The sequence below is a fragment of the Biomphalaria glabrata genome, chromosome 15 (assembly GCF_947242115.1).
Source record: "Biomphalaria glabrata chromosome 15, xgBioGlab47.1, whole genome shotgun sequence".
Classification (NCBI taxonomy): Eukaryota; Metazoa; Mollusca; class Gastropoda; family Planorbidae; genus Biomphalaria; species Biomphalaria glabrata.
The window spans coordinates 23776577-23848665 of record NC_074725.1 but is presented as its reverse complement, the minus strand read 5'-3'; the positions used below and the strand labels follow the sequence as shown (position 1 = coordinate 23848665).

At 35.3% G+C, this 72089-nt stretch overlaps 3 protein-coding genes across 10 annotated transcripts in view; 2 read left to right on the top strand and 1 right to left on the bottom strand.

Moving 5' to 3' along the window:
- Positions 1–22439, top strand: part of LOC106059181 (arylacetamide deacetylase-like) — a 24293-nt gene extending 1854 nt beyond the window's left edge. The window contains exons 2-10 of one of the 4 annotated variants that reach the window (XM_056013142.1): positions 80–169; positions 11837–11956; positions 15224–15401; positions 16523–16636; positions 16951–17068; positions 17909–17972; positions 18289–18410; positions 19980–20192; positions 20719–22439. In XM_056013142.1, the coding sequence (XP_055869117.1) occupies positions 15258–15401; positions 16523–16636; positions 16951–17068; positions 17909–17972; positions 18289–18410; positions 19980–20192; positions 20719–21191 (1248 nt within the window). In that variant the 5' untranslated portion in view covers positions 80–169; positions 11837–11956; positions 15224–15257 and the 3' untranslated portion in view covers positions 21192–22439. Of the gene's footprint in view, positions 170–11836; positions 11957–15223; positions 15402–16522; positions 16637–16950; positions 17069–17908; positions 17973–18288; positions 18411–19979; positions 20193–20718 lie in introns of all 4 variants that reach the window. The other 3 variants (XM_056013143.1, XM_056013140.1, XM_056013141.1) reach the window with 3 other exon arrangements.
- An 8912-nt stretch (positions 22440–31351) lies between these two features.
- Positions 31352–52856, top strand: LOC106059182 (arylacetamide deacetylase-like). Of its 5 annotated transcripts, none has more exons than XM_056012149.1 (8): positions 31352–31417; positions 40362–40514; positions 40614–40727; positions 42561–42678; positions 45113–45176; positions 46406–46527; positions 48031–48243; positions 49635–52856. In XM_056012149.1, exons 2-8 carry the CDS (start codon positions 40371–40373, stop codon positions 50102–50104), a joined length of 1245 nt encoding a protein of 414 aa, XP_055868124.1. In that variant the 5' UTR covers positions 31352–31417; positions 40362–40370; the 3' UTR covers positions 50105–52856. The 5 variants fall into 5 exon arrangements, with proteins under 5 accessions (XP_055868124.1, XP_055868123.1, XP_055868121.1 ...); XM_056012148.1 differs by lacking the exon at positions 31352–31417 and adding an exon at positions 32573–32693; XM_056012146.1 differs by lacking the exon at positions 31352–31417 and adding an exon at positions 33646–33729.
- Positions 52857–53455: 599 nt separating this feature from the next.
- On the bottom strand, positions 53456–66347 carry LOC106059183 (uncharacterized). The gene is made up of 6 exons (XM_013216748.2): positions 64705–66347; positions 60203–60269; positions 59877–59948; positions 56397–56562; positions 56071–56163; positions 53456–55678 (listed from the first exon to the last, which is right to left on the bottom strand). The coding sequence occupies exons 1-6, from the start codon at positions 65398–65400 to the stop codon at positions 55480–55482; spliced, it is 1293 nt and encodes a 430-aa protein (XP_013072202.2). The 5' UTR covers positions 65401–66347; the 3' UTR covers positions 53456–55479.
- Positions 66348–72089: the final 5742 nt, after the last annotated feature.

Sequence of the window (72089 nt, the reverse complement as noted above, 5' to 3'; positions counted from 1 at the left end):
TAGCTAGATCTAGAGTATTATAGAGCCTAGAGGAATTTCTTGATTTTGTTTTTATGTGAATCCAATTTAAAATCTACAGTCAGTCGCCTACGATCCCGTTGATTGAGATGTCCCCAGAATTTCTTCTGAAGAGATGTACAGCGTTGAAAGTTGGTTGAAAAACTGTAAGGTAGGCGCACCTTGACATTTTATCTGCTCTGACTAATTTATATTATATCTATATTATAAAGTAGAATGTGAGGTGTATGTATGTATGTATGTATGTATGTATGTATGTATGTATGTATGTATGTATGTTACTTATAGACATCAAAACCGCTTGACCAATCTTGATAAAACTAGGCAGGAATGTTCCTTGGGTACTAACTTAGACCGTAGTGTATGTATTGTAGCCCTAAAACAAACTTAAGACCCTCAAAAAAAAATAAAGTTGTCCGACTCTATTACAGCTATAGTATTTTATGGATCTAGGCCATGTCTACAATGTTGACATGAGAAAAGATCGAAAGGATTTAGACCTAGATCTAATTTTAAGAAATACACTTTGCGCAGATAGTTTTTTACTTTGACACATGAAAATACAAAAGAAGATACATTGATTTCATTATATAATAAAATTAACCTTCAATTTTGTGTTTCAAAGCATTTTTTACATAAATTAGTTCCTTATATCTGTGACTACAGATTTCCTGACAAACATTCTTTCATTAGACAATACCGTAATGAATCGCGTACTAAAAATAAATTCGTTTAATTGTTTACTTTATAATCCCATCCCTAGATCTAAGACTCTAATTCAACTCTAAGATGATAAAACTTCTCTTCGCACAGATAGTTTTATACTTTAACACATAAACATATTAATTGAAGTCCATTCATTTCATATTTTGATCAAATAAACATTCAAATTTGGTTTTTAAAGCTACATCCGTTTACGAAAGCTGCGAAGCCGAGTTGAGATAGGCCTAGATCTATATTCATTCATGAATCGCGTACTAAAAATTATTTCGTTTAATTGTTCACTTTATAATCCCATTCATTTGACAAAGCTATCGCTCTTTTCGTTTTTAATAGATATGAATGTATCGGCTTCGGGTAATCCCATTTTCGCAAACCTAATTTTATTTTCGTAGCGAAAGAGAAAAAACTTGAAAGGATCATTAGTTAAGTTTAACATACATCTAAATCCAATCCACTAGATTAGTAGACACAAACTTAGACCCGCAGGCCGCGGGTAATGTCTGGCGAACATCCTTTCATTAGACATTACCAAATGGTTACACATTGACAGTGATTAACACATCTCTCTACAGAGTCTATTCCTAGGCCTAGGTCTAAAAGTCTTATTGAACTCTAAGATGATAAAACTTCTTTTCGCAAAGATAGTTTTATGCTCTAACACATAAACATACTAATTATTGTCCATTCATTTCATATTTTAATCAAATTAACATTCAAATTTGTTTTTCTAAAGCATTTTTAATACATTCGTTCGCTGTTCGCTAAATAAAGGTGCGTAGCCGTGTTGAGATAGGCCTATATTCATTATTGAAAAAAGGTCACGCATGCGCAACACAGAATGAACTCTATAAAAGCCAAGTAGTTGTGTTCGTGTGATGGTGTAGAATTAATGTTGCTTAAACAATTGATTATGTTTGCTTGGTTTATAATTTAGCGATAATATTTAAAATCCGATACGAATTAAATATACACTGACACAACTATTTGTCAAAATAGAAGGATTTTAGTTTCAAAAGTTTAAACCAGACTCCAATAAAACTGAGGTAGTCTAATTCAGACTCCAGTAAAACTGTGGTAGTCTCATTCAGACTCCAGTAAAACTATGGTAGTCTCATTCAGACTCCAGTAAAACTGAGGTAGTCTAATTCAGACTCCAGTAAAACTGAGGTAGTCTAATTCAGACTCCAGTAAAACTGTGGTAGTCTCATTCAGACTCCAGTAAAACTGAGGTAGTCTAATTCAGACTCCAGTAAAACTGTGGTAGTCTAATTCAGACTCCAGTAAAACTGTGGTTGTCTAATTCAGACTCCAGTAAAACTGTGGTAGTCTTATTCAGACTCCAGTAAAACTGAGGTAGTCTCATTCAGACTCCAGTAAAACTGAGGTAGTCAGACCCCATTAAAATTGAGGTGAGCACTAAAAAATCACTAAGCAGACTATTTTCTGCGACAGTTAAAGGGCAACATTTTAAAGCTGGTTTAAGAAAACAAAAATAAAACAATCAAAATGGAAGTGTAACTTAAATTGTTTGATGATTTTCAAAAAGAAAACAAGATGAGGTCGGAGAGTACTCAACACTAGGAGCACATGACATAACAACTGATACGTAACTGTTTCAAAAGGGTTTGAGAGTAGAAACTATCTGTTGTTGTTTTACCTCACATTATGATGTCATTCAAAAACTGAGAAAATATTTAAAAATTTACTGAACATATACATGTGCCACTCTGATCTTTTGACCTCCTGTTAATTATATAGCAATAAAAGATGTTTGGAGCAATCATAGATTTCAAACACAGATTACGTGCAATCTTAGATTCAAATTAAGGCGCAATCTTTGATTCAAATAACATCGTATGTATGCAAAGAACACACGTAAACTACTAACTGATTTACACAACAGTCAACAATGTGAGGGAGGGATGTCTGTGTGGGGTATTTGAGAAATCCAGTTTGGTGTTGTAGTTACGTTGGTTCTGATTTGGAGCTCTACCTAATGCGAACCCTGTCCCCCTCAAGGAGGTCTGGAATACTCTGGACAATGATGTTCAAGTCTTTGTTTCTGAATTAACATTCAAAATTGATAAAACAGAATTGTATGAGATGAACTCTTGTATTTCTATCATAGTCAAAAGATAACTCTTATTTTCCTTTCAAACAAATTCGAGCTCATCTAATGGATATGATCAACACTTAAATAAAACTTAATCATTTGAATGTATTAATAATAATTGAAACTTCTGTATCTCTTGTTTCATTATTAGACTCATTTGTTTTAAAGGTATTTTTAAAAAAAAAAGATTTCTTTTACTTGCTGTTCATTGGTCGATGTGTTATAAATCAGAAATCGTTTTAAAATTCAGCTAATAGTCTCCAGGTTCGTTACATTCTGAAGTTTCTTGAAACAAATGCTAAAGATTGCAATTAGTTTCAATGGTTTCCACTTAACGTCTGCTAAAAATATTCCTTCCTGTTTGTTGGCAAGTAGTCAAGCTGTTAGCAAGACTTTGTTTTTGTAAAACATTTTAACATATTCAAATTTATCTATTCTTTTTTAAATTAAATATTGCTAGTTTGAAAAAAGATAAGCAATAATTTTGCCGGACTAACAATTATAATTATAATGATTCTATCACAATTCTTAACCTGCTTTATACCCATGCTATTTATTGCAAGCAATTTACTTGTCATAGTTGAAGCAACAATTAGTCAAAGAATTTTAGGTAATACACACACAAAATTATGAGGCTAGACAAGGAGTAGAAGAAACGGCATCATGATTGAGTTGAAGAAACACCATCATGTTTAAGCAAAAGAAACACCATCATGATTAAGCAAAAGAAACACCATCATGATTGAGCAAAAGAAACACCATCATGATTGAGCAAAAGAAACACCATCATGACTGGTGTTTCTTCCACTCAGTCATGGTGGTGTTTCTTCTACTCAGTCATGGTGGTGTTTCTTCCACTCAGTCATGGTGGTGTTTCTTCTACTCAGTCATGGTGGTGTTTCTTCTACTCAGTCATGGTGGTGTTTCTTCTACTCAGTCATGGTGGTGTTTCTTCTACTCAGTCATGGTGGTGTTTCTTCTACTCAGTCATGGTGGTGTTTCTTCTACTCAGTCATGATGGTGTTTCTTCTACTCAGTCATGGTGGTGTTTCTTCTACTCAGTCATGATGGTGTTTCTTTTGTTCAGTCATGATGGTGTTTCTTTAGCTCAGTCATGATGGTGTTTTTTTTGCTCAGTCATGATGGTGTTTCTTTTGTTCAGTCATGATGGTGTTTCTTTAGCTCAGTCATGATGGTGTTTCTTCTGCTCAGTCATGATGGTGTTTCTTCTGCTCAGTCATGGTGGTGTTTCTTCTACTCAGTCATGGTGGTGTTTCTTCTACTCAGTCATGGTGGTGTTTCTTCTACTCAGTCATGGTGGTGTTTCTTTTGCTCAGTCATGATGGTGTTTCTTCTACTCAGTCATGGTGGTGTTTCTTCTACTCAGTCATGATGGTGTTTCTTTTGTTCAGTCATGATGGTGTTTCTTCTACTCAGTCATGGTGGTGTTTCTTCTACTCAGTCATGGTGGTGTTTCTTCTACTCAGTCATGATGGTGTTTCTTCTACTCAGTCATGGTGGTGTTTCTTCTACTCAGTCATGATGGTGTTTCTTTTGTTCAGTCATGATGGTGTTTCTTTAGCTCAGTCATGATGGTGTTTCTTCTGCTCAGTCATGATGGTGTTTCTTTAGCTCAGTCATGGTGTTTTTTTTGTGCTCAGTCATGATGGTGTTTCTTTTGCTTAGTCATGATGGTGTTTCTTCTGCTCAGTCATGATGGTGTTTCTTTTGCTCAGTCATGGTGGTGTTTCTTCTACTCAGTCATGGTGGTGTTTCTTCTACTCAGTCATGGTGGTGTTTAATCCACTCAGTCATGGTGGTGTTTCTTCTACTCAGTCATGATGGTGTTTCTTCTACTCAGTCATGGTGGTGTTTCTTCTACTCAGTCATGATGGTGTTTCTTTTGTTCAGTCATGATGGTGTTTCTTTAGCTCAGTCATGATGGTGTTTTTTTTTTGCTCAGTCATGATGGTGTTTCTTTTGCTTAGTCATGATGGTGTTTCTTCTGCTCAGTCATGATGGTGTTTCTTCTACTCAGTCATGGTGGTGTTTCTTCTACTCAGTCATGATGGTGTTTCTTTTGTTCAGTCATGATGGTGTTTCTTTAGCTCAGTCATGATGGTGTTTTTTTTTGCTCAGTCATGATGGTGTTTCTTTTGCTTAGTCATGATGGTGTTTCTTCTGCTCAGTCATGATGGTGTTTCTTTTGCTCAGTCATGGTGGTGTTTCTTCTACTCAGTCATGGTGGTGTTTCTTCTACTCAGTCATGGTGGTGTTTCTTCTACTCAGTCATGGTGGTGTTTCTTCTACTCAGTCATGGTGGTGTTTCTTCTACTCAGTCATGGTGGTGTTTCTTCTACTCAGTCATGATGGTGTTTCTTCTACTCAGTCATGGTGGTGTTTCTTCTACTCAGTCATGATGGTGTTTCTTTTGTTCAGTCATGATGGTGTTTCTTTAGCTCAGTCATGATGGTGTTTCTTCTGCTCAGTCATGATGGTGTTTCTTTTGCTTAGTCATGATGGTGTTTCTTCTACTCAGCCATGATGGTGTTTCTTCTACTCAGTCATGGTGGTGTTTCTTTAGCTCAGTCATGGTGGTGTTTTTTTTTGCTCAGTCATGATGGTGTTTCTTCTACTCAGTCATGATGGTGTTTCTTTTGCTCAGTCATGATGGTGTTTCTTCTACTCAGTCATGATGGTGTTTCTTCTACTCAATCATGATGGTGTTTTTTTTTGCTCAGAGTCTTCTGTGTATATATTAAACCATCAGAGTAATATTAAAGAATATAATAATAATTATAATAATAAAGAAATATTGATAAGCCATGTATTTTAAGAATGTAGTTTTCACTATTTAGCGCTATAGTGTCTAGTTTCTGAGATCTTTCGATTGAATGTATTTTAAAAAGTCCCCCAGTCTACTCATTATATTTCTATGTATGTACTTTTAGCCAATATCCTTTCCATCCATTTCTCCATTTCGCTTTCTGTTCATGTTAATAGTCCAGTCTGTACTGTAATTAACAAAAGTATGAAAACCCCCTAGAGTCCAAGACCTATGTCCAATCTTGAAGTTTTCATAAAATCAAAATGTTGTTGATTATTCTTATTTTCTCAATTATTTTTTTAAAAAGTAACTGCGATAATTGTACATGGGCCACATTTTTAACACATGTCAATGATAAAAAGGGGGGGGGGATAAATATATCAAATTTTTAATTTTTTAAATTTATAAATGGAGGAAATGCATCTCTCTTTTATCTCCCCTAGTTATCTGTACCGCCTAAATCAATATTTTCCTGCTGATCTTCCGTGATCCCGAGCGGAGATTACTCTAGTTCATAAATGATAGCAGACAGTGAAAGTACCTAGCACCCCTTGCTGACTTTAGGCTCAATGTCAAGTTGATTTTGTATGAATATAAAATTGAAATGGGAAAATAGATAAAAAGCTATATAGACTCATCTATATGTTAAGATTTCATGGAAGCTGGGAATTTTGAACAAACAGGAAAGATAAATAATTGTAGATGAATAATCAATTACGGGTTCTTTTACAACGCATGTATTTTAAGTATTATTATCACCCTTCTATAATATTGTACAAACTGAGCATTTACACCAAGCCCTTCTTTTCAGCCTAACATTGGATCATATATAGACAAAAACAATTCTGGAAGCACTGAAGACCAAAATTAAGTTAAATCTGTTTATTTGTCTGAGTGAGTAATACAGTATATGTACACTCTGAAATGTAAACACACAATCTCGAATCAATTTGAAAGTGTATACAATTATTTCTAAAGCCTGACAAAAAACAAGATTACAAAGACAGTTTGTGTGGAAACACAAACTCAAAATCGGCTTCCGAAGTGGTCCACCCAGGCAGGCTTCAATATTTTCAGAAAGAACATCCGAATGAAATTATATCAAAGACAAATGAGAGATAAGAATGGAGAAAGAAGATTGGTTGATCTTGTGTAGTGCCCCAACGGTACAGCAGATCAAAGGATAGGTGCAAGTGAATGCAAAGTTAGATGTGAACCTGGCCTAACTAGTTCCCCTTTCAGACCTTGTGGTCTATAGGGCAGATGATGTAAAGTTCATCTGTTTTTGTGGCCTACGGTTAACGAGGTTGTCATGTAGCCAGCACAACGACCAACCGCCTTTACTTTTCCCCAACTAATATCAGGTACCCATTGGAGCTGGGTGGACTTAGAAGCACCTAAGGATTCCGAAGTTGAAAATCCTAGTCTTCACCAGGATTCGAACCCGGGGCCCCCGGTTCGGAAGCCAAGCGCTTTACCGCTCAGCTACCGCGCCTCTCCTGGCCTAATTGAAGTCTTATAATAGATGTAATTGTTTTGAAAAGGATCAATCTCTTATTCGAATGCTCAAAAAGAAAAAAAAAAGAAAATATTTCCGCAAAAAAAAAATTGTTCACGAAAATGACGTTTACAAGATTACTATTCTTTTCAATTTAGGTCTAACTTATAATGCATACTAATTAGCTTTTTCTCTTTAAAAAACTGCTTGCATAACTGATTTTAAAAATTAGATTTTTTCGCTTTCAGAAAAAAAAGTAGTCGTTGCATCAGAACTTTGAATGGTCTAAAATATTGTGATGTCGGATTTTCAATATCTTTTCTAGTTTACGAGATCTAAACGGGACGGACGGACAGACGGACAGATATTTCGCACGAAACTAAAAGCGTCTTTTCCCCTTTCGGGGGCCGCTAAGAGTATAAAAAAGTAGTTAATTAATTATTGTTAATTATTAGTTTGTTTGGTATCGAACAAGGGAAAGAAATAGTACTTGTATAAGTTGAATTAGTTCCATCTATAGTTTGTGTAGAGATAAAAGTTTGAAACCTTTTATCTTCTATATCGGAAACACAGAAACAAATAGAGTGCTATGTGGGAAACACAGAAACAAATAGAGTGCTTTGTCGGAAACAAATAAACAAATAGAGTGTTGTGCGGGAAACACAGAAACAAATAGAGTGCTATGTGGGAAACACACAAACAAATAGAGTGCTATGTGGGAAACACAGAAACAAATAGAGTGCTATGTGGGAAACACAGAAACAAATAGAGTGCTATGTGGGAAACACAGAAACAAATAGTGCTATGTGGGAAACACAGAAACAAATAGAGTGCTATGTGGGAAACACACAAACAAATAGAGTGCTATGTGGGAAACACAGAAACAAATAGAGTGCTGTGTGGGAAACACACAAACAAATAGAGTGCTATGTGGGAAACACAGAAACAAATAGAGTGCTATGTGGGAAACACAGAAACAAATAGAGTGCTATGTGGGAAACACAGAAACAAATAGAGTGCTATGTGGGAAACACAGAAACAAATAGAGTGCTATGTGGGCAAAAGAAACAAATATAGTGCTATGTGGGAAACAAATAAACAAATAGAGTGCTATGTCGGAAACAAATAAACAAATAGAGTGTTGTGCGGGAAACACAGAAACAAATAGAGTGCTATGTGGGAAACACACAAACAAATAGAGTGCTATGTGGGAAACACAGAAACAAATAGAGTGCTATGTGGGAAACACACAAACAAATAGAGTGTTGTGAGGGAAACACAGAAACAAATAGAGTGCTATGTGGGAAACACAGAAACAAATAGAGTGCTATGTGGGAAACACAGAAACAAATAGAGTGCTATGTGGGAAACACAGAAACAAATAGAGTGCTATGTGGGAAACACAGAAACAAATAGAGTGCTTTGTCGGAAACACAGAAACAAATAGAGTGCTATGTGAGAAACACAGAAACAAATAGAGTGCTATGTGGGAAACACAGAAACAAATATAGTGCTATGTGGGAAACAAATAAACAAATAGAGTGCCATGTCGGAAACAAATAAACAAATAGAGTGTTGTGCGGGAAACACAGAAACAAATAGAGTGCTATGTGGGAAACACACAAACAAATAGAGTGCTATGTGGGAAACACAGAAACAAATAGAGTGCTATGTGGGAAACACAGAAACAAATAGAGTGCTATGTGGGAAACACAGAAACAAATAGAGTGCTATGTGGGAAACACAGAAACAAATAGAGTGCTATGTGGGAAACACAGAAACAAATAGAGTGCTATGTGGGAAACACAGAAACAAATAGAGTGCTATGTGGGAAACACAGAAACAAATAGGTTGCTATTTAGGCAACAAAAAAAAAATACGACATTTAAAAAATACTGCAATATTGATATAATTGCTTAAAGTTGGGAATAGAAACTAGTTACCTCCGCAAGATATATTTATACTCAATTTGAGAAAGAGAGGGGGAGATGTCCTCGAAAGTGCTAGATATATCTTTACCTATCCCTTGCCTCCCCTAGTTCATCACGGCTACACTTTTAGAATCTGGTGAGTTGAGAGATTTGTTTAGATCAACACTTTTTGAAAGACGTTTTCTGTAATTGCTTGCCTGACATTTATTCACCCAAACAGTCTAGAAGGAAAAAGATTTCTCGAGATTAAACTGAAATCTTAGAGTTGAAGAGATTCTGATCTGCTTCATCTCAGGGTTAACAACAATGGTGTTGCTATGCCTTCACACAGATAGAGTAATTGTGTCTGTACAACATATCCATTTTTTGTTGATAATGTTTTCCTTACTTTATTATTATGTCAATGGTACTATATATGGACCAAGCAGCACATGTAAATACACGGACGTGGCTATGTTTTATAATCGTCAGAATGTAAGTGTTTAAGGAAGAATTAGTATGTATGTGTCCCAATATATGTTTTCCTCTTACCTGAGGACATCATCCATATATACGAACATATTTGTTTCTGCAAAAATATAATATGTTTTATGTTGACTTTCATTGAAAACACTTGTTGTTATTGTGTTTTCTGTCTGTTTCTCTTAACTTTAAGATTTCAAAAAGCTTTTTGAAAATATGTTGATGGAAGAAAGTATCTTTAGATGAAACTCAAATCACTCAAGAAATTTCTGACATTTTAAAGTGTTCTCTATTTTAAGTTTAAATTGAGTATGTCTATTCTACGCGCATACACTGAGATATTTGTTTTAACAAGATGAAAAATACCCCTCTGTTACACTAATTGCACAAAATTCAAAGTGATTTTTACTTTCCCTTTAATTTGTTCGGAGGCGTGACGGATTTATGGTAAAGCGTTTTGCTTCCGAACGGAAGTTCCCGGGTTCAAAGCCTTTGATATTTAAACATTTCTTTATCTTTAGAACGCTAGAGTCCACCTAAATCTACCGGACATTTATGCATTAAATGTAAAGGTGGTTGGTCCTCTAAGAAAATTATCTATTGTTTCTAAGATTAATTATAGGTATTAATGCTAATGCATATCTTATGGTTTTTGAGTGAGGCGTCGTGATGGAAACATTTCTATACTTGGAATATATTTTAAACGTGTACATTTTTTTTATAGAGAAAATAATTTGTCAACAATAGAAACTCATTAATGACCTAGAGTTTTTGTTTTGCTTTTGTTTCGTTTATAACCAGGATTTATATCGATTACTTAGAGTTGTATACATTCTATTTACCTGTGGGTCTAGAATATTTTCAGTACAAATACTTCATACACAACATCAATATAAGTACATTAAACAATAAAATAAATTAGTGTTGTCTTATACAAAAATGTTACTTATTATACTAGCAGCCACTACCAGCCACTACCACATTCACTACCTGACACTACCAGGTATTTTAAAAATGAAAACTTCTCTTGTCTAAATCTTTGCTGTAGATTTTTATTTTGCTCTTGCAAAAGTCGTCTGCTGGCTTACCTCGCTCTAGACAAAAGTGTTGATTCACAACAGTTGACCAAACATTCTGACACAGCGGTGTCCTGAGTGAGCAGTATACGAGTGTCTGTGTGTGTGTCTGTGTGTGTTTAATGAAATGTTAGACCATTTTCTAGAAAGAAGTCATAGAAGTGACACCTTGGTTCACTTTATCGCGGGATTTTTCGTATAGATACATTTGTTACGTAGACATTATCGAAATGTATTGGTAGATTATAATACATAGACTTAAGATGTAGACTAAAGACATAAAGTATATATATATATGTGTAAACTAAATAATAGACTTTAGATGTAGACTTTAGAAATAAACTGAATAGTTATTCTGAGACTTTACAGGAAAAAGAAAAGTAGTAGAATTAGACTTGAAAATTATTTAAATATATTAGACTCCTGAAGACATTGTGCAATCATAAGATTCAAAGTACTAAGTTATAGATACTTCAAGGTACTAAGTTATAGATACTTCAAGGTAATAAGTTATAGATAAATTTACTACGTTATAAATACTTCAAGATACTAAGTTATAGATACTTCAAGGTAATAATTTATAGATACTTCAAGATACTAAGTTATAGATACTTTAAGGTACTAAGTTATAGATACTTCAAGGTAATAAGTTATAGATACTTCAAGGTACTATGGTATAGATACTTCAAGGTACTAAGTTATAGATACTTCAAGGTACTAAGTTATAGATACTTCAAGGTACTAAGTTATAGATACTTCAAGGTACTAAGTTATAGATACTTCAAGGTACTAAGTTATAGATACTTCAAGGTACTAAGTTATAGATACTTCAAGGTACTAAGTTATAGATACTTCAAGGTACTAAGTTATAGATACTTCAAGGTACTAAGTTATAGATACTTCAAGGTACTAAGTTATAGATACTTCAAGGTACTAAGTTATAGATACTTCAAGGTACTAAGTTATAGATACTTCAAGGTACTAAGTTATAGATACTTCAAGGTACTAAGTTATAGATACTTCAAGGTACTAAGTTATAGATACTTAAACTCTTCAAACAATGTCTCAACGTTCTAAATGCTTCCATCCAAACACAAAAATATTATCAGTGACAGTTGAAGGCTTCCATAGACTGAGTTCAGTTGATTGACACCAGAAGTTGTTTTACCTTCTCTTCCTGTTGCCTAGTTTCAAGTGAAACACGAAATTGTGTGTCTGCGAATGTTAACCTCCTTAGACTGGATGGTTAAACGGAACTATGAGAAAGACTATAGGATAAACCTTTAAGTATAGATTGTTTCCCTTTGGGTGAGTTTTACTTTGATAGGTTTTATTATTTTTTATAATTAATTAATTAATTTTCATTTAGGTAATTTAATTATTACTCGTTTCACAGTGAAAACAAAATTATAAAATAAATAAGCCTGGTTGATATCAATAAAAAGTAGACATCTAGGGCAGATGATATTAAATTCATCTGTTAAAAGATAAAGTGTGTACGATGGTGTTTTAAGGTCAGTACAAAGACCAACTGCCTAAACGTTTCTTACATTCTAAACTCTGAAAGTTTTCTCTCAATATCTTACGGAGAGCTAAATCTTTTTCCTAACTTTAAAAAAATATTTTTAAAGTTGTGGACCTAATTTTTCCAGGGGATGAACAAATTTAATTAAAATTTCAAAATCTTCCAACAATGTTTGAATGAACACAATCTGTAACAACGCAATTATTATTGAAACAAAAAGGTTCTGTCCACAAATCTATTATTAATCAAATGCATTGAATTTGTATATTCTAGATATTAAATTTAAAATACTGTCCGGTTTTCTCTCTCTGTGTTTCTAGCATCTCTGAGCCCGTGTCCTATATTCCAATGTATTTTTGTCCATTGGGATGTTTATCTTTAGGTTTGTGTGTAAGACTGTTCGTATGTCTGTCCATGCATTCATGTCGTTTCGATGTCGATCACAATAACTAACCTCTGACATAATGTTTTAGATTTAGAATGGCGGAAATAAATTGTTTACTGTTCACCAAAACATTTTTGAAGGAGAATTTAATTCTAGCAAAATGTATAGAGGACAAGAGAGGAAAATGAGGAAATCATAGTTATGAGTCTTTATACCTTTTTACAAATTCAAGTTCTCGATTAGCAGATCAAAGTCTCTTCAGTAATAGCTCTAAGTAACTTCTGTGCCTTGGAGAGCATTGGATTGGTCTAATGTCATAATGTAAGAGCATTGTCAGGGCAATGCTAATTGAAGGAAACATTTCGTTGCAGATGTGAACAGATGTCTGTACATGTAAATTGTTACAGGTTACTTTGACCTAACTCATTTTTTAAACTTCGAAGCCAGCAATTTACCTTAAGTGCCCTCATTAGACACCTGTAAGGTAAGTTACAACATTTTCAAGAACTGCCACTTCAGAAGGTGTTTTCTACTTTGAGGGTTATGTTGGTAAGACGAAGCAATATTTCTACCAAAACCTAGAACTGACCCAAAGATATATTCATTGAATTTATCAACTTGAAACTTTGTTGCATATTTGACCAATAACTCTTTGTTGTTTTTATCTATACACTTTAATTAATACGAGATAAAATACAACTTTTTTTTTGGAGCATATTTTGCTTTCATATCCTAGTTATAGTCCACCATTATCACACCTAGCTATAGTCAACCATTAGCACACCTAGTTATAGTCAACCATTAGCACACCTAGTTATAGTCAACCATTAGCACACCTAGTTATAGTCAACCATTAGCTACACCTAGTTATAGTCAACCATTAGCTACACCTAGCTATAGTCAACCATTAGCACACCTAGTTATAGTCAACCATTAGCTACACCTAGTTATAGTCAACCATTAGCTACACCTAGCTATAGTCAACCATTAGCACACCTAGTTATAATCAACCATTAGCTACACCTAGCTATAGTCAACCATTAGCACACCTAGTTATAGTCAACCATTAGCTACACCTAGCTATAGTCAACCATTATCTACACCTAGCTATAGTCAACCATTAGTACACCTAGTTATGATCAACCATTAGCTACACCTAGCTATAGTCAACCATTAGCACACCTAGTTATAATCAACCATTAGCTACACCTAGCTATAGTCAACCATTATCTACACCTAGTTATAGTCAACCATTAGCTACACCTAGCTATAGTCAACCATTAGCACACCTAGTTATAATCAACCATTAGCTACACCTAGCTATAGTCAACCATTAGCACACCTAGTTATAGTCAACCATTAGCACACCTAGTTATAGTCAACCATTAGCTACACCTAGTTATAGTCAACCATTAGCTACACCTAGTTATAGTCAACCATTAGCTACATCTAGTTATAGTCAACCATTAGCACACCTAGTTATAATCAACCATTAGCTACACCTAGTTATAGTCAACCATTAGCTACACCTAGTTATAGTCAACCATTAGCACACCTAGTTATAATCAACCATTAGTTACACCTAGTTATAGTCAACCATTAGCTACACCTAGTTATAGTCAACCATTAGCAAACCTAGTTATAATCAACCATTAGCTACACCTAGTTATAGTCAACCATTAGCACACCTAGTTATAATCAACCATTAGCAAACTTAGTTATATTCAACCATTAGCATACCTGATTATCATTAGATTTATGAAGAATGTACAGATTTATAGAAATAAGAATGAACGTAACAGATGTGCACAGATGTAGAAATATGTGTGAGTATTTCTATGTATGTTTATAGATTTGAGACCGAAAGAAAATCCCACCAGTATAGACGTAGACGGCGAAAAAGGAATTCAAATCGACGGACAATAGTTATCACTGTGCTAGTTGTGGCAAAATATGTAGGTTGCCGCAGGGGCTGCGAACTTACATAAAACACTGCTCCTTAATCTTCGGACTCGAAGACGATCCTGATTATTATTATAGATGTACTTAAATGCCTGTGTGTATATGTATACAGATGTTGAAGTATGTGCATTTTTTGACTGTGTCTATCGGGATATGTTATCGGTGAATGTAAATAGACATCCATTTGAGCGTGGAGGTCTACAGGTATAGTTGAAAGTCTATTGATAAATGAGAATGTACATAAATGTTTGTCGATGCATGTGGATGTGTGTGAGTGTATGTTGACGAGTGAATGTTTGAAAGCTTATGCTTGGATATACATGAATGAAGGAGATGTGTGAATGTATAATGTATAATAGATATATAACGGATGTAGGTTTATGTACATTGATGCCTTGGGATGTAAATGGATATTTGTAGGTTATGCTTATCTAGAGACTGTCTGGTTTTAGGTCAATATAGTTTACTTTAATAATTGCTACAATTTTTTTAAATACTTTATATTTTTTTAACTATTGTACTAAAAGAAGCTTTTATCTTTATATGCAAATTATTCATATCAAAAGAAAGCTTATATCTAAAGTTGATTTAATAACACATAATCTCAAATGTACACTCAATAGACCGATGTATGTAGTACTACGTTTTGTCTCTTCCGTTCTGGTCTATTAAATATAAGTATTGTAACATTTTGATGTTCCAGGTCTGGGAGTGACGTCACATACTGCAGGTGTTCCATGTGGAAGAAGGTTCTGGTGGCCATTCTGGCCGTGTTGGTTGTGGGCGTGGCCATCTTGGGCTACTCTTCTCTACCGTCGGGAGTGCACGATCCTTGCAGGGCTCATATCGTTGTTGGGGTTCTCAACTTCTTCAGTTTCTGGGTATAGTTTGATTATTGTTTGCATGTAAAGTGGCGTCAACTTAAACTAGAGTAGACCAGGATTAATTTATATATCTATTATATATTTCAATTTAGATTTAGTCTTTGCCAAAAACATATACACTATTATACTTTTTTATTAAGTAGTCTTTTTAAAATAAAGTTGTTCGATTTTTCTTTGTTATAAATACTACAATGTGAACTCTTGATTTCAAATGGAAGACAATTGTTGTATTGACTATGTACAGGAAGCAGTATTCCATGAGGTGTTTCAATTTCTCTGGAATGAAAATTATTAATACATAACATTCTGACAATAATGGATACGATCTTTAAAAACAAGAATGTTCTTAACCATACTTAACCTGCACTGACTGTGGAAGAAGGTGACTTATTTTCATATAAATAGCCACCTAAGTCTCATTTATAACACCAAAAACAACCGATTTCCAAAATTTAACAAAATTCACATTTGTTATTGCCCCTGAAAGATATAAGTAGCTATAATGAGTACCGGAGTGTGTGTAATTAATCAAAATTAGAGTAAAAACAAGTTGGTAATTAAAATATGTATAGATTGAATAATATAGTTGAGCACTTCTGTTGAGTGTCAGTGTTAGCTATTTAAACAAAAACAATGTACAGGTGTAGGTCATTACTGTAGATTTGAAAACCTTTTGGTGTGTCTTTGAGTTCACCTGTTTCTTTTCCTCTTCTTAGATGAAGAACAAGTATTGATTAATTGAAATAATCAATGACGCATATATGTTGCTATCGGTATGTGTTTTAGATGAACTAACAGGAGGGATTCAATTGATTCTAGTTATAAGACAAGGGTGTGTATAGAGAGTGATTCAAGGGAGGTTATCAGTAAAATAAGTAGAGCCAATTCAATTGAGAAAGTAAAGAATAATGCAAAGTGAGTAGAATCGGGTAGAGTAGAAAATAGTCTAGAACGTTGTACTGTACAATAAAAGAAAAATCTAGTTGAAGAAGAGAAAGATGTGAAATGAGATTGTGCTTATACTTAATTACCCAAGATGTCGATGGTAACATTATTTTTGTGTAGATTCGTTCCCAACGCCCTGCCAACTCTTATATACTGTTCAACCTCTCCTGTAGGTGAAAGTCAAAGAAAGCCTAGGTTACGGTCATTTCCTTAACAACATCCGGCTGTATCAGAAGAAGATAGTACTGGATGGAGAGCTTCCGTCTGCCAGATATGGAGATGTCCAGGTTTGTCCGTCGCTAAGATTACTGTCTTCATTGAACTGTGTAGACTTTTAGGATCTCCTCATGTAGAGGTCAAGAAAGTTATTGGAATTGTTTCGTTATTTTAATATATATTAGTTACATTTGAAACAAATGTTCATCAAATGAGTTCAACGAGTGATCTACATGAACGAAATTGTTTAGTTTGAACGTTTCCCAGTATTGAAGTCTAACGATCATCTAAAATAATTTGTTTAATTCAATTACTGAGAACAGCAGTGTGTTTGTTTGCCTATTAAACCTACCGCGGTCTAATAAGCCAATACGTCCTTCACCAGGTAAAAAGAACAGCTATTGCCAAGGTTCCAGTAATCGTCTACCGACCTGTGAATGCTCCAGTGGTCTCCCCTGCTATGATATACTTTCATGGTGGAGGGTACTCCCTGCTAACTGCCGGTAGGCAAACTCTTTGAAAGTTAGTTCACAGTAAATATAAATATATGTTGTAATTATACTTCAAAAACAGACACAAATCTTGGCGTCTGTTATGGAGCATGTGATGTAACTTCGTGTGTCTGACTGACTTTGCATTTCTACAGAGTTTTTTTGTGTTGTAGAACCAACTGTTCCATGTATATTCCACCCAATACTTCCATTGTGTCAATGTCAGAATTGATCTGCTGGGGACAATATTTCTTTCAGGTGTTCATCTTATTGAAACCAAATCTTTCTAAGGAGCATTGAATGAATTCAACTAATCAATGATAGCCCTGATTCCTTTAAAGATAAATATACCATTGTATTCTTTGAAAATATAAAACAATTCAATTTGTTGATCATCGGAACTTGAAATAAATAGAAAATGGCAGCCAGTTCACGTGTTAAAAACAACTGCCCTCTTAGCCATATCGCAGCAACTGCCCTATAAGCCATATCGCAGCAACTGCCCTATCAGCCTTATCGCAGCAACTGCCCTATCAGCCATATCGCATCAACTGCCCTATAAGCCATATTGCAGCTATTGTCCTATCAGATGCAGTTTTCCTATCAGCCATAGTGCAGCAATTGTCCTATCAGATGCAGTTTTCCTATCAGCCATATGTATAAGTTGTTTGTCTAACATGGTTACAACTTTCACAATTTTAAAATTTAATCTTCTCCCTCAATCAATTCAGTGAACGATTTGCAGTATAAATATAAGACTTATTTCCTACACAAAAAAAACTAAAATGAACAAATGAATATAACTTGCCCCAAAGACACTAATGTTTTCCTCCTGTGCTCTGATTGTTACAGATGACTATGACATGCTGACCTACGTGTACGCTAAGACAACAAATATGGTGGTTATTAGTGTCAAGTAAGTCAATGGTTGTGATAGTTCATTTCCTTTTCCAAATACAAACTCTCACATTGGATCTTTTTACGGGCTACACAAGGCAGATTGTGTTGTGCACGTTCCCCTTAGACATTGTTTATACGATACAGAAAAGCAAATGTTCGTTAAGGATTATCATTATAAGTAAAAAAAAATTTTTGGATAAAAAACCTAATTGAATACATTGATTAAGTGTCACGTGGAAATTACCTTTGACCTGCTACATGTAAAGAAATATCAGTTCAAGGAAATGAAGAATTCGTTTTGTTAATACATATTCTTACATTGTCTTGTTTAGTTATAGAAGAGCTCCACAGTTTCCGTTTCCTGTGCCTGTCCAGGACTGCCTGGAAGTGACACGGAACCTCTTAAAACATGGAAGTAAACTGGGAGTAGATGTCAGCAAGGTAGGCGTGGCTGGTGAGTTGAGAGTAGAAACTTATGTCTATGTCATTGTTCGTTAATGAAAGTAGGCGTGACTGGTGAGTTGAGAGTAGAAACTTATGTCTATGTCATTGTTCGTCAATGAAAGTAGGCGTGGCTGGTGAGTTGAGAGTAGAAACTGATGTCTATGTCATTGTTCGTCAATGAAAGTAGGCGTGGCTGATGAGTTGAGAGTAGAAATGTATGTCTATGCCATTGTTCGTCAATGAATGTAGGCGTGGCTCGTGAGTTGAGAGTAGAAACTGATGTCTATGTCATTGTTCGTCAATGGAAATATATATGTGTAATCTATCTAAACTGGGTGGCTGCCCGGTCCTGTGGTATGCGCTTTGAACAGTCTTGACGATTTAACCCCTACCTGCCGCCACCCCCCGCAGTCCTAGACGTTCAAGCAGTAAAAGGCTCAGTCCACTGTAGAGTCAATTTACAATCTTAAAGCGGAGATTTGCGGAGAGAATTAACGAAAGTCCACGTACTCTAGGGAAATATCAAAATAGAATTGTTCTTTGTAACAAGCTGTGTGCGCACTCTGTATTGAGGTATATAGTGGCTCTCTGTCACAAGTTGTGTGCCGACTCTGTATTGAGGTACATAGTGGCTCTCTGTCACAAGCTGTGTGCCGACTCTGTATTGAGGTACATAGTGGCTCTCTGTCACAAGCTGTGTGCCGACTCTGTATTGAGGTATATAGTGGCTCTCTGTCACAAGCTGTGTGCCGACTCTGTATTGAGGTATATAGTGGCTCTCTGTCACAAGCTGTGTGCCGACTCTGTATTGAGGTATATAGTGGCTCTCTGTCACAAGCTGTGTGCCGACTCTTATAGTGGCACTCTGTAACAAGATATATCAGCACTCAGTACAAAGGTAAATGGGAACACTGCACAAATCTCTACATGATTTCTTGACCTCGTTATACTGGCTTTTGTTTGTATAATGGTGGTGCACTTACTCCTCTCTCTTAGATGTAATGTAGAACTCAACTTTTAAAATGTGTTCTAACCAAAGAAAAGAACAAAGAAAATGTTTAGCTGTCCATGCATTAGCTAGGTAAACATTGGCTATGTGATCCTAGAACCAAGATGCGAGACTTAATGGATGTGTTCTTTTGTATTTGTATTTCCAAACATGAGTCTTATGGAAAGAAAGCCTTTGGTTGACTGACATTGTCAACTTAAAAAAAATGAAAACAAATTGATGCAGCTCTCTTTGTATATTTATATTTTTCGATCTATGATTTCAGGGATGGCCTTAGGCATAGGCAAACCAGGCAGCCGCCTAGGGCCTCCGATCGGTGGGGCCTCGCACAGGATTGCGAATCATGGATCAAATCTTAAACTTAGCAGAGCTTTGTGCCTCTGTGTCTACTAACCTAGCTCTAAGTCTCTATTATCATTCAAGGTTTATTTGCGAATGATTAGATCTACATGTATCATACTTGTATCATACTTGTATGTATTTAATAATACTTCATTCGCTTGAAGTCATTTTGGTTTTTTATTTTCGATACTTGATGTACTTTTGGACATTGTTCTATTTCACGCTCAGGGGACGGCACTGGTGGTTCTCTTGCAGCCTCTGTGGCTCTGACATTGACCAGGGAAGCCTCAGACCTACCATCACTCAAGTTTCAGCTTCTGAGCCATCCCAGCCTGCAAGCATTTGACTTTAGTTTACCCTCATATATTGACCACAATAACACAATGCCTTTGCTGACCACTCGAACCATGGCTGCTTTTATTTCTCTCTATATTGGTTTGAGTAAGTATGACGATACATGTGTTACAAGAAGTCCTGTCTGCATATATAACTCTTGAAAGCTCCAATTATAACCTACTGTGTTTCCAAATAACATAATCATTTTTACTATGCTAATAATAATTCAAATGCCATTGATTATGAAGATAATACTGAATGCAACATTTGATATGGCTTGGCCTTGAAATCAAATAGATAGAGCAAGATCTTTTCTAATAATGCTTTTAATGTTAAACCCAATATTTTTATAATTTTGTACAAAATGTTTGCTCTATTGTTTTTGCACCATATTAAAAATAATTTCCTCACCGCTGATAAAGATTATTATTATAATTATTATTATTTTTACTATTGCTTAGAACACTTTTTATTATGTTTCTATACAATTTCTGAACAATAGTTTTATGCTATTAAAAATGTGCCTTGCTGCGTTTATACTAACTTCAATATGTACTAATCAAAACAGAGTACGCATTAATAATAATAATAATAAGATACCTAGTGAGTTGTTGTATTTGTTTATCTACAGATGAAAGTGACACCTATTATTTCTCCAGTATCATCAGTGAAAACAGACACATCTCTCCACAGATGCGAGCCTCTAAGTTTGCCCAGTACGTCCGTGTTGACCTCCTGCCTAAGATGTTCCAAACGCCGAAAACAACTCCTCCCCCAGCGGCGTCCACTTTTGATAGCCACATCTTCTCCAAGATCAAAAGCATTGTCACCAACCCGCTCTTCTCACCTTTAATGTCTTCCAACCTGACCGGACTGCCCCCTGCTTTCATCCACGCCAGTGAGTTTGACCTACTTAGGGATGACGCTTTACTTTATTCCAAGCGGCTCCAGGACGCTGGTGTGAGGGTCAAGATTCACTTTGGCCATGGCGGCTTTCATGGGGACACTCTTACCATGCTTCTTGGCAAATATTTATGGGTGCAAAGCGGCAAGATGGCATTCACCTCGTCTTGTGATTTTATAAAAACAATTATAAAAAATTAAGTTTTAGGTTTTTAAGACAATGTAGAAAGATTGATTTTACGTTTTGTTAATTCAAATTGCACTGAATGCCGTAATTAGCTAGCAGAACAAATCTGGTGAACTAAAGAACTCGTCAATTACCAAGAAATATTTCCTATAAGAGAATACCTTATTGGTATCAGTCAAGTGACATTTCTGTCAGTGTATTTGCAAACATTGACCAGGAACATTATGCGAGGTCTATCCATTGTACCTGTTGGTAAGATTACGGTGACTCTTCAGGTAGTAATAACAGCTGATATTATTATGGAGTATTATAGGAGGAGCAGTTGAAATAACTGAGGACAGTCTTTAGTTTTAGCTTGACCTGTATCTGATAGGATCGTGGAATGAAATGTTTGTAAGCTGTTTGGATTATAGTATAAAATGTCTCTATTATGATTCAAGTTTTATTTGCGAATGATTAGATTTACTTGTTAGACTGCATATTTTAGAAGAGCGCATTGCTTTTTCCTTTTGGTGAAAATGTTGAAACTTTATATCTGGTCTGGTAATCATGAATCAGATGACAGTATTGACTTTAAAAGTTAAATTGAACAAATATATTTTTATATCAAGCTAAGAGACGTCACTTTTAATCAAAGATGAGCTTATTCTTATTCGTGTGTGTATACTCATAAAAACAAATGTACTGGGGCCTAGTCTGAAAAAGTCTAATGCATACGAGAAATGATAAGGCTACATTTGAGTTTCCTTTTTTTTTCTTGTCTTGCTATGGGCTATGTTTTAAAGCCAAAAACTCCAGTACTGAAGTCTTCACCTCCAGAGGATCATTCTTTTCTATGTGTTCACCTCACATTTATATTCAGCGAAGCCTTGGATCATGTATGTCTCTTTAAAGAAACCAGTGAATGTTTTGGGCTCTGAAGAGCAGCCTTTAGACGAAATGACAATATTGCTTGTATGTCTGTGTTGTCATACACATGAATTGTTTCTGAAAGTTGATGAAATGTAGTTTTATATGTAGAGAGCCAATAGAACGGTCGTGTGTGTTGTGTGCTAAAAAGTAGTGTAAATAGAAGAATATGAATTTCTAATGTGTTAATAATTGTTGACTTTGTATTGATTCATGTGCTTGTTAAGATGAGTGAGTCTGGTGTGAATGTACATTTCGATTTGTTATAGTTCTAAATTATAATGTTTTTTGTTTGGTGTAATGCACAAATTGTAAGACACATTTCCGTACGGACAATAAACGATTATTATTATTATTATTATTATTAACAGTGTAAGTCTCCACTCTCAAGAGCACCGTTATAACACGGCCCAAGAATGCGATTGTGTTTTTCAGGATCGTCCTGTCTCAGTCCAAAGAGAACTCCATATTACAGCTTCATTTCTTACAAGACCCACTGTCGAACTGATTTCCCTGAAAAGACCTGAATTCATATAAAACATTTTCTTTGACTCTTTGTCCTGCTATTGCCTCCTGTTTCATTCTAACCACCACCACTCTTCAGACCGATAAGGACGCTTGAAACTTTCCGTACTTCTCTTTCACAGCTCTTGTTCTATTCACAGTTGATTGCTTGAGACATCTCGTATGTTGTGGCTGCTTCCCATCTAGACCAACTGGTCCACTTTCTCGTCTCCTGCGACTCCAGTATGCGATGAAATCCTCAGAAAAAAAATCATGGTTACCTAATTTCTTGACGATAAGCGCTCTAAGCACGCCAATGTTTGTTTTTTTCAGGAAGTTTGGTGCATGTATCTGCTATGCTCTTATGGCTTGTAGGCAAGTGTCACGTATCAATTTAAATATTATCTCAAATATTAAATTAATTAAATAATTAACTCTAGTCAAGGTTATCGGTTTTTCCAATGACGTAGCTATCACGCTTGTAATACTTGATAGAAAATTATTTGATTGGTTGAAGAAATGATTTCATTGGTTTATCCAAATATCTTAGTAAAAAAAGTCAAGTACAGACGCGAGAGTTGGGAAATCGTCTTAGAGTAAAGACGTATTATTAGAGATAAGTTTTGTATTTGTATGAGATCTAGTAGAACTTAGTATGAAGTTATTCATCTGATACAGTTTACTGTTGTAAATACTGTACTATATGTTTAGTGATTCTCAGTTGATAAATTAAAGTTCTGTATTTGAATTGAAAAGGATCTTCCCTTATTCAATCTCTAGGATAGTCTTTAGATCTAGATATATACAGAATCCTCGGCATCACGGTTACAAGATCTCAGCACCCCCGACGATTCGGCAAAAATCAACTAACAAGAGACAGTGACAGTCAAGCTCTTTAACATCAATAGATTCCAAGATCTTTTTGACCGTGATAGCAAGATAGTGAGTCTAAAAAGAGCAAGACATCGCCTGGTAACGCCGATTTATCTTCGGTCCTCTCTTCTCCATACTCTACTACGCTCCTTCTTTAGCCTTCATTAGCCTCTGCACCCACATTCTTGTCAGATTGTTGATTTGACGTCCATGTCCTGCGTCCGACCATCTAGCCAACGATATCTACTTGTTCCAGCGGCCTATTTCAGGAATGCCTTTTACGAGCAGGTCTTTTTGTTAAACGAGTCATGGCTAGTTTTGTCGACCAGAGTGACGTCGCAGTTGCCACGCTAAGTGACTATGCACACTACATTTTGAGGTGGTTAAAAAGACTTCCTCAAAAAAAAAACAAACAATAAACTTCGATCAACTTTGCTTTTGAAAGACAACAGAATAGCAAACATTTCAATTTAAAGTCACGTAACATTTTTACAAACTGTTTTTTTTTTACCTTTTCCTTTTTATTATTTTGAATGTCAAGGAAAGATAACACCTCCAAGATATGATGTATAATTTGACTTTATACGGTTATGTTCATTAATAAATATGCCTAATATCTGCTTTATATGGTTGTAACAGATTATGTCCCTTAGTAGCTAGAATGTAGATGCCCTAATGAAGATAAAGGATGAGTGCGGTGTTTCACATGATTACTCCAACCCACTTGCGACCTGCATATTTTTCCGCATCTCGAGCATAAAAAGACGTTGTCCTCCAGCTTTTCTTTTCGTCTTCTGCGAATGTATTCAATATACATACATATATGCATAAAAGATTGATTAACTTGAAGCACAACTACTGATAGATTTGTATGGAATTTCAAAACACAAAACAATAAAACAGTTGCCATGAACTTTATTTTCGTTTGATACATTTTTTATCGCTCTTATTACTCGCTCTTATTACTCGTTATAGCCTGAGGAAAAAAAAAAGTATTACAAGAAATTTGAGAAGCAAATTGTGTTCCTAGAATGCATTAAGGCAAATATGATGAATCAATATCAACTTTCTCCTCAAATCTAAATCTAGACTAGCTCAACATCTATTCCGCGTCCAGCCTAGAACGTATCGCGTTTGTATTGGTGTGAAGGTATGGGAAGAGACTTTAACATAGGGATCTGTCATTATTTAAAACCAAACGGGAGATGTTCGTTGTTTTTCATATTTGTGAGCTATTAATAATAATAATGATAATCTTTACTATCCGAGAGGAAATTTGTTTTACACTTGTTCATTACAAAAAACAATACATGATTAGAGCAAACATTTATACATCAACACACAAGAAATACGTTCATACCCCAGTTTTAACATTACATGCAAAATTTACAAAAGTAAGTTACAGTTTGTTCAACGATTTCATTGCTGAATGAATAAAAGAGTTTCTGTGATCGCTGACTTTTATCTTCTTTGTGATGGTCAAATGTTAAAATGATAAAGAAGAAGGTGATTTGTTTATGCAAGCCTTTAATGTTAGAGTGTTAGATACAAGTAACGCTTATATTAATATAGTACAGAAAAGTCAAAAGATAATCAGTTACAGCTATTCTCTCTCTCCCTCCCCCCCCCCCTCTCTGTCTCTCTGTCTCTCTGTCTAGAAGGCCGTAGGCCAATACATTTGATGTTTCAAAGATACGCTCTTGGGAAGGGTGGGGCGTTACAAAGTTGACCCTTCTCATTCAAGTTTAAAAAAGATATAGTATTACGATGCGCAGTGTGCCAAAAAAAAAAAGGTAGAGCGTGATAGAGAAGGAGAGAGAGAGAGAGTGAACATAAAAGAGAGAGGGAAGAGGCGAGAAAAAAGATATATGAGAGAGAGAGAGAGATAGAGAGAGAAAGAAAGAGTAAACCGTTATAATTCAAGTAACATAAATTTGAATTCAATGGCTAAAAATATGTTAGTAGAAGCGTTAAAATACAGACCGGTTTAGCGGAAGTGAAAACAAATCTCATTAAAAAGATTAGATTCAGACATATATCCACATCTCTTATCAAGCAAAGCTTATTCCCCTTATTTCCACATTATACAAATTAATTATCAACCAATAATAAAGTAACTAATTGGTTGTTTTTTTTTGCTTTATGTCTTATCAGGTTTAATAAATAATGAATAATTGTTCAAAGTTTTAACTTGATCCGAGAATGGGAAATGGGAGAAAAAGCACGTTCAAACTATTTACCAGACAGACAGAGTGAGCTGATATGAGCTTCGCACCAAACAGACAGGGTGAGCTGATATAAGCTTTGTACCAGACAGACAGAGTGAGGTGATATAAGCTTCGTACCAGATAGACAGAGTAAGCTGATATAAGCTTCGTACCACACAGACAGAGTGAGCTGATATAAGCTTTGTACCAGACAGACAGAGTGAGCTGATATGAGCTTTGTACCAGACAGACAGAGTGAGCTGATATAAGCTTTGTACCAGACAGACAGAGTGAGCTGATATAAGCTTTGTACCAGACAGACAGAGTGAGCTGATATAAGCTTTGTACCAGACAGACAGAGTGAGATGATATAAGCTTTGTACCAGACAGACAGAGTGAGCTGATATAAGCTTTGTACCAGACAGACAGAGTGAACTGATATGAGCTTTGTACCAGACAGACAGAGTGAGCTGATATAAGCTTTGTACCAGACAGACAGAGTGAGGTGATATAAGCTTCGTACCAGATAGACAGAGTAAGCTGATATAAGCTTCGTACCAGACAGACAGAGTGAGCTGATATAAGCTTTGTACCATACAGACAGAGTGAGCTGATATGAGCTTCGCACCAAACAGGGTGAGCTGATATAAGCTTTGTACCAGACAGACAGAGTGAGGTGATATAAGCTTCGTACCAGATAGACAGAGTAAGCTGATATAAGCTTCGCACCAAACAGACAGGGTGAGCTGATATAAGCTTTGTACCAGACAGACAGAGTGAGGTGATATAAGCTTCGTACCAGATAGACAGAGTAAGCTAATATAAGCTTCGTACCAGACAGACAGAGTGAGCTGATATAAGCTTTGTACCAGACAGACAGGGTGAGTTGATATAAGCTTTGTACCAGACAGACAGGGTGAGCTGATATAAGCTTTGTACCAGACAGACAGAGTGAGCTGATATAAGCTTTGTACCACACATACAGAATGAGTTGATATAAGCTTTGTAAACAGGATTGATATCTTCGGCCTGGGAACAAATGAATGAGGGTAATGTTTGCAGGCAACATTTTGGTATTCAGGGATGTTCATCTAGATACAGATCTATTACTGACCAAATAAAAGTAAACATGTAAAGTGTGGACTATAACAAGTACCAAATGGTGTTGTTTATTTCTATCAAACTGCTCCGCGATAAGCTGTCCTTCATTTCAAAGTATTGTGTATCTATGTGACGGGGCACTATTGTGCAAGGAGATGGAAGGCTACACCTAATGGGCCTAAGAAGTGTTTGTGCATACTCTAAAATAATGGATTGCGGCCCCTTTGTTTGTAGGTTGAAAGAGACAATAAAAAAGAACATAAAATTTGAGGGATAGAAGATTAGGTTGGGCTGGGGGAGCGTTGTCATTTGGACCTTTTTATTGATGGCCAAAATTAACATATCTAGCAACTATTTCAACCATGGGTATTAGCTAGTACAATATAAAATTGTTTTTTTTTTTAATTTAATTTTTTATTTATTTCTTCAATATTACCAGTCCAGAAACATTAATTAATATTACAAGTCAACAGTGAATCATTATTATCATATCGCTTACAAAGTGATCAACTCCAAAGAATCATGCTGACTGCAAATCGTCATTACAAAAAAAAAGTATCCCCGAATTCTCTTAAGTTGCATAATACATATTTCATCCATAATTTGACGACGATTTTTCCGATTCGTCAAAGTATTTTAAAAATTCCTACTAAGAAAGCTGAGCTCGAGATCATAATTGACTTTCTCCAGCAAAAGATAAACAACACTTGAAACCAAGGGGCATGAAGAACGTGTGTCTCCCGTAAAGCCGATGTAAAATATTCAGACAGGATTTTGTGTTGGTTTTCCTGAGCTAGTTTAGACATATACCTAGGTTTGGGAGAACAATACACATTTAGAATATCTGAGGATTCAGCATGTAATTCCTAAAACATGTTTCCTGGTTGACTACTGACATTGACCCTTCAAATGAACCAAAGTTTGAGCATCTCGTTCTCGTTTAATTCCAAAGAGCAATGGTCGTCAAACTCTTCTTACAAAAGAGCCAAATATTTAAAAAATATCAAATTGAAGTTTATTACAAGAGCCAAACTTAATTTCCAGTGGTTACTAAACTTTTCTCATAACAAAATGAATCTTTTATTTTCACAATTTTTCTTGATCATAAAGAGCTGAAATTCGGACAAAAAACTCCTGCAGCGTGATAAGTATAATTAAAATATCAGAAAGATTCTCATTGACTTTTACATTTTCGGAAATAATAAAAATAAAAAGTACTATCTCTAGCGCTTTTTATTCGCTAAATAAAACTTAGTATCATACCTATCAAAAGATAATATTTATTTAAAATGAATCAAGTTGAATAAGATACCGGTACATCTTATCCTCAACAATACAAACTACAATTACTCCACTATTGTGAACAAAACAATGGCTATGCAATTCTTTACAAAGTAATGGTAATTCGGGTTTGTATGCCTTTTCTTAAACTAACCCTAACCCTAAGTTCCTGCTTGAAAATGATTGTTTACATAAATATGAAGACTCAAAGAAGGAAAGAACAGCAAACTCTAGTTTCTTCAGTTCATCGAATGAGTCGGGTATTAAAAATCAAATCGCATCTTACCTTGCATTATCATAGATCTGGTGTTTTTTTTCACTTTTCTTTTACCTATCCCTTAGTCTGTTAAGTCTTTGCCTATCCCTTAGACCGTTGGGGCACCCTTAGTCAGTTGGACCGTTGGGGCACCAAAAAAGATTTGTCGACCGTCTTTCTCCATTCCTCTATGTCTTTTCCGTTACCTAGAACCTCTTTCAATGGCAGGCCTCTCCATTGTTTTATGTTGTCTTTCCATCGCTTTCTATGTCTGCCTATTCTTCTTTTTCCTGGTACTGTTCCCTGAAGGAAGGTCTTTGCGAGCCACGAAGACCTTGTTATATAACCATAGATTTTTAGCTTGCTTTTTTTTTACGATAGTTAGCAGGTCATCATGGTGTCCAATCGCTCAGTTTGGGTTTATTCATATTTAACTTATGGGAGGGGGAGAAATGTATTTCCAGTGCCCACGGATACCCTGCTACGCCACTGCGCCTGGGGTGCAAGATTTAAACCAAAAAAACTTTTGTCTCATTGGAATCATTTCTGTCTTTTGCCTTTGATAGAATATCTTTCAATGACAAGCCCGCTCATTTTATTAAGTCTTCCCATCCATAATTCTATGTGATTTTAACGATGAATGATTGATTAACAGATCTAAAACTTAAAGTCTTCAATTATGGTTTACGGCTATGTCACATCATTGTTTGATAGTTAGTGACGTGTATTGGTTGGGAAGCACGAAGGACATGGTATATTCATGTTCATGATGTTTCACGTGTGAAACAAGCGTCCACAGTTGAATTGTGGGTAAGAAATCTTGTTCTTAAATTTTAACCACATGGGTAGAATGTCTAACGTAATTGATTCAATAGTTTAATACCAGTCGTGAACTTTGCGCGACATCAAGTAGTACACAAATCAAAGTGAATGAAGACATCTTTAATTACACTAGTAGGCACAATCACCTAATTGCAGTGGCAGGCTATTCCTTTTAAAATCGGAAAAAAAAATATGTACATGTAAATATTAGAATTATTACAAGTGTAATGAATTTCGTCGATGCTTGTAAGGCCCGTATTAGATGTCTTCCTGATAGAAATAAAGAACTATCTTTCAAGGCCACTGTGAATTTTGAGGGAACTGATTAGTACCATGTTTTGCCGCTGCTTGTCACGCTACTGTACGAAAGTCGCTGCATAAATTTGTTGTTTTTTTTTAAGAGTTCAAAAGAATTTACTTATTTATTGCTTTGAAATGTTCCTAGATTTAATTAGAAATATACTACACAATCTTTTGTTTTGGTTTTGTTTCACATCTTGATGTGTGCAATATAATACCATCATAACACATTATGACCTACTAAATTGTACTAACAGCTCTGAGTTCTATAGCCTAATTATTCTAGCCCAGTGATTCCCAAAGTGGTCTATATAGACCCCCAGGGGTCTACGAGGACTTCCAAGGGGTCTACGGAAGTGAAAAAATAAATTGGGGGTCTATGGCCTGTTAATGGGGGTCTACGAAGGCGGATCTCATTGAAGCATGATCATTCATGAAATTGACTCGTTCACACATGATTTGTACCTTAGTTAATCCTTTGAATTTCCACCCTGTTAGTGGAATGATTTTTTTTATTTAAAGATTTTAACGTATTATATTAAATACCTTAATTGTGTCTACATGAAAGTAATAATTTACATGGCCGAGTCTTTAAATAAAATGTTGACCGTAAATTGTTGGTTATTAAAAATTTGGCTTCATTCTTTCTTTGTTGAGCAACTATTGCATTTGTTCTTTAATATTATGTAACAAAGTTTGAAGCTATGTCGCTATGAAACCATCAAAGCTGTAACATCGAGAAAAGTCAACATGAAATAAAATAGATTAAGATTTGAAATACTTTTGAAAACTTTTTAATTCAGAATTAAGCCACAGTTGAAAAATGTTGATTAAACATTGGAGAATAGAAAAAGTTTGTGAGCGTTACAATATATTTACTTAGGGTTATATTAAACTCTAAAAAACTGCACACTATAAGCAAAATATTGACTTTGCCAACCATTGAAGAGGTTTTACAATCTGTTTTACACAATCCTATATCTGATATCATTAAAAATTCCTCTAAGCAACAATACAGTTCAAAGGTGTAATGGTGAAATAAGTTTTGGACAATGAATGGTTATCATGTTATTACGATTTACTTTTTTAAAAAGCTGGACTAGTTATTTACCTTGCCTGATAATGTAGTGGTATTATTATATTTTTGTTATGAATCAAGAAATTCATAAAGAATTGCTTTTTGCCTGAAATTTTGATCAATTGCTCCTTCACACTGAAAAATGATAGTTTTCGAAAGACTTATCTTTGACACTATTTTTTCTGAGTTCTTGGTTACTAAGATCCTATTTTAAAACACAGAAATTAAACGGGAATCGGACATAGTCTATTTCACAAACTCGTTTCATAAATTGAATGAGGTTAACTTGCATCTACAATGTGATAACTTAAATTTGATCAACACGAAGGCATAATCTCAGTGTTTCATGCGAGGATTAAATTAATGAAGCATACAATGACAATGATAATTTTTCTTACTTTCCAAATTTAAATCAGTCAGACATCATCTAATCGAGAAGATAGAATGTTAACCCGAACTAAATTGAAGCCCAAGATTGACATTTTATTATCAAAGCTGCCCACCAATAGGCGTTTTTTTTGTTGTTGTTGTTGTTGTTTAGTTACTTCTTGTAATGCATATTAAATTTTATTTTGCTTTGAATGTCATCAATAAATATATATCGCATAGTAATCAGTGAGAAAAGCACATCTGAAGTTTATGAATTTTCAAAAAAATGCTGGGGGGTCTACCGAAAACTTAAAAACATGGCAAGGGGTCTACGAGACAAAAAAGTTTGGGAAACACTGTTCTAGCCATACACGCACATGAATAATCGATTTGTTTGAATTATGACTAATGTGCTATGTTAATCGTTGAATAGAACACAAGAGTGTGCAACGTTTGAGAATCACTGTGTATTTACATAACAGACGCACTCTGGACTTTCTTTTGTTATGACGTTATTATCTATGATAGTGCGCGTAATACGTAAGTACTTTTGTTTCCTTTATGTTTTATATGCATTATCCATTTTTATTTAAATATACAATTGAATTCCAATAGTTAGGAAGCGTGTGTGTTTCTATGTCTGTGTCCAGCCCTGCCATGTGCACCCTTACCCTTTTCAGCCCTAGAATGTGGACAACCTCTCTGAGATGCCTCCAAGTCAACCCTAACCATGTGCACCCCAACTATAACACTGTCAAACCCTACCATATGCACCTTAGCCCTACCATGTGTACAATCTGAGATTCATTCATGTGCACCCTAACCATAAAACTGGTCCAGCCCTACCATGTGCACCCTAACACTGGTCCAGCCCTACCATGTGCACAATCTGAGATTCATTCATGTGCACCCTAACCATATCCCTGTCAAGCCCTACCATATGCACCCTAACCATATAGCTGTCCAACACTACTATGTGCACAATCTGAGATTCATTCATGTGCACCCTAACCCTAAGTCCAGCCCTAATATATGCACAACGTGAGATTCATTCATGCTAATATCTTGGTGTGTGAATATTATAGTGCAACTATATGAAACCTATCTGTATTTTTATCATTAGTTTAATCCCTAACTTATCATCACTAGTATCTTAGTATATGTATAGTATCTTCTAGGTACATTTTAACCCTAAACCTGTCCAGCTCTACCATATCCAGCCTAATCTTGTCCATGAGAACATGCACTAATATCTGTAACTTTATCATTAGTCCAATCCCGCCTCAGTAATCTCAGTAATCTATTTAATTGAAGTTTAATTGAGATTTCATAAATTTATTTTTATATTATTTAACTATGAAACATAACTCTGACCTAATCGGGATTCGTACTCGTGACCCTAAGATTGAGAGACAAACGCTGTATCCACTAAGCCACACTTCCATGTGAGAATTGATAGAACAACTACTTAAGAAGAGACAGACTTTGACATTGGTGAATTGGTGACTGATCTCGACAAGAAAGTTTGGGTTACAATGTTTCACATTTATTAAAGACGATTTAACTTGTTTTATTATCCTAGCTAATGGAAATGTCTATGGAAATTGAAAAAAAAAATTTAATTTAATCAGTAAAATAGTTTGTTTTTTTTTTAATGGGATTCTGCGAGATGTCTTCAAATGGTTAGATGTCAAGATGGCGTTTCGGGCCTATTTAAAATCAAACTACACACTCGAAGCATCTTATGTTGTTTTTTTGTTTGTTTTGTGTGTATTTGCTTATTGGATTGTGACCTTAATTGAATTTTCACGCAATGGTAAGTAGGCTACGTAAATAATATTACAGTTGGATATCTACTTGTTCTCGTCTTCTAGACATGGTAATGAAACCTCTCTCTCTCTCTCTCTCTCTCTCTCTCTCTCTCTCTCTCTCTCTCAAGAGTCTCTCTCAAGTCTCTCTCTGTGTCTCAAGTCTCTCTCTCTCAAACTCTTTCTCTCTCTCTCTCAAATATTTCAATCTCTCTCTCTAGTCTCTCTTTTTCTCTAGCCTCTTTCTCTCTCTCTCTCTCTCTCACTTTTTCTCAAATCACTCTCTCTCTCTCAACGGCTTTGTCTGTGGAAAAATATGCTAGTTGCAATAGTGTTTACTCAGTCATGTGAAACCCTGCACTCATCCTTAATTTTCATAATCGAAGACATTGCCATGATGCGAATGTTAGTTTGATTATCTTTGATATCTGTGTGCGAGTCATCCTTACAAAAAAACATCTAAGACTTAAAATGCAATGGGTTCGGCAATAGTACTCAAAGTATAACCAATATAAATATAGATACTATGAAGTTGGTTGATTGTTGGTGTTTTAAACAAATCGTTTTGACTATAAATAATGCGCCTTATAATTTTCTATATTTTGAGCTGCAAAAAAGGTTTCCTCCCAGTAACTACAGCGCAGACTTGATACAAGTAAAAAGTTCATAATGAATAATGAAAACTTCAGAAAGACATATATGCTGCCTGTCGAGAATTGAAATGTAAAATCTAAATAGTTCTATATTCTGGGCCAGAATTTTGAGATTTTACCATCACAAAAGAGATACAAGCTATTGTTAAAAAAAAAGACACAAAAATATTTTTTCCCCAGGCTATCTAATCTTTTGAATAGTATTAATTTATCTGATGTAAACATTTCACTTGTAGGGCCTAATTTTTTGAGTGAAACTTCTGTGAATGTGCATTTTTTTTAAACTATAGTTATAATGTATTTTTTAATGACAAATCCTCACATGGATAATAAAGATTATAATTATTATAATTTTGATTCTCGTTTCATACAGCAACAACTCAACAACAAGGTAACTTGGGGTTTAACTTGAAGACGTTTTATCAAAAGATTTTTCCATCACCAATTCATTCTTAAATATTATTAAAACTGGACGCCGCAAGTACTCTAACATTTACCGAACTCGATGTTGTTGTTATACATTAAAAGTAAATATTTACAAAGCTTATATCAACTTACTCTGTGCCTGGTCACAAGTTTGTACATATTATTTCTCCGACACCCAATCTCGGATCAAGTTGAAATTTGACACAATTATTTCTTATATCTAACAACACAAGATGAATAAAAATAAAATAACCAATTAGCTAATTAACTATTGGAAATTAATTATTTTGTTTGGGCAAGGGAAAGAAATTGTACTTGACTGAAGTTGCATAGGATCATAGCGTTTAGAGAAAGCTAAAAGCATTAAATAGCCGTAAACTAAGATAATTGCTAAAAATAGTATAAATGACACAAATTTATTGTTGTTGGTCTACATCTATTACAATTGTAATGACATCACTGATCCAAACTAATTGATATAATTACACTTCTTATAAGCTTTGTTTTTTTTTAAAAGTATTTTTGTATGTTTTCTTTGTTTTTTTTAAACCTATACTATATTTGATATGAATGATGTTGAAACTATAATGACATTCTGTTTTGTAGACAAGCAGGGAGCGATGTATTGGATTACTTTCTGAGTTTGCAAACTGTGATATAAGGAATGGCACGATCAAATCTCTTCCTCTTGACAGACATTTCACACTCATTTAAATTCATCATTTCTATCAATAACAATGAAGTGTTTTACTCTGTAACCTTGTAACTGCTAGAGTAGTGTTTCTCAAACTTTTGCCTGTGGCTCCCTCCTAAACGAGAAAGATTTCGTTCGCGCCTAGCTCCTTAGCTACCCGGGGACCTTGGAGAGCACAATGGAGTCCGAGAGGGTTTTCAGAATGTAATGAAACAATAAAGAAGCTTAATTATAACACACTTTTCTGGTTGTAATTTGCATAATAAGGCTTGTCTTCGAGTCCGAAGATTAGTGAGGAATGCAGTATTTCCCGTGGCTGCGCAGCCCCATCTGTGACCTACATATTTTGCCATTCCATGGCAAGCATAACCATTGTCCGCATTTTCTTTTCGCCGTCTGCGTTTGTCCTCGGCAGCGGATTTTCTTTTGGTCTCAAATGTGTATCCCGCGGCCATCGTGACTGACCTCCAGTTGTCTTGTTCTGAGGCCGAATGCAACCAGGTGCTCTCTTCTATGTCAGCCAAGGAAAGTTGACGCCTAAGCTGGTCTTTGAATCGTTTCCGTTGGGCGCCTCTGTTACGTCGACCACCTTTAAGCTCATAAAAAAAAGACTGACTTTGGCATAGGTTCGTCTCCCATACGGGATACTTGCCCTACTCAGCGTAACTGTCGGACCATAAGAAGCCCCTCGATACTGTCCATACCGACGTTCGCAAGGGCATCGCTCTTTGTAGTGCGGTCTTGCCACCGTATGTCCATGATGGAGCGCAAGCATCGTTGGTGGAAGCGCTCAAGAATTCTTAGTTGTTTTTCTGTATAGTGTCCATGTCTCAGAGCCATATAGAAGGGTTGAGAGAACCACCGCCTGGTAGACATTGATTTTGTAGGCAGGCGGAGCGATTTGTTCCGCCAAACTCTCGCCTGAAGCCGTCCAAAAGCGCTACTGGCCATGGCCAGACGGTTATGTATAAACTTACGTATTTAATGTTCATTAAAACTAGTTTTATTTCTAAAATAGTGTTTCGTAGATTTTTTTTTCTTCAGTAGACAGTATTGGAGAGGCACTAGGTTTTCTTTCCATCCAACAAGGTGGTCAGGGCGAGCGCTGTAAGCTCACTCAGTGGAGTTGTGGTTGGATCTCGGAGCAAATCGTTTTTATGTGTTCTGAGTCTGTCCATTTTCAAAGTAGGAACATGTTGTAAGGAAGAAATGCTCGAGTGGGCGGCAATTATATAGAACTACTTTGCCCCGGGCGCACATCTTACTACGCTTCTGGTCCCCTAGTATTGATTTAGTGGCCGTTAATCAACGTAACTTAGGTTCAGAAACATTTTGCATGAAAAATCAACAAACTAGATAATACATTCTGCTATCCCCCACCGGCGCGTGTCAGGGGCGGTTGCTCCGCTCGAATCGTCACTCATTAAGGCCGCCTCTGCCCCTCGAGCCAACTATGCGTTGATTAGTCTGGTATAAGCACTAAATTGTTAACTGCATCTAGAAATAGATCTAAAACATTTTCTATTGCATGTTTAGTAGACACTTACGAGTTTGATTACCTTCAATATGTCTGTAGTTTTGCATTTAATCTATACTATACGAGTAGGCCCTATATCTTTTATTTCTGTTACAAAGTGAAAGTATTCGTGGCTTTTAATAAATTTGTTATAAGGATCATATTTAAGTGTTTGTTAATTATGACTTAAAAGTTGGCATTATTGATGCTAGAGATTGTCATGAGACCATCAAGGTCAAGATCTATACGGACGGATCCATGAGAGGAGTCCAGGTCAGAATAAGTGAACAAACAAAAGAAAATCCCTCTCTATGGAGGTTAATCAGGAGAAAGGTCAAATTCATAGGAAAAAAATTATTTAATACTAAACCCTAAGCACAGACCTATATATCTATATATTACATATCGGACCTATATAGCCTATATATATATTATAGGCCCTATCTAGCTAGATCTAGCCTAGGTCTGTGATACAAAAAGTTAAACATAATCAGGATAATGTAAACAAATGTAAGGCTCTGAGAGCTAGATCTATAGTCACTATAGATTTAGATGTAGATCACAACAAAAATGCAATTTTAAATGACTGAGTTCCTAATCTACATACTTAACATAAACGACATAGTAACATTAAACATAGATAGATCTAGATCTAGATCTACATTGACTGGACATCAGTAACTAACACTGAGTAACTCTCCGACTAACAGTAACAGTATCATTGATATAATGAATAATAATGATAATGACATATAAATGATTGATGTTGTTTCGGATCGGATGTTCCATTACATTTATTATTTAGATCTATTATAGAATCTAGATCTAGATCTACTTGATTTACAGCTTGATTTAGCGGCAATTTATTTTGCCTTTGCCTTTACTGTCTTTAGCATTTGCCTTTAATAGTGCTCAGATTCAGAGTTGAAGATAATCTTCACTTTCAGTACTTTATTTGACTTAAACTTAATTCAACTGAAGTTAAAGATCTAATTAATCAATGATAATCTAAATGATAAATCATACATAATCAGTGATGATAATCTGTCATAATTGAGTCTAATTGACACAATCAATGATAATCGTCTGATCTCTGTCGACTCTGTCACTACTCATACGTCATACTGTCATACTCACTGTCTTATCTAATAATCTAATTAGATCTAGATCTAGTAGGTATGTAGACTAATCTCATAATATAATAATAATAAATTTTTAATTATTTTATATATTAATAAATATATTCTATTTCTAGATTCTATAGTAGATATTATTAGATCCAAAATTCTAGAGCTAGATCTAAATTTTCTAAATCTATACAATAATTGTACATAATTAATACTCTATGACAGGGGTGGGCAACCTTTTTCAGTCGAGGCCCACTTTAAAAAAAATGTGGGGACTGGGGGCCGCATAAATAAATAATAATTAATATATTTGCACTCCCAATTGTGGAATTATAACAAGTGTTAGCAATTTCTTGAAGTAATTTTACGAATGATTTTTCTTTAAATTTTGCCGTTGTTTGTTTACATCACAGTATTTCACCCCAAATATATAGTTGTACTTAATGTGAAGTATTTAATTGTTTACTCTCGTGCACAATGTTCCAGAACCATGGAACTAGCTTACTAGTTCTGACTGCTGTCAAATTACAGTCAATAGGCATAGACCTAACACTTTCAAGATAATTTACAAACAAAAATATGCAGAATCACATATGAATGTGATTACAAATAATATGAAAGTTTAGCAGCAAACTTTTTGAAGTGCGGATATACAGCTTCTGGCACCCATGAAACTCCCGCGAAAGAACTGACTTGAACTTTTTTCAGGTCATAATGTGCTTGGAGGTATGTCCTCTGGAGCTGAGTCAGCTTCTGAGCTAAGATTGAAAATTTGTTCCAAGTTGTTGACGTCTTAAAATTTGCTTTTAAATTCCACAATCAAGGAATCCAAATGAGTCTTGTACTTTTCAATCATTTCACTAGAGATAGTTTCACCTTTCAGCTAAGGAAAATGATAAAGCCTAATTTCACTTGCTGGCCTCAAGAAAAGGAATAGCTTTGTTTGAAAAGATTTTTAGATGCACATACATTTCATGTGCAAATAACAAATAGCAATGCTTCTGATAATAAGCATTAAGTCAGTCTTCAACTCTTCATTAGAAATATTAGTAAAAAAAAGTCACGGTCAATGTCCTTCAAGGAACCTAACAATTTTTTCCTTAAGATTCCATATTCTTCTAATGCTAGGCCAGTAGACAGTGTACTGTGTTACTGATTATCGGAATGTTTTGTTTCCAAATCTTCAAGTACTTTTCGGAACTGCCAGTTAGGGCGACCTTAGATAATTAAAGGCTCTAGGCGAAGTGAAAATAAAATAGAAAAAAAATTAATTAACAGCGAAAAAATAAATTTATGAAGCTTATTAAAAACCTAGTGTACTTCATCAATAACAGTGAGGACAAATCTCTCTTTTTCTTCTCTAAAATACAATAATGTAAAGCCTGTGCTGGGCTCTCAACAATTGTAGGTACTATACAGCTGCATAATTTACCTATGCTTAAGGCCGGCCCTGTGCCTATTATATGAAGATTTAAATTACATACATAATAAAATGATGGGTATTCAATGCAGAGTTGTGTAAACTTTCGCGAGTTGAGTTTATGATTGGGCTATTGCTCTTTATTTTATTACAACCATGTTTTTTCTCTAAGCACAGTCTCATTTGTTACCCTTGCCATCTTGTACAAGACAACCCAACACTTTCAACACAGTTCTTCATAGCATTGAATAAATACTGGAGTGAACTTGTGTCTTTGACTAAATTTTTCGAAATATTGCCATTTTAAATAATCTTCGTTTTTAACTACTAATAAATTAATATATATTTTTTCCCCACATTGAAAAAGGTGCAGGTATACTGTACTGGTGCATACCGTCACAAAAAAAGCACTGTAGCCTATATATATATATATATATATATATAGGCTACTAGGAAGTATAACGTGTACATCTAATAACACAGGGCTTTCAAGGGAAGTTGATAACTGACTGGCCAGGGCCAGTAGGCCTACTACTTTTGGACGCCTCCAGGCAAGAGTTTGTCAGAATAAATTGCTCCGCCTGCCTACAAAAATCGATGTTTACCAAGCAATGGTTCTCTTAACCCTTCTTTATTGATCTGATACATGGGTAGGCTACTATACTGTATAGTACAGAAAAGAGATAAGACTTCTTGAGAATGCTTTCACCAAAGATGTTAGTACTTAATCATGAAAAACAGTGGCTAGACTGCACTACAAACAGTGGCTAGACTGCACTACAAACAGTGGCTAGACTGCACTACAAACAGTGGCTAGACTTCACTACAAATAGTGGCTAGACTGCACTACAAACAGTGGTTAGATTGCACTACAAACAGTGATGTTCTTGTGAATGCCTGTTTAGAGGAACTTCTAATGGTCTGACAGTGACGCTGTGCAGGACATGTATCCTGTATGGGGGATGAGTGTATACTAAGGCAGTCTTTTTTGGTCAGCTGATAAGTGGTCAACGTAACAGAGGTGCCCCACAGAAAGGCTTTAAAGTCCAGCTTAAGCGCCAACTTGCTTTAACTGACATAGAAGAGAGTATTTGTCTGAAGGCGGCTTCAGAACGAGACAGCTGTAGATCTCTCACAATGGCCGATGATCAAAAGCATAGCTGCCTGGTCGTGCGGTTTGCGCGCTGGACTGTTGTTCAGACTTATCGATGGTCCAGGGTTCAAACCCTGCCAGCTCCCATCCCCCGTCGTCCTGCGGGAGGCTTGGACTAGGAAGTAATTATCAACTCTGAAGGAACATCCGAAACATGTAAAGGATTTTACAAAACAAAGCAAAAAAAAGAGGACAGACGTAGATGGCAAAAAGAAAATCTATATTCACGGACAATGGCTGTGTCTGCTCTGCATGTGGCAAGTTATATAGGCCACAGCTGAGACTGCATAGCAATATAGAAATACTCCAAAACTTGTTAATGAAATGTAACCAGTGTTATTGAAAATGTAGAGTTTCCTTTTAAGACCATGCTAATGATGTATGTTAGGTTAATCTTTAAAATTTGGCCCATTGATTAGAATTACAAAAAAACAAAGAAAAGAATGGGCGGTTCCAGCCATAAAAAAACAATATAAAGCCTAGGTATAATCAATGGGTGTAGCAGCCGGTGCTTACTGCTAGTTTGAAATAATCCTTTTAAAATCTTATCTCTTACTTAATGTACTTTATAAAAATTATTGACTGGCTACCACTTTTTTTTTCATTTGAAATTTGTTTCTTTTATATATTCACATGCACAATTTTCTTCTTATAATTGATCAACTGTCTTTTCTTAATTTTCTTCAGATTGAAAACATGTTGCTTAAAGTCCTTGTGGTAATTCTTTCTGTTCTGGTTGCTGGGATTGCTATCATTTGTTATACACCCCTGCCAACTGGAATTCATGATCCTGTTAGAACAGAATTGTTCATGGGCTTGATGAAACTTGTGACTTTTGTGGTAATATCAAGTTTCAAAATACTAGTGTACATTCCTTTTTGAACTTGAGATCTTGTTTGATCATATGTTCTTATTATCTGTTTTATTTTTCTTATTCAGATGAAAATCAGAAAGTTTTTTGGGTATGGTAGTTTTCTGAATAATGTGAAAATATTACAAAATTCTATCAAACTTGAAGGAGTTTTACCATCAGCAAAGCATGGGGATGTTCAGGTTGGTTTAAATTATTTCAATTATTAAATTCTATTTTATTTGTTTTGGTTAGGATGTTTAGCATGGAACTGCTCACAATTGTCAATACCAGGCACATATCAATATGTTCTCTCTTAGCAAATGTTGGTAGTTAAAAATTAAAAAATTAATCAAGAGACTCTGTCGAATGAAATTAGACTTACACTTCCTAGTGAATTAACTTGACTTACTTACGTAAGTCCTTTAGTGCTTCCTCTTGATGACCAATGTCTAGAGGCCACTCAGTCCACTCTTTCAAATGGTCCAATATTTTTGCTCTGGTCAGTTATTCTGAATTGTGAAAAATTGTTAACACAAAGCATGTCATATCTCTTCATATCATTAACTGAGTATTCTGAGTGTAAATTTTTGAAATTCAGGAGCTGTGGCATTACTTTATTAATAAGGTTGTTATTATAGTCAGGGTCAGAAACTTGTAGCTTGAATGTTCGAATATCATCATTATCAAGGATCTAAATTCTAGGACTACCTACTGTCAGGGTTCTTTTCTTAGCTTGACTTGTCTTGGCTCTTTACGCTCGTAGGGGCTTACACAATTACTCAATTCCTATTCATTAATAACTTGTTACACAAATAAGAACAATTACTACTTGATACACTTTAACTCCAACTCAGATATCCATGAAAATGCAAATAATACTTTAATACTTAATAAGCACACAATTATATTAACTGTCAGTAAATAATACATAAACACCAGTCCAGGAAGCGACTGTCCAACCGACCGGGAACAAGACCTCACTAACTAACACACTCTCTCACACATTCAACGAAGACTAAACCATTCAGTTCATAACACGTCCAAGACTATTCACATTCATAATCTGGGAGTACTTAAACAAGGGGATATCATTATCATACCAAAATATCAAAGTAACATATTCACTCTCGCCTTACCTCCCCCTGACACCTTCTTTCCCTAATAGTAAGACTAAAAATATTTTAGTTGTATGCTTTCAATCGTAGACTGATTAAACTCATTTCACAAAACATATTTCTTCTTTTAGCTATAGAGTCCTATTATGGAGACATTTTTGCCCAACATACATCACAGATGGCACTGGGCATTAAAGGAGACAATCTTTTTCCCATTGGCTCTACTTCTTTGTTGGCTGAATTAATTATTATTTTGCTATTTTTTAGCTGAAACCACCACTTCTTTCCACATAGTTTAGAGCTCTTATTTCCCCCATAGTTTACATTAATGTCCACTGCTTTTAGATCCTGATTTATTAAATCTACATAACAGAGATGAAGTTACAAGTTTTTGGAAATGGTTCACTTAAGTGATTTGCTCATACTCTGTGCTGCAGACTTGACCTACCCATTGCTTGCTGTATTGTCTGACTTTGACTTAGTCCTTTTTAATCCCAGTGGAGCATGGGGCCATAACGATATTTTGCCCCTGGACTCTGTTCTGGGCAATCCCTCAGTTGGATCTATATCCTTCAATCTTTGTTTCTTGATCTATTGATGTCCTCCATTTTTACTTTGGGCTCCCTGCCTTTCTCTTCCCCTGTGGGTTCCTGTCCAGAGCCTGCTTTGTCACATTTTCCCTTTTTCTCCACATTGTTTGGCCAATCCAGCCCCATTTGCATCCTACTTCATTAGAGATTTTGTTTGGATAATTAACATCCATGATGTCACAAGCATTGTCTGAGGATTCCAGTAGAAACCAATATAACCCATTGTTGCTCCCTCTATCTGTCATGTGACTTTCAGGATATAATAGAGAAGCTGTAGTGAAATAAGTTTATATCTTTTTTGAAAAATATATTTTATTTTTAATTACAGGTGACAAGGGAAGTAATTGAAAATGTACCTGTCATAATCTACAGACCTAACACTGCATCAGTTGTGTCCCCTGCTATGGTGTATTTCCATGGTGGTGGATGGGTTTTGATGACTGCTGGTAATTTCTTTGACTTTTATAAAATGCAAATTGTTTTTAGGAATATTGAGATCTATTCCTAAAAAAAATCTTTTTCTGGCATAGAAAGAGTAGATTATGTATCAATTGCATCATTTTATGCCAGTGTAGCACTATATATATATTCTACACATTCAAGGATAGAATTTAGCCAACATGACCTTGAGTTTGAAGACTGTTATGAAAATTATATGCTGTATCGGTTGTCGTTCTTATGTTTACATGTGCTTGTAACTTGTCTGTAAGAATGTGTTCACAAAATGTATTGTTGTAACTCCAGTGGCGGACTGAAAGAGTTAATGTGTGTGCGGCCTACTGATACACACAACTCAGGCCAATCACACAGGTCAACAGGTCAACGGCTGTCGATAGACAATGGACAGAACTGCTAATAACCACAAGTATGACCTGTGTTGTGGTCATGTGATCAAGAGCCTTTACGGTCGAGACATCAAAGCTTTGTGGAGTTTCTGTCTGTAACATCAAAGCTCTACAGAGTTTCTGTCTGTGACATCAAAGCTCTGTGGAGTTTCTGCCTGTGACATCAAAGCTTTGTGGAGTTTCTGTCTGTGACATCAAAGCTCTACGGAGTTTCTGTCTGTGACATCAAAGCTCTATGGAGTTTCTGTCTGTGACATCAAAGCTTTGTGGAGTTTCTGTCTGTGACATCAAAGCTCTACAGAGTTTCTGTCTGTGACATCAAAGCTCTGTGGAGTTTCTGCCTGTGACATCAAAGCTTTGTGGAGTTTCTGTCTGTGACATCAAAGCTCTACGGAGTTTCTGTCTGTGATATCAAAGCTCTATGGAGTTTCTGTCTGTGATATCAAAGATCTCTGGAGTTTCTGTCTGTGACATCAAAGCTCTGTGTAGTTTCTGTCTGTGACATCAAAGCTTTGTGGAGTTTCTGTCTTTGACATAAAAGCTCTGTGGAGTTTCTGTGTATAAGATGAGCTTTATGAAGTTTTCACCTAACATCTGCGTCTCTTATGGATGCTTCAAATCATTTCACACGACAGCTACATTTAGTTTCAATGCTTTTCTGGTAAAAGTGAAAGAATACAAAAATAAAATAAAGCAAGAAGTTCCATAATGTGTTTGTATTCATTTGACTCCAGAATTCTCGTCGTTAAATTAAAAAAGAAATAATTTGTGAAAAACAAAGAAGTTCATTTAAGAGGAAGAAAAGCACAATTACTTTGATATATTTTAATACCGCCAGAATCATCTACCTTTCTCTCTCTCTATCTCTCTCTCTGTATATATATATATATATATATATATATTCTATAAAAAAAAATTCATTAATTAACACTAATATATTAACTAATTGTTTCTTTAATTCATTTCTTGTATTGTCATTGACTATGAATAAATGTGCAAATGCTTCCCAAAAAGATATAGTAGATCTGAAATTATCAATGGTTTAACTTATTTATGATCTAATCGATTATAATGTAGAGATTGAAATGGAATAACTTTATGTCCAGGGAAACAAAACAGGCTTCTAGAAGCTTAGTGAAAATGGTTTTATTTTTAAATAAAATCTATGTATTCATTCTGACAAAATCTCAAGTATATACTATTTATTCGGCTAATTGTAGGGTAATCTCTTCTATTGAAGAGTCAGCTTATGACTTCATTACTTAACACTACTTAACAACACAACAGCACATCTAACACAAGAACTTGACAACAAGAGCTTCAAGTAACAAAGTGGCAATTTAATTACAAATACATCGACAGCCAATTCAACACAATGGGCTACATGAAATTCAAATGCTTTCTTGAACTTAAAAGAATTGCCTAACTAACATTACTAGTCTCTCTAGCTCGTACAGCTACATTTTTGAGGACTCAAAGGTACCACAACTCCTTACTGCCTTGCTGTCCTGGACTCAACTGTCCTTTTTAACACACTGTCTCTCGACCGTGAAGGCTCTTGATCACATGACCACAACACAGGTCATACTTGCGGTTATTAGCAGTACTGTCCCTTGTCTATTGACAGCCGTTGACCTGTGTGATTGGCCTGAGTCGTGTGTATCAGTAGGCCGCACACACATTAACCCTTTCAGTCCGCCACTGGAGTTACAACAGTATGTTGTGTAGTCATTCAGTGTATTAAAGCCATACTAAGCGGACATGGTTTTCGACTCTGTTATCATTATGTTCATAACAATGACTTAAATAAGGCATTATAATTAGATATAACAAATATGATTAGAGATATAAACATATCTGTTTACATAAAAAGCAAACACATTGTCTTTTAAATGGTACTAGCCTACTTGACCTAGACCTAGTCTTTTATTTAAAATGCCATTGTTTTAATGTTTAATGATATTTTAATTTACATTCACTAACCTAGTTAATTTTTTTTTTAAATAGTTGTTATTAAATCTTTTATTTGATTCAGATGATTATGACTCCACAACATACCATTTTGCAAAGGAAACTAATATAGTGGTTATTAGTGTTGAGTAAGTACATTATAAATTATGACTAACTTGAGACATTAATGTGTACACAGATATATTACAACGTTTTCACTTATGTCAAATTATAGTAATAATAATATGACATTATTTTGGAGTCCCAAGACTAAGTATAAGTGTCATTTCATACTTTAATAAAAATATGTAGACATATATTACAATGTTTATGTTAGCCCTAAAGCTTGTAGTCTGTTAATGTGCTTATTATTGAGCTTATCTCCAAATTAACTGATAAAATACAGAATCAAGTAATTTTTCGGTATTTTACATAGGAATTGTGCACATTAACAGCTTGCTTACTATAAATGCTGAAAACTTTATCAAATATCATTTGCTCAAAAGCAGCATCCGGTTCTCACAAGTGTACATCGTGTGACATGTTTGGTATGTAATTTGTGATGAAATAGATCCGAAAGAGAAAGGGTGTGGCAAGAATTAGAAAACACAGTGTGATGAGGACAAGAAAGATTTAGAAAAGCAATAAAAAAAAATGTTAGCAGTTGCAAATGCAAGGCACTGAGTTTAAAATTAAAGAGAATTACCTGAAGTAGACTAAGCAAAAACTGATGCCCACTCTATTGTAGCTATAGTTCTTGGTAAAACAGAGAATTACTTTTTATAAACTTGGTATTAAGAGACTTCTCAAACATTCAAAAATATGTTTAGATAGTTCAACTAACAGCCGCTAAATGTACTTTTGCCGTTTTCCATAAAAAATTTTTTCAATCAATGTACTGCACTTTGATATTGCTTAAAAATAAATGACTCAGAATAAATGTGAAAGATCCAAATGTGAAGCAATCATTGCCCAGTTTTTGGCAGTGTTCATTGATGATTTGACTTTTATGTACATTGTGTTTAAATTGTTGTGTGTACGTTCTGATTGTATTGTAATTACGTCTAAGTTGTTGAAATATTGCTTGAAAAAATCTTGAGACTGTTTTTTACATCCCTTCATCAACATGTGTCCCACTGCCCAAATATCTGGTCACCTTACTAGTACTGTAGTTTAGGGGTAATAAGTGTAGGATCCATTTTTTAACAAGTGAAACATGAAACAATTTTCTGCACATGAGCTGATTACCCGAGTTAATCTGCACAATAATTAGATGATCTGTAGAATAACTTATTTCTGCACTTCAGCAGTAATATTCACACAAAGAACTTCATTTTGATATTCTCTTTTTTAAAAATAATATTTGATTTATATTTAGCTATCGAAGAGCACCCCAGTTTCCATTTCCTGTTCCAGTGCAAGATTGTTTAGTAGTTACACGATATTTTTTGAAGAATGGTCTACAGTTTGGTATAGATGTGAGCAAAATAGGAGTTGGGGGTAAGTTTATCTTGGTAGGTAGTAGTAGATCAGGCAATTTAAAAGACTAGTACTAATTACTATTGACATATCAATAGCCCAGTACCTTCAGTATTGGATTATCAATAGACTAGATTTTTGTCATATCATCACAGGGAAAAAGAAAACTATGAATACCTCATGTAAAGCCAGGACTGATTTATGCATTTAATTCACTAATTGGAGGATGCTTTTAAAAACTTCTCAGTCACTGGTGTGGAAAAAATTTGGCTGTTTATTCCTGATGCAATGTGCCAAATATCTTCTCTTGTCTTGTGTTAGCACAAACCTCACTGAGAGCAATGGGAATGAAGTAGTCTTAGACATAAGAATGAGAAAGAAAGCTGCCCTGTCAACTAGCCCTACAAAAGACTCATTCACATGCTTGAACTGTGGGAAAATTAGAAGCTCAAGAATCACCTTGTCAAGTCACACTAAGATTGTTCTTGGACTCAAGAAAAAAACAAAACCTGTGCATCATCTGAGTTCATCCAGTCTTTTGAGATGGAAGTAGATATATTATAGACATATCAGTATATTAATATTAATACCAAATAGTAGAGGCCTTTCATTAGATTAGCAGCTGTTAATGTTGGCCTATCATTGCTTGAGAGATTTTGTAGGGATCAATTAAATGGTTTTGGCCTGGTAGCAGCATGTGACTAATAAAAGTCAGTGAGTTTTACAAACTCAATAACCTGCTAATACACTGGAAGTCTAGGCCTCTGTCAGTATTTAAAGAATATATTTGTTGTTTTGTAAATGTCTATCTTTGATCTGAAATAGATGGAAATGTTGAAAGAAAAGCAAGTATTGCTCATCTGTTTAAGTACACATGAGTTTTTCTATTAAGAACTAGCAAATGCTAAGTAGTGACATCATAGTTAAGCTATGCTCATTGAGAACTGTTGTTGTAAACTAAATGTTGTATTTCACACCCTTGCTGTCTTGACTTGTGATAATGATGTTCAGGAATTGTGTGATGCAGATTTATCTCCTTTTAAATCCACAACTAGTTATAATGCATACTTACTGATTGTGAGTTGTGCTGGAGGGCTTAGGTTCAAATGTAAAAAAAGACAAATATTTGGAACAAGAATGAAGTGATCAGAACTTAACCTGTAGCAAAAGTTTGTGCAATGGTGGAAATTTTTGCTATTTCAGATTAAGATCTTTTACAGCTTGTGGAGAGGTAGTTGATCTTTAGTCTATTATCTTTCCTGACAGACATACCCTTCAGTGGCTTATTGACATTTGCACTGAAAGGCACATAAAATTAAGATGTATGCATCAGGAAACAACAGTGAAAGCAACAAGTTTTCAAAGACTCCTGCCACAAGACATAAATTCTCTACTAATAAATTATACACATAACAATATACAGGATTTCATAATGAAACATGTATACATAATAATAGAAGGTTCTTGTTGCTGAATTTTAAATATGTTTCTAATTAAATGTATTTCTTTTAAAATCAAATTCAGGTGACAGTGCTGGAGGTAATTTGGCTGCTGCAGTAGCACTGGCACTCACCAGGGAGAAGTCTGGACTACCCTCACTCAAGTTTCAGGTGTTATTATTTCCAGTGTTGCAGGCTTTTGACTTAAGACTACCATCTTATGTGGATATGAATGACTCTATGCCCATACTGACCACCAGAATTATGGCAGCTTATAATTCTTTGTATTTGGGACTTGGTTAGTTTTATTTGTTTGTTTCTGTAAGTTTTATATATTACATATTTGGGATATTTCTTCAAATTGGAAAATTATCACATCCTAGCCCAAACCTTCCACAAGATGGCCGGGAATTGTGGCAGGTGGAGTTTGAACTCAGGATGGCAGAGATGATAGTCCAGAGTGCATACCACACAACCATGCAGCCATATAAATCACTTAATATTGTTACGAATCTCACTATCCAGGCTCTCTGCAAACTGCACCATACACCACCAACTTAAAGAACTTGACAAGTCAGGGCTCCAAAATAACGTAAAGGTTTAATGTCCATAAATAACAGCCAATACTGTACAATTGGCAGCACGTAGAACAGTACAAATAGCTTTGCGATAACAAATATCTCTCAAGTTAATAGCCGTTGGCAGCTGGACCAACGTCTTTTGGGTGCAGACCTGGCTGGTATCTCTCGACTTGCATATGTCTCTCAACGGCTTCGTCAGGTTTCAATGGGTTCTCATGATCACCACCAAGGCTCCTCTCACTGGTTTTAGCATCTCGACAAACATCAGTATTGGTGATTCTCTCCTCCACAGCAGGTATGCGTTGGTTCAAAGCCACTAACTCGGTTTTGATTCCCGAGACAATGACATCTATCTTGGCATCTACCTTGGTGTCCATGGCATCTATCTTGGAATTAATGTTTCCTAGCATTGAGCTCAAGAGCTCCTCCGTATCTGGTTCTACTTGAAAAAGATACGTGTCTGGATCTTCCTCTTCTTCCATCATGTCTTCCCGGAGGCGTGCTTGTAAGGTTTCTTTGTTTCCACTTGTCTTCAGCCCTCGATCACGTAGCTCTCGCTTCAGTTCTTTCAATTCGAGTTCGTACAGCAGAATTATGTTTATTATTTGTATTATGAGACCTCTTGTCCTTGTGTGACAGTTGTTTTATCCTTATTTAGTTTGTATTCATCATCCCTTATTTTCAAGCTTTCACATTGTTTTATAGAATTTCAGTAATTTTTATCATGGAAAAATGCTTGTTATTGTTTATTGTTGGGGGGAGCCAACATTGTCCTACATTTACAAGAAATATAATAAATACTGTTTTGCCTCCAGCCTGCGCAAAGTTTTTAAAAAGTGATGATTGGCTCGCGCGGACCAATACCACTCTTTAAACTAAATGCAGTCCACAGTGGCACAGAAGTCTGAGACGGCTGTGAACATCAGATAGCTGTAGGTTTAAATCAGCATATATATACGTTTCAAGACTTTCTATGCAATGAACACAATTCTAAGATTTCCAATGAACTTTTATTTTAGTTAAACTGTGCTATAAATGTTTTCTTTAATTTTACTATATTTGTATATTATTATATTATTCATATTTTATTACTTTTTTTTTTTTAAAGAGGAAGATAATACAGAGTATTATTCTTGGCTCATGAGTGAAAATCAACATATCCCTCCTGAAATGAGAACTTCAAAGTTTGCAGACTTTGTTAGTGTTAAAAACTTACCGAAAATGTTCAGAACAGCCAACAGAACAGCCACAGAGATTACAGCCTCTTATGATCAAGATGTATACAACAAAATTAAAGACATCATTGTGGATCCACTTTTTTCACCATTGATGTCTCCAGACTTGACAGGACTGCCAACTACATTTATACATGCATGTGAGTTTGATGTTCTGCGTGATGAGGCAATGATCTACTCTAAAAGGCTTCAAGATGCTGGGGTTAAGGTGAAATTTCATTTTGGTCATGGGGGCTACCATGCGGATATTCTCCGAATGGCTCCAGACTTTTTGTGGTCTGAAAGTGGCAGAGTCGCTTTTTCTGCAGTCTGTAACTTTATCACTTCTGTAGTTCAAAAGTAGCTTAGTTATCTAGGTTTGTATCTTATTATTTACAAAACAATATATAAGGATAAATAATGAATGGGCTCTAAAGTTATTCCTATATTGCTACGCTTATGACTGAAAACTCATTTGAGTTAATCTTATTCAGACCTGATGGTTATTGTGACTAAGCACTTATTGAGACTGAATCCTTAAGTAACATAACATTTTCCCCATACAGTTATTGTTTATGTAATTTTACCCAGTGATAATGACAGAAATGATAGTATTCCATTGTGTCTCAATTTACTAGAATCCATTGTATTCCTAGTTAAGTGGCGTCAATGTTAATTTTGCCCTCTACTTTTTGTTTAATAATTCAAATAAAATCCATCAGGGTCTGCTAAAATGTAAAGGTAAGCTATCTTAAAAAAAAATACAAAAAAGGGGATGCTATTGTTTTTTTTATAGAGTGTAATGGCCAATGGAAATTTCTGTTAAATTCTTTCATTGAGTTACTTCGCAAGTGCTGGCGAGTAGGGCATTATCCTCAGAAAGTAACTTAGTATATGATATTTGTTTCACTGTAATATTAAAATTTTATTGTCCTTTTTTTATATTCAAAATGGGAGAATCATTTTTCTTTGTCTTTGGTTATAATTGAATAAGATAAGATAAGATAAATTTTATTGGTCCAATCGAATGGAAATTCATTTTGACTACAATTTGACCACCTCAGCATAACTACTGTAACAATAACAAGATGCTGAATCTACAAGTTAAAAAAAAAACAAACAACAACATTGTTTTAGTGATGCTTTTTTTTTTAACTCTTTCTCTCTGTTATTATTTTCCACATTCCAATGGAATTATAAATTTTGCTCATTTGTGTTTCACTACCATGTTATGATTAACCTTAAAACGTTTTTGTATCCAATCACAAAATGTTATATTAGGTATATGATTATAGAAAAATGCGAGCTCTTTTTATATAACACAAATTAAAGTTTATAAAACCAAAACTTAATTTAATTAAATGGGGTTGAATCAACGTTGGTATCGTCAGTTAGGAGAGAAAGAGTTAATGTATTTCACTGGACCCAAAAAACTAAACTGAATAATACAATATCATAGTGTGTTTGTTAATCTTTATAAGTAACAAATGTGTTTAGTTTGTGATTTTTTTATATTTATGGAATTAATGTATACTTAATTGGTTAAATCTTTCAGCAAATTGATTTTTTGAGGATTTTTTTTTATGCATTTCCTTTTTTTGTGCTCAGTTTAAACTTAATTTCAAAAATATTTTCTAGAATTTTTTATTTTATTAATTAAGCATTTTTTGCCTATTCATTTTCCTTTAAACTAAATAAAATCAAGTATGTCAGTTTATACAATGAAATAAACAAAAATATGTTAGCTGTAGTAACACTACCTCCTTGCAGATTTTTGCTCGCCTTGGAAAATTTCATTTTTTACTGGAAGAGTTAAGCAAAATAAATCATTGTCTAAAATATATATAAAAAGCAACAAGCACAATAATTCTAAAGTATGGCCATTCATTTGATTTCTGGCAACTTAAATATATAATTGTCAAGTTGCTATGCAAATAAGGAAGCAGATTTGTCTGGACTTCTGCTCAAAAATGTATTAAAGAAAAAAAACTTTATTTTAAGAGTTGCAAACATTCAAAATATTTCTCATACCATTATATATTTTTTATAGTTTGTGTTTTTCACTAATTTTATTATATATATATATATATATTCGACAACTTATAAAAGCTTAAATATATGATCCATGTGCTCTGTAACAATATGTGCTCTTATGGTGTAGGAAAATTGTTTTTTTCTGTTTTTGTCTAACCAGTGCTTTTTTTGTGACGGTACGTACTGATACACATACCTTTTTCATGTGGAGGAAAAATGATTACTTTTCTTACATTTTAACATATATTATTAATTTATTAGTAGTTTAAAGTTAGGCAATTCATCACTGAGTACCGGCACCTATTTTTTTTTTTTTTACAAAAAAAGCACTGATAATAACATATTTACATTTTCTAATAATACCATTATGATGAAGTAAAAATTGATGCTGAAAGATTTGTTATTGATGTTGACATTGTTTGAAATCCATATTAATTTTTAATGAGCCCAAACCTGTACATAACATTAGTCTTATACTGTTAATCACACCATGCAGTAGTGGATCAGCCACTTAGTGGGACAGATTCCTAAACTACAATAACATTCTCGTTATGCAGAAAATATTCAATCAATTGGACCAGCTGGGTTTTTGAGTAACAAAATGATTGTCTGGTCTGATGAACTGTTATCAGCTGTAGTTCACTTTATGCCATATTATATGTATTTCCTAATAACTGAGGGGCTTAATGGTAAAATGGTTGGCTTCCAATCTATGAAATTCAAGGTCTTGAATGTCAGTGAAGATTGGGCTTTTGAATTTAGAGATTTATTTGATGCGCCTGAGTCCACCCATCTCTAATGGGTACCTGACATTATTTAGTCCGTAGCCGTAGAAACAGATGAGTTTCACTATATATGTCACTACACTATATTGTAGTAAGGTCTGAACGGGATACTTTTTAGTACTGTAACTGACTGGATTTTAAAGGAAGAAAGGAAGTACTATTTACTTACAACTTTCTTCAGAATTATGGTTGTTAAGTAACTCTTGACTGTTTTGTTACACAGTGCACCGTTTACAAAGTATTTTGTTGAAAAATTTGTATTAACTATTTTAACTTTTATGTATTTTTATTTCACTACTTAAAAGAGTTATATGTTCCAGTTTTTATTATTATATAAAGAAGTTTATGAGAGTGTGTGAGTCTGTTATAAAATTGAGTCTCAAAAGTGATTTTAAAAAAAGTCTTTTTATGAACTTGAGCTTTTTTTTAAATAATTATTTACTATTTTATAAAAGTTTTATACTATATATTAATTGCATTGATAATAAATAAAATTTATAAAAATTTAAAAACTTTATTAATGTTTTAATTACATTTTTCTGCATTTAGCTTTCACAAAGAAACACACAACATTTAACACTTTGTTACACAAATTCATTTTCCTTAAATTTAAGGGCTGCTTTAGTGTTGTAAAGTATAGAAAAAATTATTTTGGGTGTTTGTGGGATGTCTGCTGCTGTGAAGAGATATAGCTAAGAACTATGTGAAGAGATATAGCTAATGACTATGTGAAGAGAATATAGCTAATGACTATGTGAAGAGATATAGCTAATGACTATGTGAAGAGATATAGCTAATGACTATGTGAAGAGATATAGCTAATGACTATACATGAAAATATTAATTGACCACCACCAATTTATAGTTTTTTTAAAAAAAAAGGACTTAAAAGCCAATTAATAAAAAAATTGTAATTGTGTTTTATTGGAACTCTTCATAAAATAATATACTCATTTTATGTACAAAACCATTGGTTAGAAAACACTAGCAAGTCTACAGCCATTGAAACAACAAGCTGGCATCATTGTGATCTCAGAAAACTACTCTAGGAAAATTTAGCTGGCAGGCTTTCATTCCATCATAAAGCAAAAGATTGTAAGTGTACATTAATTCCTTTATTCATTTGTCAACTATTTTGTAATGTTACATTTTTTCAATGCACCATGAGGAGAAATGTAGACCCACTGGATCAATCCTAGTGCATCCCATCCTCCCATAAAAAATATTTCACAATATAAATATGGAAATTAGATTTTTAAATATAGTTATCTTAAAGCTGAATAAAATCTTTCATTTAGAGAAAAATATATTTTACACATACATTATTTACAAATATTCTGCATGTAGCTGCACATACACACAACACTCTGTCACACACTTAGTACTAAGCTACACCAACATTAATTTTACTATTTATAGGCCCATATACTCCTCTATAGCTGCCTGGACTGTCATTTGGTAGTCCCAATGGTTCTGGGTTCATACCCTGCCTACTTCCTACCCAATTATCCTGGGGGAGGTTTAGGCTAGGATGCAGATTATCTTTAACACAGAAGGAACATTCAAAACAGGTAAAACTTTTTCTAACCAACATCCACAAACAATATTATACTCACAGTCAATTTTCAAGTATTTTTTATGAAACAGTTTTGAAATGCATACAAATTTCATCTACTATAATAATAAAAATAATACTAATAATTATTTCCCAACAATTATAAAGAATATATTATTTCAATGTGTATAGAGTGTTCTAGTGTTAAAGAATCATGTAGAGAAAGAGATAAAAACAAGCTAAATTTAAATATTGAAGCCAAATGTAATGATAAGTTTTCTTATCTTCACATAAATGGACTAGATTAATAAAAATATCTTTAAGTAAAAGGTTTATGTAAACATTTCTTTAATTTCTTTCTAGTAAGAATGTTAGACTATATGGTAAATAAAATAAACCAATAACTTGTAGGTCCTTATTGCTTATGACAAGATATTATCATTTAAAGACACAAAATATTATAATTATATACATTTTTACATATTTTTTTTGCATTGAATATATTCTGAAATTTAGGTTTATTGATTTTTTATCTTAAGTAAGATACACATATATTTATTATTTAATGTAACTTTTAAAGCAATCTTTAGTCTAAAATATATAATTTTCCAACCAAAGAAGTCATTTAAAAATCTACACATAAACTTATCTCTCTCTATCTAAAAGTCTTACAACATGACTGCAGAGAAAACAGTTCCTTTGAATACAACAGTGAGCAATCAATACACAAAATCTTTGTTAATAAATATTGTATTAAATGGTGAACTCTGTCTGGGACATCTCTGTGCTAACAGAGGTTCAAATACAAAAAACAAAGATGGACATGAGAAGTTGAATTCTATAATAAGCTAACTTAAGTTAACTATGTAGCATAGTGAAAGAAACTCACTTATAAGAACTAAATTAACTATTGTTATCAATATTGTTAATTATGTGTAAAGACACACAAAGTAATGCTGTAAAACACAATAAGTAATATTACAATGAGAAAAATAAAATATTATACAATCATAAAGTTATGATATTCATAATTCTTGTAAATAATTCAAATGACAGCAATCTCTCACAAAAAATGTGTGCTTGGAGAGAGTTGGTTTGAAAATAAACATATATCTATGTGGAGAGGAGTATATTGGTTTGAAAATAAGCATTTATGTATGTATTTGTGTGTGGCGGAGTATGTTGGTTTGAATATAAACATATATGTATATCTATGTGTGGGGAGTATGTTGATTAGTGAGTAATGTAATGTCTAAATTTATTGGTTTGACTGTGATCTGTCTAGGAAAATAGAATCAACATATTTTAAATTTTATGTTTGTTCAGATCAATACAAAAGATGAATATAATTTCTTTGAATGTTTATCATGCATTTGATTCCTGACTGAACATCAAAACACCAAAGTAGCTATATTCAGGTTGCATCAAGTAGTTAAAGTTGGCACAATTCTCAGAATAGCGAACACTGAGGGTGTCATTCTGGGAGAGATGAAAAATACCCATCTGGAACTTGGTGTCTATTGGATGCAGATTCTTTTTTTCTATTTTAATGATAGGCCTGCCCCTGAAAGTAAAGAGAGCTATAGAGTATTAGATTTTTAAAATATGAACAAATATGGAAAGTCAAAATGTTAAAGAATGATATGATTCATTCTCAAGAATACCAATGACATAGAAAGAGAGTGAATGAAATTCCTGCACACTTTTAAGGTTTTGCTAGTAATATTCTGTTTGAAAATGTTTTACAATAGTACATTACAGGTAACAAAATATTACAACTATGCAATTAAAAGTTTTTCATATAGCAGTCTCAATCAAACATTAAAATGTAAGTTTACATTCAGAAAGTTGGCGTTAGGGTTAGGGTTTATCTAATATCTTAAATCTTGTAGATTGAGATATAGACAGAAAGATAAAGACAATAGAGATATACAGTTTGGCTGTATAACAACTTACAAGTTATGCTGAGTCAGCATACTCTTCAGAATGACTTTTTTTTCATCATTAATGTTGGTTTGCACAGTTTCGTGAGCGCAGTCCAGAGGAAAGCTGTAGATAGTTATAAGGAAATAAAGTGAACCAGATCAAAGAAAACCTAACTCACTTTAGCTGCCTTCAAGCATTATGCCTTAGCAGGGATTGTCTGCTCGACTACATTCATACTTAGATACGCATAGGATGTATTTATCTTCTCTTTGGAGAAACGTCAGTTATTTATAGGATGAGATAATTTATAAAATGATTGAACTAGTCTAGACTATGTAGCCTACATAGGTACTCACGTTTTTTTTCTGTTTTTATTCCCGTGTACAGCTATCTGTGAGTAGACCAGGTACACTCCAGTTTTTAAGATCTTTACTTTGGAGACAGAGTTTGTATTAGGGTCAATTATGTACTCAAATCCAGTACAATTGTAGGCCGGGATCCGATCCCAAATAAAGTTTTTATCTGATGGAGGGAAATAAATAGAAGGAGAGCTAATATTGGCTCTGAAAGGAAAATGTATTCTCAAAAGAACGTTCCAAACCATTGAATTGACTTTACTTATTTTCTTTCCTAGACATTGTGTTAAAGTGATAGGTTTAGATCTTATTGTCTTGCATTTATCTGTGTAGTAAATTACGTAGGTCTAAAAGTTAGCTAGATCGATAAACTGTTATTCAAACTGTTTACAATTTTTGTAATTTGATTTGGCCCTGACTGATGTCAATAGCATATTGCAATGGAGCAGTATGTTGTGTTAGTTGTCATAGTCTTAAAAATAATTTTTTAAAGTCTATTTTATACATAATCACATTCCAAAAGTATATATTCAACAAGTCTACATTCTACATTTACAGTGAGACTAATGTGTAGACCTAAATCTCTACATCATTCAGAACTATCTTTCACAAGCCTACATTTAATTCTTCTCTAAAATAGTTTTTGAAAGATCTCAAACATATATTTAAATGTAGCATGACTCAGTTCAGTCAATGTGGATCACTCTAAAATATGTTTTCCTGTTCTATACTACTTCATATGAATAATATAAAAATAGTGTATAAAATTTTCATTACCTAATCAACAGTGGATCAATACCTGATTAACATTATATCAATACCTTATCAATATGCCTACTAAATCAAAACCTGATCAACACTTGATCAATACCTAATAATTTAACACCTGATCAAAGAACATCCGATCAATACCTGATCAACACCCCTTAAGGTGTTATGCCAATGGAGTGTGTGTACGTTCGGATTGGCTGAATAGATTCTGACGTAACCATTGAGACCATTGAGTGATAAAAAAAATATGGAGAACGGATGAGAGACAGATACGTGACGGAAAGACGTGTTGTTTGAAATAATTTTTTTTTAAATTGTTTAAGACATTATTATTTTACATCTATATTGAAGTGTAAAGTTGTCAATAAAACGTAAGTTATTTTTTTTACTCAAGAAAACATAAAAAATAATTTAAAAAAAAAGCGTATACGAAGAGGCATTGTATTGTTACGAATTTCACTATGCAGGCTCTCTGCAAACTGCACCAACTGAAAGAACTTGACAACTCAGGGCTTCAAATAACGTAATAGTTTAATGTCAATAAATAACAGCCAGTGCTGTACAATTGGTAGCACGTAACACAAGACTGTACAAATATCTCTCAAGTTAATAGCCGTGCCGCCGTATCAACTCTTGCACTGGTCTCTGTCTCGTCTCGGACTTGTACTGAGCCGTAGTAACGAACTTTTGATCGGGATGTTGTAACTAACTCGTCTCTGATACCTTCGCTCTTTATATAGGTTCCCTGCTGGCCTTCTAGAACCGGGCAGAACGTCGCTCGACCATTCTGGGTGGTCATATGACTACATCCCTCGTGACGCTCCTGAGATCTGTTCACGACGCCGTTCCTACTCGAACCTTCATGTTGACACTCGTCTCAGCTGACCGTCGTAAATCGTCACGGTTGACCGCTCGTCTAGCGCTGGCCTGGGGCGATTTGCGTCGGCTGACTACACACACACCACTACCCCCATCTGTGCCACCACCAGGTTTATAACACTGCCCCCTCCTTAGATCTGTCCGTCCCGGGCAGATCCAGCTTCACCATAGTACTTGTTGAGTCTGTCGATGTGGACGACCTTCAGTTTGGACCTTGGGCTCTTCTGTATTCGATAAACGACATCGTTGATTCTTTTAATCACGCGGTAGGGTCCTTCCCAGTCTGTTTGAAGCTTTGGGGACTTGCCTTTTCGTCTTTGTGGGCTGTACAGCCACATCAGATCGTTCTCATGAAACCCAGAGGCATTGGCCCGTTTGTCGTACCTTGTCTTCATCTGGTCACTGTTGATCTTGATGTTTCTGCGGGCTAAAGCGCGAGTTTTCTCCATCCGTTTTCGGAGATTTGCGACATAGTCTGTTGAAGAGGCTGGCACATTCCCCGGGATCCCAAATAACAAGTCACATGGTAGTTGCAGCTCTCGGCCGAACAACATCTTTGCTGGAGTGTAACCGGTGGTACTGTGAATCGATCCTCTATATGCCATAAGGAACATTGGGATATAGGTGTCCCAGTCCTCTTGACGTTCATCGACGACTTTCGACAGATGTTGTTCCAATGTTTGGTTAAATCTTTCACCATTCAATCTGACTTGGGGTGAAGAGGGGTTGTGCGTGTCTTTTCGATGCTGAGTACTTGGCACATCTCTTGAAAGATCTTGGATTCGAAGTTTCGGCCTTGGTCGGAGTGTAACTCCCTGGGAGCACCAAATCGGCTAATCCAGTTCTCCACAAGTGTTTCCACTATGGTGGTGGCTTCTTGGTTTGGTATCGCATACGCCTCAGGCCACTTAGTAAAACAGTCGATCACCACTAGAACTTGTTTCCTCTCTGGGACTCAGGGAATGGTCCGGCTACATCGATCGCTATTCTTTCGAAGGGATTACCGACGTTGTATTGCTGCATACGTCCCCTCGTTCTCCTGTGCGGGCCCACTACCCCCATCTGTGCCACCACCAGGTTTATAACAGTATCAATTAATTTATATCAGTCATATAATTAAATTTGCAATAGATCTAGAGCAACAATGATTGATCTGTCCGATTAGAATATTTTTTACCAATTGTTTTTGTTTTGCGCAATTTCATGCTAAAAATGGGTGAGGGGGATAAAGAAAAGTATGTCTGGGTGAAATGTATCGTAATCGGTTTATAAAAATGTTTAGAAATTAAAAAGGAGAACGACCTGAATTCCAACTTATGGCTCAAGCCTCCTCAAGCCGACATTCTAACAACTTTACTAGTGGGCTGCTTATTTCTATAGAAGTTTGTATACTTATATATATATATTGTTTGTTTGAAACTTACTTTAAAGCAGTGTCCTGTAAAGGGAATTAATTTAGCAGATAGCACCACTTAAAATTTCTTTCCCTTGTTCATGATACCAAACAAAATAATCAGTTTCCAATAGTTAATTAGATATTTCGTAAATCTTTTTTTTATTGATTCTATTGTTGTCAGGTAAAAGAAATAATTATTCTAAATGTCAGCTTGATCCGAGATAGGCCATCATAGGGTGTGGGAGAAATAACGTGCACAAACCTTTTACCACACAGACTGACAGACAGAGTAGTTGATATAATTTTCTAAAAAGAAATTTGTTTAGGTTGCATTAAAGTTCAGTATTGTGCAAATAATACTAGATAGACTCTAGTTGTCTACAAAGCATGGACTGTACATTGACATTATATGCAAATAAAATTCTAGAACTTACCAGGACCAGAGCCAATTATTCTCCGAGGACTCCTGCCCTGAAGATGTACATAAGTCACGTGTCTTTCATGTTCTAAAAGTAAATCACATACAATCTGGTGTTAGACAAAATTCCCAACTATTTAAATGAATAGAAAATATTGAAACATGAAACACAGCAAGGACATTTGTTCGATTGGTCATTTTGGAAAGGATCACGTGATTTTCACTCTGATTGTTAACTCTTTCTCTCCTAACTGACGATACCAGCGTTGATTCCACCAGAATGTGGTAAATAATTACGGAGAGAAAGAGTTAATGCAAGCAAGTTTTGACGTTCAAACTTACCACACTCTTCAGCAGTCTCATTCATTGTATTGTGAGCAGACTTGTGCAGCCTTGAATTATTCCGATGCTAAACGAAATAAAAAAAAATATTAATTAGTAATAGTAGGCCTACTTAAAAACGCTTTATTAAATTAGCTTATCAAATAAAAATAATTGTATTTAGGATTTTATTTTAGTGAGATCGAAACGAAAGCATTTGTAGGCGAGATGTAGAATGGGGAAGGATGGCGGTACGCTATGGAACGAAGAAAGAATCAACCAGAAATGGGTTGAAGGGGGTGGGGGTGAAGGAAGCTAAAAAGAAGGAAGATATAAGAGGACTAAAGAAGACTGACAAAGGTGCAAGTCAATGTTTAATGATGTTTTCTTCTTTAATTCTACTATTAAATCTTAATAATACAGATTTTCATTACCGGGGGGGGGGGGGGGGGGGAAAGCAAACTAAATGTGAGCTTGCGCTCCCAGAGCTATTTTTATATATTTTATTTTTATAGGTTAGTGTTAGATTTTATAATTGTACTTCCGCATATTTTTATCTTATATAATACAGACGTTAATTCAAAAAAGAAGATGATTATGTCCTACGCGTCATGCATTTAGTCATGCATATTAACCAATGACTTAAATTCAGCCAAGTCACTGGTTTTCCTGGCTAGCTCAGTCAACCCATTCCATGCTCTAATAGCACTAGGGAAGAAGGAGTATTTGTACAAATTTGTCCTAGCATATGGGACAAGGAATGTGCCTTTATCTTTGTGTCTTTCAGAGTATTTTATTAAATTTTGTTTTTGTGTTTGAAGATTATGGTTCAGTGTTTTATGTATGATTGCTACTTTTTTTTATATAGGTTAGTGCGGGATAGTATAAAAAGTGATGTACATGCTGTCTTAAAACAGTTGAGTGTACATTTGACCGGTGGTCAGTACAGTATCTCTGTCTGTGTGACAGCTGAAGATCTTTGTGGTCTGTCGTGTAATTATTTTATTATTCTGTACCTGGGACGGCCTGTAAGTGTAGAAATATTTTATATTTTCTTTTACTAGATCTATGTCACACTGTGTAAATATGCTAGATATATTCTAATTTAGATTTATTTTCTAGTTTGCAGCTTTTGTTTTAAGCATGTTGATTTAAAGATGGCGGCGCCCATTAGTCTTGCTTTGAGTGTTCTGGATCTTATCTTATATTATCTTATATAATACAGATCTAAAAGAATATATGATTTTGTATTTATAGTTTTGCATTTTATATGTTGCAGGCTATTTTTACTGCTGAAATAAATGCTGCTGAATATAACTGCTGTGTTATTGCTGCTCTGCTATAATTGCTGCTGCAGTGTAGATCTAGTGTTATTTTGTTCCTGTAGTGTTGCCTTAGTCGGCTTAGTGGCTTAGTTATATTTATAGTCTGTTCTTAGTGAATACCAATAGTAAGGTACTAAGGGTAAGGTACTAAGGGTAAGGTGTTCTTGTTTTAGTGTTAGAGTTATAGGTTGGTTATAGTAGAAGAATATTAAAGATCTAGACTAGTTTATTGTAGGGTGTTAGTGTAGATCTAGGTCTAGTGTAGTAGTTGTAGTGATTTAGTTAGTTAGATCTATAGTTAGTTTGATCAGTTTGTGTTAGATAGTTGGTTTGGTTAGTTTGTTGGTGTTTGGTAGTGGCGTAGATTTAGAGGGTTTTAGTTAGTTGCTGGGTTCAGTTGTAGTGGTTAGTGTATATATTATATTTTATTATTGATTTTTTTTGTATATGTAAATAAAGTTTTATTTTGTCTTATTTAATTTCAAGTAAAGTTTCGTCTGTGCTTTCATTTAGTTTAGGTTAGTATGTCTGGTTACTTAGGTGACTCTAGCCCCTTGGTCGTAGACTGAGGTGTCACAGATGAAACCCATACAGTAGCGCTAACATCTGCGCTACTGTTATAAAATTTAATGTTGAGCAGAGAAAAGTTCTGACCTCCTGACCTGCTCACATAAACAAAATTTATTACTTTACAGAATTCCTTTAAAAATCACGGTTTTTCTATCTAGACACTATTCTTAAACACCAGTTAACAAAAAATAGTCTTTTACACTTATTCCTAGCATTTACTGTTTTAAAAAGTTATGAATGTACATTTTAAAGCTATGTTTGAAGGTTTATGTATTATCATTATTTTGCCTTATATTTTGAGAATGGTTCGAAGGAGTGTTTTGTGCTTGCACCATAAAGATGAACAGGCGCCATTTCACCTTCACAGGAATAGAGAAAAGTAGTTGATAGCAGTTGGTCTCTGAAAAAAACACTCACAAAGGCCTCGGGACACATATTTAAGACCCAAAGAAAAACCCTAATTGAAGACGAAAAGAAAACTTAAAACTTAAATAGACCGCCGGAGGACAAAGGCTTTGCCTGCACCAGATTAGGAAAAATATACAGGTCGCCACTGGGTTTGCATAATCATGTGAACACTTCACTCATCCCTAATCTTAAGAATCAAAGACATTGTTGATTTTTAGAAAAAGTTATTAATTAAAAAGGTTGCTCATGTCATTTAATGCATGTTAATGGAAAGTTTCTGCAGCTTTGGATTTTCTATGTTGACAATGGTAAAAGAGAAGTTTCGACAAATTGATATCTGATCATCAGCTGCCTCTTTTGTCACTTACTGTTACCACAAATTTCAGATAGTGTCCTTACACTTCGGTTCATAAAGAGAAAGATCTTATTAAATGACGTGTGTGGGTGGCTTCTCTTTGTTAAATTTTTCGTGTCGTGGGATCCAGCCAACCAAAACCAAACTACCAGAGTTGCGGAAAACGCTGATCGATCCAAAGATAAACAAGAAATGTGCACCAGCACAGCTAACCAGCACGGCGATAGAAATTCTAGCTCAATAACCGAAAGATACCATTAACGTTTACACTGACGGCTCCATGACGGAAATTTATATAAGAATATTTTCGGACCACCGAAAGCGACGAATTGGTAGGTCAATGTACAGGCGGCAGTTGCTGAAATGGAAGGACTCAGAAACGCTGTAGAACACATAGAGCTATGTATTGAAGAAGGAACAGCGGCACTGGACAACGTTATTCCAATCTTCCTGCCTTGGAGCTCAGAGACGTGGCCTACCCCACTGGAGAGGGCAATGGTGTGTGGGGAGTAAGAAAATACAAAGTTCCAAGAAAGAGCAGGCAGTTTGGAGAAGCTAGAAACATGGGTCACACAAGAAGAACCGCAAACATATGAGAGTTAGCGTTTGTGAATGTGAAGTCCGAGTGGTACTGTAGCTGGGACCAAAGTAGCACGGGAAAGGAAGTCTACAATTTTCTAAAACGCCCAAACAGGAAGAACGAAACGTGGCTCATATACAGAAAGGATCAAGCCATTTTCCCACGTTTACACAAGGGACACTGTCAGATAGAGCCAAAATTCGACACTGATGCATGGAAGACGCGACGGTAGAACTCAAAGACTGTATGGTGCTCAGAAGCGATTTCAAAGATACAATTAAAACTTTTGCATGCGAGTCTAGTCCTGTATGGAGACACGCAAACCTTACAGAGCACTGCCAGATTCTGGACCGTCATTCCCTTACCCCAGTGACGCCTAAAAAATGGTCCACACAGGCCCCATCCGGCCCACAATCTGTCGTAGGTAGGTAGGTAATCAAAATCTTTCTTCGATGTATTTCATTCCTTATTCTGTACAGCATTTTACGGCATTCTTAATATAAGGAAAGTAAACGTTTATATTTCCAGTGATTAAAGTGGTAAGAGATTGATAGCTCTTTGATATTTCTTCCTGAAACTAATTTACCAAAACGTGCCATGTTTGCCTTGGTTACTATACCACCTTGCATTCAGGGCAGCTACATAGTTGCTCAAATCTTAAGAATGTTAAAGCCATTTTCTGAAGACTAATGCAAAAAAAAAAGTTCTTGCTAGGAGTGAAATGTGAAGAACGCAGTTGAAGCCAAACATTTATTAAGCCCAAACCGAATATGGTTGGAAATCAATGCCTAACCACAAACGATGACAAGGTCTTAGTATGACGGGGGTTAAATCCCTTTTTCTGCTAATGTGTACCTCTACCTTTTCGAAAAGCTACTAGTGAACAGGGCTAGTGTGGACTGGTCAAGTTATGGCGAGCCTTTCATTCTTTCCCTTTGCAGCATGCATTTGAAAATCTACCAGGAATTCCGCATTAAATAATTTAAGATTAGAAGTGTGAATTTAAATTCAAGTGTCAATAGTTGTATTGTAAACATGTTTTGTTACTAGCTATATATATATTATAGTTATCTACTTTTTTCCTTTTTTTGTTAATAAAATACTTTTACAACTAGCCCAAAACTAAAAATACCATTTGAAAGTAAAATCCAAAGCCAAGTGTTTATAATAGGGGGTTAGAGTCAAGCAATCTTTAGCAAGCACTGCATTTGTTTTGAATTACGTGTTATAATAGGGGGCTAGAATCAAGCAATCTTTAGCCAGCACTGCATTTGTTTTGAATTACCTCTTTGTTTTTCTCTTCCATCATCTTTGACAGTTTGCCTTCTAAATGTTTTGTCAACGATTTTTCTAAACGAAATTCGAGGTTCTCTTCTAATTCTTTCAGTCTTTTCTCCTCAAATTCTGTACGTTTGTTTACTAGATTCTCTGACAAGCTGTAGTCAGGTTGATCTGACAAACTGTAGTCAGGCTGATCTGACATGCTGTTGTCAGGCTGATCTGACGTTGTAGTGTTTTTGTCTGGGAGCCTACCGCGAAGCTGCTCTTTACGATTCAGCTCGTTAAGCTCTAATAAACTCTGTAGCTTCTTTTCCAAACTGTCACTCAATTTCTTCTCCATTTTGTGTAAAGAAAACTCTAACTGTCTATGGATTTTTTCCTTCAGTTGGTCAGAAATACTTTGTTTCAAAGTCGCCGTAAGGGTTTCCTCTATTCTCTCCTGTAAGCCCTTATAGGCGACCACATTATATAAGATGAGTGCAGTGCAGGCACATACGACTAGAATACACCCAACCAAACACATGCAAAGTGGTGAATAGCTTTTCTTCCACCTGCTTCTCCGCTTGCCAATGTCCTGACTGAGAGTGTATTTAAGATACTTGCCCAAGGGAGCTGAATCTGTTTTGATTCCGTCTAAATTATAAAAGTGACTGTCTCCCTTGACATTTGTTCTCATCTGAGATATTATTGTAGGATTCATTGTAGTTCTACATTAGACTGGAATAGATCTAGATCTATTTATAGAATACAAGGGTTGCTAACACTCTGTGCCTATAAGTTGAACATAGTTTATTGTTTTAGGAATAGCATTTAACGAAACAGAAATAAAATTAACCCTTCATAGCACATTGCTTAGAATCAAGCATAAGCCTCGCTTTACATTTTTATAGCGATAAAAATTTCTGGATTAGCGCTTTTCAGTTGGCAGCTTTTCGTCGAAACATTTAGGTCTGCTGTAATCTAGAAGCCTTGAAGATTTAGAATACTGCCTAATACTCTTTTTCCAATTCTTTCCAATTGCAGATTTAAAAAAAATATGGGTCAAGAGTTCTATTTTAAATCAATTCACATCATTCTTTAGGCACACATTGACTTATAAATAGAATTCCGGGAAAAAGATCACTATATCCTTTAGGAATAATTTAATCCTTGAAATATAACATTTATGAAGCACTACACTACAACAAATGGGTCATACACATACTAGACTATATCCTGGTAATATATACAAGTATTTATATGATTTCCACTATTTCAAATCAAGGCCGTGCACTCAAGAGAAATAAAATCCTTAAAAAAAAACAACCTGTCCTATCCAACAATGAACTGAAGCAAATGTTGTACAGGACTTGGCGTCTCTACTTCAAATCAAGGGCAGATTAACCTCCCCTTCATTTCTACAAGAGACTGCCTCCATTAAAATTGCGTAAAGACTGAATCATAAAATCTAAATCTATGTAAGAAAATGTCTATCATCGATCGTCTAAATTTCAAGTCCAAACTGAGTGACGCAGAGACAAGGGAGGAGCTTGCGAAAGGGGCGGGAAGCCTACAATTCGTCTTTTACTTGGAGAAATTAAGTCCCTTTGATTTAAAAAAAAAGTCTAACAATGAGAAGCCTAGTCGGTTGTATAGCTCCATTTGGTAGAGTATATTATTTATTGTTGCCAATGCATTTAATCATTGGTTTCACATTTAGGTACTATCGGCAAGATTTGATAGGTCAAGGCCGCATTTCCATAAATTTTATAGGCTGTGTTGACCTACATTGCAACGAAGTCGTAATACATTTAGAATGTGAAACAGATAAATGACTAACACGGCCGTCTAGGTTGCAATGTGTACACATGTATTAGAAGGCGTCTAATGATAGCACATAAGCTTAAGGTGTTAATATAGAAATTCAAGAATCTGCACTAGTTATAGTTGACTTTCAGCCACAGAGCCATTCATTGTGATATCTTCCTTCCATCAAACCTATAGTCCAATGAATTAAATCCTCCATCATTGTCTTAAGATTTAACATAATTATTTCGACACTCCGGATACTTAGAAAGTAGAGGGCCACTATTGTTGCTATTGTTACAAATGAACAGTGATAGGTAGAGGTCAACGTATGACCCCGGCGAGATGACACAGCAACTAGTGTTCCCTGGAATCTACATGTGCAAACAAAGACAGGATGTGACGTTTCCTCACGTGTTATTTCAGAGGATACTAGCCGTGTTTGTGCAACTTTGGACAAGCGATTAGGGACTCTATATAAGCCAGAGAGTTAATGTGAAAGTCAGTCGTATGGAGTCGTATGGAGTCGTATGGAGTCGTGAGTGAGCCGTTACAGTCGATACAGACTATGTAAGACGTGTGCGGCTCTGTGGAAGAGAAATGTGTACGACTCGATGCAAGTTAACTAGGGTAGAGTTAACTGGAGTGGACTACTGTCGTTAAAGTCTATACAGCGAACTACAGTGGACTTGAGCCGTTACAGTCGATACAGTCGATGTAAGACGTGTGCGGCTCTGATTCGGTAGACTTGAGTACGACTTGATTCAGCTTTGGGAGACCTGGAGCGACACTGGGAAGTGTGTCGTTGGTCTGTTCTGTGGAATACGGCTCGATGCAAGTTGAGAAGAGAGGAATTGCAACGAAATGAAGAGATGCAGTGCAACGAAGTATAGCTAACTGTAAACTGACAGATATTGTACAGTCTTCTACGCTACATGTTACAGTAATAAATTGTTAGAGTTAATAGTCATTAAAGTTATATGAAACTGAAAGTTTAGTCGTCAAGTTCTTTGCTGTGTTTTTATTTGTGTGCCAACTAATACATCTAGCCAGAAGATTCAGAAATACGTAACACTATGTATACGGTTACTTGAATATCGTTTGCTCCTCATCGAAGAATTACTTGGTCATCGTCTGATCCTCATCGAAGAATTACTTGGTCATCGTCTGATCTTCATCAAAGAATTACTTGGTCATCGTCTGCTCCTCATTGAAGAATTACTTTGCATTCTGAATTGTGTTTCAAAAAAGAGTTATTATAGAAAACTAAGTCAAAAAAATATCCAAACTAAAAACTAGAGAACTAGCCACTTCGCTGTGTCAACCATTAGGATGTTCTATGTAACTCTGAGTTAAATTGTATGCATGTTATAGACCCAATCGTAAGTTTGATTAAGTTTGAGAAGAACATTCCCTGTAACTCTGGTAGGCCTACTATTGTATTCAATGAAGTCTAGATGTATATTTAGATTCAAACAACTACAAACTTCAGGTTAATATTTTTGTTTGCTCATGAAATAGATTTGCATGCTACATTTTCTCTGACAAAAACTTTACAGTTTTTCAAGTACAGATTTTTTTTTCGATTTTCCTGTGAACATTAGATGTTGATATCGTTCGTATTTCTATGTAGAGCACAAAACAATCTAGCCAACAAAGTAGATTATAGCCTGAAGACGTTCAAGCCAGTATTTCTGATGGGTTATTATTATTATACATTTTAGCTAATATCAGTGTCTCTACATTCATTTGTCAACGAGCATAAACTACTAAAAAATACTGAAAGTCTAAGATAGTTTGATGGTGACTGAAATGCGAATAACAAATTGTTCAAACACAATATCCAATCCAAGCGTGTTCTTGTATACTTGTCAATGCTGTACTCATAGGCGTAGCCAGGGGGGGGGTTGGGGTTCAAACCCCCCCCGAAATGAAATCCCCCCCCTTCGGGGGGGAGTCGGAATTTTATGACTGATTTTTTGCTTTGATTTTGTTTATTTTAGGTGAGTTTTTAATACTAAACCATCACTTGCCCCAGCACAACCAAAGGGGTTTTGAGTTTAAAACCACCTAACAGGGGGTTCTGAGTTTAAAACCACCTAACAGGGGGTTCTGAGTTTAAAACCCCCTACAAGGGGGGTTCGAGTTTAAAAACCCCTACCATGGGTTTTGAGTTTAAAACCCCCTACCAGGGGTTTTGAGTTTTAAACCCTCTACCTGGGGTTTTTGCAGTTAACTCCCCCTCTTCTATAAAACAAAACAAAAAAAAATGCAAACGAAAATCCACTAATTCCAAGAGCACAGTTAAGGAAGATTTTGATTTTAAAACCCCCTCTAAAATTTACGATAAACCCCCTCTTCAATATAAAAAAAAGCTAATTACACACTCAAAATGTTATGAGCGTAGCTAAATGGGTTTTGACTCAGATTTGAGTTTAAACCCCACTTCAGCGGGGTTTGAACGTAAAATATACCTCTTTAATAATAAAAACAAAGCAAATTATGCATTCAAAATGTTATGAGTGTAGTAAAAGGGGTTTTGAGTTTAAACTCCCCTCCAGTGGAGTTTGAAGCTAAAAAGTACCTCTTCAATATAAATAAAAGCAAATTACTCACTCTAAAATCTACGAGCGTAGCCAAAGGGGTTTGGAGTTTAAACCCCCCGCCAGGGGGGTTTGAGGATAAAAAATACATCTTCAGTGTAAGAAAAAAAGCAAATTACGGATTCAAAATGCTATGAGCGTTGCCAATAGGGGTTTTGAGTTTAAACCCCCATTCAGAGGGGTTTGATGCTAAAAATACCTCTTCAATATAAAAAAAAAAGCAAATTACACACTAAAATTATTTAAGCGTAGCCAATCCAATCGGGGGTTTTGAGTTTAAATCCCTCTTCTACAGATGGCTTTTTTTTAAAGTTTAAAACCCCTCCAGTAGGTTTTGAGTTTAAGATCCCCCTTACAGGGCATTTTGAGGTGGAAAACCCCTACAGATGATTTTGACGATAAAACTTCTCTTTTAGATATAAAATCTAAAGCAAACTACAGTCACTTAATTCCAAGAGAGTATTCAAGAGAGGTTACACATTTTTACCAGTGGCAGGGCTCCATTAATAAACTGCAGTGAATAGTCATCTGCCGAAATTGAAAAACACAAAATGTGGCTCAACAAAGATGGCTAAGACAGATTTTAGGAGTCAGTTATAGAGATCGGGTCTAAATCAAGGAGATCCTATGCCGAACTGGGAGTCGACCCTATGTCATGGGCGTAGCCAGGATTTCTTTTCGGGGGGGGGGATTTTTTTCTCCCCCCCCTCTCTGCCCCCCCCCCCATCGCGCGAAAAAATATTTGTATGTATGTATGTGTGTGTGTACATAATCTTTATTACATTCTGTCCCGTTCATTCTTTCGGAAGACGTTTATTGTGCCCTAGAATAGGTTCTTCCTGGAGTTAGTGAAAAAATTGTAGACTCCTCGTCCTTGCCAGCAAGGAGTCTGGGGGGAGCGCTGATAGCTCCCCCAGCGCGGGGCGAAGCAGTATTTCCGGTAATGAAAGCCAACTAAATGCATATTCTGAGGTACCTACAGTGCATTATTTTGCTACTAAAAAGTTTTATTTCAAAAACCTAATGTGCTATTCTTACTGACTTAGACCTCCCGCGCCGTTCGGCGCATTTGCTGGCAAGCTGTTTCCACAAAAATCTGTCTCTGACAATGTCTGAAGCCTCTTCCAACCTGCTCTGAGGACCTCCATGAAAGTGTGGCGCCAAGTTGTATTAGGATGTCATCGCAACTCTTATTATGCGTAATTCATTTTGTTGCAGAACATGTCGCGCAAACCTCATGCGACGCTCTGTCACAACCTTACTAAGGGGTCGACTCCCATTTCGGCATAGGATTTCCTTCATTTAGACCCGATCTCTATAACTGACTCCTTTGTAGAGCCACATTTAGTGCTTTTCAATTTCATTGCACTTCATTAATGGAACCCAGCCACTGGTAGACATTTGTAACTTCTGTTGACTACGATCTTGGAATTAGGTGACTATTTTGCTTTAGATGTTATATCGAAAAGGGAAGTTTTATCGTTAAAATCTTCTGTTGGGGGGTTTTAAACTAAAATATATCTGGACTTGTTGTTTTTAATTCAAAACCACATTTAGCTATGGTCATATAATTTGGTGACTGTAGTTTGCTTTAGAAATAATATTGAAGAGAGAGGCTTTGAAACTTTAAAACGCTCTGTAAGGGGATTTTAAACTCAAAACTATCTTGAGGGGTATTAAACTTTTTAAAAAGCCATCTGTAGGAGAAAGGTTGAAACTCAAAACTCCTCATTGGCTTGGCTACGTTCAAAGAATTTTAGTAAGTAATTATTTTTTTTATATTGAAGAGGTATTTTTAGCTTCAAACCAGCTGAAGAGGGGTTTAAACTCAAACCGCTTTGGCTACGCTCATACAATTTTGAGTGTGTAATTTGCTTTTTTTTTATATTGAAGAGGGGTTTATCGTAAATTTTGGAGAGGGGTTTAAAATCAAAATCCTCCTTAGATGTGCTCTTGGAATTTTGGAATTGTCGTTTGCATTTTTTTTGTTTTATACAAGAGGGGGATTTAAATGCAAAACCCCCTTATAGGGGGTTTTAAACTCAAAACCCCTTCGTAGTGGGTTTCAAACTCAAAACCGCTGGTAGGGGTTTTTAAACTCAAAACCCCCTAGTAGGGGTTTTCAAACTCAAAACCCCTGGTTGGGGGTTTTAAACTCAAAACCACTGGTAGGGGGGTTTAAACTTAAAACCCCCTGGTAGGGGTTTTCAAACTCAAATCCCCTTGTAGGGGGTTTCCAACTCAAAACACCCTGGTAGGGGGTTTCCAACTCAAAACTTCCTGGTAGGGGGTTTAAGACTCAAAACCCCCTTGGCAAAGTGATGGTTTAGTATTAAAATTTCACCGAAAATAAACAAAAATTAAAGCAAAAGATCAGTTACTAAACTCGGACACCCCCCTTCGGGGGGGGGGGGTTTGAACCCCAAACCCCCCCCCCCTGGCTACGCCCATGCGACCCATTAGTAAGATTGTGACAGAGCGTCGCATGAGGTTTGCCTGATATGTTCTTCGACAAATTAATTACGCATAAGAAGAGTTGCAATGATATCCTAGTACAACTTGACGCCACTCATTCATGGAGGTCCTCATGGCAGGTGGGAAGAGGCTTCAGACATTACCAGTTACAGATTTTTATGGTAACAGCTTGACGTCAAATACTCCGAACGGCGCAGTAAGAAGAGCACATTAGGTTTTTGAAATACAACTTTTTAATAGCAGGAAAATGCAGTGTAGATACCTCAGAATATGCATTTTGTTGGCTTTTAATACCAGAAATGGTGCTTGGTGGCGGGGCTTCGCCCAGCGCTGGGGAAGCTCCTAGCGCTCTCCCAGGCCCCTTGCTATTAATGGCGGGGAATCTACAATTTTATGAAAACAGCTTAACAGCAAATGCGCTGAACGGCGCGTGAGGGTCTAATTCAGTAAGAATATCACATTAGGTTTTTGAAATAAAACTTTTTAATAGCAGGAAAATGCACTGTAGATACCTCAGAATATGCAT

What these genes read in the sequence shown, in the direction of transcription:
- LOC106059182 (XM_056012146.1), top strand. Translation starts at nt 33,646, where the DNA reads ATGACAAATCCTCACATGGATAATAAAGATTATAATTATTATAATTTT. An exon ending in TGAAACTTGTGACTTTTGTG is followed by an intron (nt 40,515 to 40,613) that starts GTAATATCAAGT and finishes TTTCTTATTCAG; the next exon opens with ATGAAAATCAGAAAGTTTTT. An exon ending in CAAAGCATGGGGATGTTCAG is followed by an intron (nt 40,728 to 42,560) that starts GTTGGTTTAAAT and finishes TTTTAATTACAG; the next exon opens with GTGACAAGGGAAGTAATTGA.
- LOC106059183 (XM_013216748.2), bottom strand. Translation starts at nt 65,400, where the DNA reads ATGAATCCTACAATAATATCTCAGATGAGAACAAATGTCAAGGGAGAC. An exon ending in TGGAAGAGAAAAACAAAGAG is followed by an intron (nt 60,270 to 64,704) that starts GTAATTCAAAAC and finishes TATTTCGTTTAG; the next exon opens with CATCGGAATAATTCAAGGCT. An exon ending in TGAGACTGCTGAAGAGTGTG is followed by an intron (nt 59,949 to 60,202) that starts GTAAGTTTGAAC and finishes ATTTACTTTTAG; the next exon opens with AACATGAAAGACACGTGACT.